Source organism: Amyelois transitella, chromosome 2 (assembly GCF_032362555.1).
Source record: "Amyelois transitella isolate CPQ chromosome 2, ilAmyTran1.1, whole genome shotgun sequence".
Classification (NCBI taxonomy): domain Eukaryota; kingdom Metazoa; phylum Arthropoda; class Insecta; order Lepidoptera; family Pyralidae; genus Amyelois; species Amyelois transitella.
The window spans coordinates 25,590-97,678 of NC_083505.1; the positions used below are offsets into that span (position 1 = coordinate 25,590).

Consider the following 72,089-nt stretch of genomic DNA (forward strand, 5'->3'; position numbering starts at 1 on the left):
AGTACATAGTGTTCTTCTGGTCCCAAAAATAGTTTTTCAATAGATTACACCCTCTTAGAAGCAATAGTTTAATTATATAGTTGGATTTTGATTGACATATTTTGGTAAAGTTCAATAGTTTACTGACGAGACCATGGGGCTCACCCGGTCTCCCACCCGGAAGGAGGCGACCAATCGACCTCCCCCTGCACCCCCCAATCACCCTCCGCGATCTTCCTCTCCCGTGCCAGGCCATTCCAGGGCCTTTGCAACTACAACTCGCCTTTCCGAACGCCCTCGTGTGAATATAATGCCCATTACTGAAAGCGACGATCTTGATCTCGATCTTGATATTTTATCATCCGGCTTAGACCTCCAATTTTCTCCCGAATCAGACATGCCCCACCTTCGGTACATGTCGGATACCGAAATTCCCAGTACACCCGTAGTGAGCAACGCTATTGCCTCCTCACAATCATCCGCCAAAGCTGTGCCTGCTCGCAAACCCACAACATCTAAGTCCACCAAATCCAGCGCAATGATTATCGAACTACCTGCCCGTTCTGAAGATGTGAAGAGTATCGACACCTTCATGGCGGTAGTGACCAAGCTAACGTATACCATCAACAAAGCAGTTAATGAAGGAAAGAGCGTCACTGCCACCAACAAGCGGCTCATTGCGGCGGCGGCGCAGGAGATACAAAGATCTGCGCAGGCGTTGGTGAAGGTCAAGGAGACCGGGCCAACGGTCGCGATTGCGCCGACTCCTCCGACTCCGGAGATCCTCCCGGACCAGAGCACACTGCTCTCTATTATTCGGGAGAGTATCCGCGAGGAACTTAAGGCCATGACACCGACGCCAGCGCCCTCTCCACCAGCGCCAGCGAAATCCTTCGCCGCGGCCGTGGCGACGCCCTCCCCCCCCAAGAGCATTCCTCCTCCTTCGCGCACTTTGCCCTCCATCATTATTAAAGCTAAGGAGACTAGCGACAAACAGCAGCCAGTTGTTCTTGACGAGTTTAAGAAGAATATCTCATTCCGCAGAACAACATTCGCTCCCTCGAAAGTAAAACCCTTGCGCCAGAACATGCTCAAAGTAGAGTTCGACACCAATGAGCAGCGCGACGAAATCCTCCGAAAAGTCAACAACATCCCCGGCATTGCAGCTGAAGAGTCAAAGCTCCGTCGCCCTCTCATCATATTGAAGGGGATTAGCAAAGAGGTCCAGAGGGAGGAACTGGTGGACATTGTGAGCCACCAGAACCAAATCCCGAGCGAGGAAATCCGCCTTTGCTTCCTCTTAAACAACAGAAACGAGCGATTTTACAACGCGGTGTTGGAGGTGGCCCCGGCGATCCGGCGCAGGCTGGTCGAAGGGGAGCGCGCGAATGTGGAGCACCAGCGGGTGCACGTGGCGGACTTCAGCCGCTTCGTGCAGTGCTATAAGTGCCTGCAGTTCGGTCACACTAACAGCAAGTGCACCGCAGAGTCCCACCCGTGCGCCCACTGTGGCTCCACCGCGCACCAGGTCAATTCGTGCCCCGACCGCGCCGATCCCAACAAACGGTGTTGCTTTAATTGCAAGGCTGTGCGCAGCGCCAACACTTGCCACTCTGCCACCGATAACATATCGTGCCCTCGTATAGTGAACGCCATTAAAGCTCTTCAAGATAGCACGGACTACGGCTACTAACAACATGTTGGCCGCCCCTGACGTAATGATGTGCCACAAGAAGAAGGAGAATCCTTGTAATTCAAAGTTGTAATCGAAATTTTAATTTTAACGCCTGGTCAAAATGCGAAATCGCCTCGAAATTATAATTTTAACGCCTGGTCAAAATGCGAAATCGCCTCGCTAAAATTAAATATCACAGTCAATTACAATAGTTACAAACGAAAATCAGAAAGCAGATCCATGGCACCTTAACATAAAAACATTGCTCAAGATAAATAGCGACGGTGGGTATCTGTATCAAATAGCAGAGACCCACCAACGCTACACTTATCATACAATCATATAGTAAACCCATTCAATAAATAATTAGTTGCCAAACAAAACACTAAGCATCTTAAAAAAAAAAAAAAAAAAAAACCTAACCTAACCTAACCTAACCTAACCTAACCTAACCTAACCTAACCTAACCTAACCTAACCTAACCTAACCTAACCTAACCTAACCTAACCTAACCTAACCTAACCTAACCTAACCTAACCTAACCTAACCTAACCTAACCTAACCTAACCTAACCTAACCTAACCTAACCTAACCTAACCTAACCTAACCTAACCTAACCTAACCTAACCTAACCTAACCTAACCTAACCTAACCTAACCCATTGTGCCTCAAGAAGAAGGAGGAACCTGGTAATTCAGAAAATTGTTATTGTAATTTTAAATTTAACGCCTTGTCGAAATGCGAAATCGCCTCGCAAAATTCAGGATCACATTTAATTATAATAGTTACAAACGCAAATCAAAAAGCAGATCCATGGCACCTTAACATAAAACATCGCTCCAAGATAAACAGCGACGGTGGGTATCTGTATCAAATAGCAGAGACCCACCAACGCTACACTTATCATACACTAATATAGCATACCCATGTAATAAATAATTCGTTGCCAAACAAACCACTTAGCATCTCAAAAAAAAAAAAAAAAAAAAAAAAACCTAACCTAACCTAACCTAACCTAACCTAACCTAACCTAACCTAACCTAACCTAACCTAACCTAACCTAACCTAACCTAACCTAACCTAACCTAACCTAACCTAACCTAACCTAACCTAACCTAACCTAACCTAACCTAACCTAACCTAACCTAACCTAACCTAACCTAACCTAACCTAACCTAACCTAACCTAACCTAACCTAACCTAACCTAACCTAACCTAACCTAACCTAACCTAACCTAACCTAACCTAACCTAACCTAACCTAACCTAACCTAACCTAACCTAACCTAACCTAACCTAACCTAACCTAACCTAACCTAACCTAACCTAACCTAACCTAACCTAACCTAACCTAACCTAACCTAACCTAACCTAACCTAACCTAACCTAACCTAACCTAACCTAACCTAACCTAACCTAACCTAACCTAACCTAACCTAACCTAACCTAACCTAACCTAACCTAACCTAACCTAACCTAACCTAACCTAACCTAACCTAACCTAACCTAACCTAACCTAACCTAACCTAACCTAACCTAACCTAACCTAACCTAACCTAACCTAACCTAACCTAACCTAACCTAACCTAACCTAACCTAACCTAACCTAACCTAACCTAACCTAACCTAACCTAACGGAGTCTGCTTCGAGCCGTCGTGGAGTGCAGACGTGCTCCGACGCGCTCCGCAAAATTAAATTTGCAAATAATAGTAAAAATTGTGAAAAAATTATTTAAAAAATTAGAAAAAGTGTCTAAGTGTCAGTGATACTTTGAAAATACCTGGGACGCATCACTCTTCGGTGGACTGACCAGGATCGAGAGGAAGCTGCAGGAAATTCGTGCAACGCTGCTCGGGCTTGCACGTGGCATTAGTTTAAGGTTTTTAAATACGTTTTATTCTTGTGACCCTCTCGATTTTATCCATTTTATTTTTACATACTTAGTATCTATTTACAACTTTTACAAATTTAATTTTAAAACATGACGCTGAACCGTACTCCGAAATCTGTATCTTTTAAAAATACAGCGACAGACCTCGCCTTCCAAATATCCCCTACTCAATTTAGCAACCATGGCTCCCCGTCGGACTCCCCCGTCCGATTGTCCTCAGACGAAGAGTGGGGTACTCCTAGGACAAAGAGCAAATACCTACAGTATTTCCCAAAGACACCCCTCCTTAGGGAAGAAAGAAGAAGACAAAGATTGACGGATGATGAGAGGGACGAATTGGGCGGAAAAATCCGTGATTTATTGGCAGCTATTAAGGAAGAGGTTTTGATGGCGCAGAGGATCAAAAAGACTACTAAGGACTCAGTTGTTGGTAAACTGAAAGAAGCGGATGACCTGGTGTGTGATCTGGCTGTTTACCAAGAACCACAAAATATCACGCCAGGTCAGCGGCCCTGCGTCCGAACACAGACCTCCCCTATCCCACAGGAGTCGAAGATATTGGAGCTGGAGAACTTCCTTCAACCATTGGTGGACAGACTGGAGGAAAACTCCCGCAATATACAACAAATAAAAGAAATGATGGACAGCCAAATTGGAAACAAGGAAAAGGACATACCAGCGCGAGCCTCACAGTCTCCGACATATTCAGAGGTAGTAGCCGCTTCTCTAGGAAAGCCCATCACGTTGCATTCCGTTATTGTGGACGACAAGCAGGGAATGGCAACTAGTGAAGAGGTCATTGAGCGGATAAGAGAAGTGGCAAACAAAGGCGGAGAATGGATTAAGATTGAGCGTGTGAGGAAAACTAGGGATCGGAAATTAATTATAAGCTGCAAAACAAAAGAAGGCAGGGAAAAATTAAAGGGTAGAATTGAAAAAATTGAAAATTTACGAATAAAGGAGGTAGATAATAAAAATCCTCTTCTGATCTTTAAAAACATTTTGAAAAGTAACACCAACGAACAAATAATTAGTAAATTGACGGAGCAAAACAGTAAAAAATTGAAAGTGCTAAAGGAGGAAGAAAAAGAGATACACATAAAGTTTCGAAAAAAATCGCGGAACCCGCTGTTGGAGCATGTGGTGCTGAGTGTTCCACCCAAGCTATGGAGGGCGGCTGTCGAGGCCGGCTCAGTGCGCATCGGTATGCAGCGGATCCAGGCGGAGGACTATTCTCCGCTGGTCCAATGCTCGATGTGCCTGGGCTACGGCCACGGCAGGCGCCATTGCAGAGAGACGGTGGAAAGGTGCTGCCATTGTGGTGGACAGCATCAAAGGGCGGTGTGCCAGGCCTGGATGGCGGGAGCCGTCCCATCGTGCCTGAACTGCCGCGCGGACGGAAACGAGGTGAGCAATCACAACGCTTTTAGCTCCGCGTGTCAGGTCAGGCAAAGGTGGGAGGCTCTCGCCAGATCCAGGATTGCATATGCATAGACAATGATACATGCTCTCTCGGCGTGTCGTGGCTGACCGGTATTGCAATATTAATGATCAGCATTACATAAGGCAATAAAACAAGGCGAGTCGCGGCATGTCCCTGGGGCCATGGTCAAGTGTCTGGTGCCAACGCTACACTATTGTGGTTCCGATCCAGGGAATAGTGCTATTCACTGGATCGAAAACACGTGTAAATAATTATATGTAATATGATAACAAAAATTTTAAAAAAAGTGACACACATAGGTTATGTTTACGTGGTAAACAAAGATTCGGTTGCTACAGTTTATAGATAGTTTAAGTTTGACGATGAAAATATATAAGTATACCAATTTTAACAAAATGACTTAGAATAATAAGATTAGATGTAGGTAGTTTTTATAAAATACGGTATACAATTCTAAAAGAAAAATACAAATTGATAATTGAGGTAAGAGCAAATCATGCTCGTGAAAATGTTTTGTTTACGAAAATTATGTAACATAATTGATAATTGAGTTATTGACCAGTAGCAGTATCATTATGATACAAATAATGAAGTAGTTAAAAAGTCAAGTAAATAGATGTAAAAAATTTTTAAAAAATTATAATAATTATAGTTTAAGAGGTATTGTTTTGTTTAGCATCTCTTGGATTATTGAAATTTTAGCTATGATAAGATGTGAAAGCAACAGAAACTTAGAATAAGATAGTAATAGTGACAATGAACTTGCGATAATACTACTGTGTATAATTTTAAACCTTATATTGTAAAAAGTAGAAGCAGACTAGTGTAGTATTAAGTTAAGTAGTAGTTTTTCACATACAATGTAGATAAATAATGTTTGATAATGGCCCTGATCATGTTAGGGAATACTGGCAATAAACTCCCCCTGGGTGTGGTGTAACACCTGGGGGAAAACTTAAAAAAAAAAAAAAAAAAAAAAAACCTAACCTAACCTAACCTAACCTAACCTAACCTAACCTAACCTAACCTAACCTAACCTAACCTAACCTAACCTAACCTAACCTAACCTAACCTAACCTAACCTAACCTAACCTAACCTAACCCAGCCGCCTTTAACCTAACCCAGCCGCCTTTAACCTAACCCAGCCGCCTTTAACCTAACCCAGCCGCCTTTAACCTAACCCAGCCGCCTTTAACCTAACCCAGCCGCCTTTAACCTAACCCAGCCGCCTTTAACCTAACCCAGCCGCCTTTAACCTAACCCAGCCGCCTTTAACCTAACCCAGCCGCCTTTAACCTAACCCAGCCGCCTTTAACCTAACCCAGCCGCCTTTAACCTAACCCAGCCGCCTTTAACCTAACCCAGCCGCCTTTAACCTAACCCAGCCGCCTTTAACCTAACCCAGCCGCCTTTAACCTAACCCAGCCGCCTTTAACCTTTTTTTTTTTTTTTTTTTTTTTGTTACGAAGGGGAAATCCATTTACGGACGACCCCCCGGGTCTTCACCCGGGAGAGTGTGGGACTCCTGGCACCGAGTGTGCCAGACTACCGCACTAAAACCCCTCCGGCGCTTCCTTCCTGCCATTTCGAAGGCATCATGGGATCGGCTATGCATTCTACCATGATGCCCTCTGGCTCCTCGGTGCGGCTTTACCGAGGATCTTGCTTTATTGGGCGACTAGTAAGTTGCTAGTCGCCCATACTGCCCAGGATTAGTGGTCCTGTTGGGGGAGTAGGTGAGCACGGTAACGTGCTCGCCTTCTGCCACCCCGTCCACGTCTATGTGAGGGCGCGTTTGGATCTTCCTCCCGCGCCCTCTCAGCAGCCTCCTTCTGCGAGATGACGGTCTCACAGAAGGAAGCAACCGCCACCCAGTTCCTCTCGCTGCATAACATCCTGTCAACGACGTTATGCAGCGAGAGGTCGCCATCCCCCAAAATTTCCACCAGCTCTTGCCGCTGCGCCGACCACCTTGAGCAGTCTGCCAGAGTGTGTTGGGCCGTGTCGTCCGGCTCTCTACACTCATGGCAGACCTCGCTCCCCTCTTTCCCAATACGGTACAGGTAATGACCGAAGCAGCCATGCCCGGTCATTACCTGTGCCAACCTGTACGACACCTGGCCGTGGTGTCGATCCAGCCATTTGTCCAGCGATGGAAGGAGTGCCCCGATGGTGCGAACTCCGAATTCGGAGTTTTCGAGGTCACTCCTCCATCGCTCCCGTAACCTAGCCACGACCAGGTCCCACGTCTCCCTGCCTCTGCCGTCCACTTCTCTTTCGGCGGCAGGCAGAGCCCGCCACCTTGCCCTCTCCTTGTAGGCCTCCATATGGGCCAGCGCGTCCAGTTCCCACGGTGGGGTGCCAGCTAAGGCGCAGGCTGCCGCCCACGCCACCGTTATGTAGGCCCTGCATATTCGGATGGCTACCACTCTTTGTGGCCGCCGAAGCAGGGCCTTGTTGGCAGCGGAGAGCCTATCCGCCCATATCGGTGCCCCGTACAGTGCCATGCTGCGAGTGACATTCGCGTACAGGCGACGGCACGGGGCACCCGGCCCTCCTACGTTGGGCAGCAGTCGGCTGAGTGCTGACGCTGCACCAACGATTCGGGGAGCCATTCGCCTAAAGTGCTCCCCGAAGTCCCACCGTGGGTCCAGTATGATGCCGAGATATTTGATGTTCGGCATCATCCGGACTCTTTCTCCATCTACTAGAATGGACGCGCCAGCCGGAGGCCTCCAACCTCTTCCGCCGAAGGCAATGGCCTCAGTTTTGTTGAGGGCCACCCTCAGTCCCAGCAGCCTGATGCGGTAAACCATCAGGTCTGCCGCGACTGCCGCTCTGCGTAGGGTCCCCTCCAATTCTTCGCCCCAGACAGCGACCAACGTGTCATCCGCATAACAGATGACCGCCATCCGGGGCAAGAGGACCCCGCGGATGGCCCAGTCATAGCCGATGTTCCACAGCAGGGGTCCCAGCACCGACCCCTGGGGAACACCGCAAACCATTGCCCTCGACGTTATCATGCCATCCTTATTCTCGTAGAGCACTACCCTCGCCGTGAGGTAGTGCTCCACGATCCTCCGTAGATAAAGGGGCACCCCGTGGAACCGAAGTGCCTCCTTTATCACCTCAAAGGGGATGGAGCCGAAGGCGTTGGCGATGTCAAGGGACACAGCCACGGCCCCACCCCCCCTCTCAGTTGCCCTCTCCGAGAAATCCCTCAATGCCCCGATCGCGTCGATGGTAGACCGCCCAGTCCGGAACCCGAACTGGCGGTCCGAGATGTCCGGCCCCCTGTTTTCAAGATGCCGGATGATCCGGGATGCTATTACTCGTTCAGCCGCCTTTAACCTAACCCAGCCGCCTTTAACCTAACCCAGCCGCCTTTAACCTAACCCAGCCGCCTTTAACCTAACCCAGCCGCCTTTAACCTAACCCAGCCGCCTTTAACCTAACCCAGCCGCCTTTAACCTAACCCAGCCGCCTTTAACCTAACCCAGCCGCCTTTAACCTAACCCAGCCGCCTTTAACCTAACCCAGCCGCCTTTAACCTAACCCAGCCGCCTTTAACCTAACCCAGCCGCCTTTAACCTAACCCAGCCGCCTTTAACCTAACCCAGCCGCCTTTAACCTAACCCAGCCGCCTTTAACCTAACCCAGCCGCCTTTAACCTAACCCAGCCGCCTTTAACCTAACCCAGCCGCCTTTAACCTAACCCAGCCGCCTTTAACCTAACCCAGCCGCCTTTAACCTAACCCAGCCGCCTTTAACCTAACCCAGCCGCCTTTAACCTAACCCAGCCGCCTTTAACCTAACCCAGCCGCCTTTAACCTAACCCAGCCGCCTTTAACCTAACCCAGCCGCCTTTAACCTAACCCAGCCGCCTTTAACCTAACCCAGCCGCCTTTAACCTAACCCAGCCGCCTTTAACCTAACCCAGCCGCCTTTAACCTAACCCAGCCGCCTTTAACCTAACCCAGCCGCCTTTAACCTAACCCAGCCGCCTTTAACCTAACCCAGCCGCCTTTAACCTAACCCAGCCGCCTTTAACCTAACCCAGCCGCCTTTAACCTAACCCAGCCGCCTTTAACCTAACCCAGCCGCCTTTAACCTAACCCAGCCGCCTTTAACCTAACCCAGCCGCCTTTAACCTAACCCAGCCGCCTTTAACCTAACCCAGCCGCCTTTAACCTAACCCAGCCGCCTTTAACCTAACCCAGCCGCCTTTAACCTAACCCAGCCGCCTTTAACCTAACCCAGCCGCCTTTAACCTAACCCAGCCGCCTTTAACCTAACCCAGCCGCCTTTAACCTAACCCGCCCACCCGGCAATTTTAACTTACTTATAACATTCGACATGGTGAACCATAGCGCGTTGTATTTTGCTACCAGCGACATCTTGTGTATAATTCCTAAGTCATCAATTGTAATAAAATAACTCCATATGTCATAGAGAGATTTGCGAAAGACATGTATTCTTTAATAGGGGGCATTTAATTCAATGCTTTGTGATGATTCAATGGTAATGACCGGGCATGGCTGCTTCGGTCATTACCTGTACCGTATTGGGAAAGAGGGGAGCGAGGTCTGCCATGAGTGTAGAGAGCCGGACGACACGGCCCAACACACTCTGGCAGACTGCTCAAGGTGGTCGGCGCAGCGGCAAGAGCTGGTGGAAATTTTGGGGGATGGCGACCTCTCGCTGCATAACGTCGTTGACAGGATGTTATGCAGCGAGAGGAACTGGGTGGCGGTTGCTTCCTTCTGTGAGACCGTCATCTCGCAGAAGGAGGCTGCTGAGAGGGCGCGGGAGGAAGATCCAAACGCGCCCTCACATAGACGTGGACGGGGTGGCAGAAGGCGAGCACGTTACCGTGCTCACCTACTCCCCCAACAGGACCACTAATCCTGGGCAGTATGGGCGACTAGCAACTTACTAGTCGCCCAATAAAGCAAGATCCTCGGTAAAGCCGCACCGAGGAGCCAGAGGGCATCATGGTAGAATGCATAGCCGATCCCATGATGCCTTCGAAATGGCAGGAAGGAAGCGCCGGAGGGGTTTTAGTGCGGTAGTCTGGCACACTCGGTGCCAGGAGTCCCACACTCTCCCGGGTGAAGACCCGGGGGGTCGTCCGTAAATGGATTTCCCCTTCGTAACAAAAAAAAAAAAAAAAAAAAAAAGGTTAAAGGCGGCTGGGTTAGGTTAAAGGCGGCTGGGTTAGGTTAAAGGCGGCTGGGTTAGGTTAAAGGCGGCTGGGTTAGGTTAAAGGCGGCTGGGTTAGGTTAAAGGCGGCTGGGTTAGGTTAAAGGCGGCTGGGTTAGGTTAAAGGCGGCTGGGTTAGGTTAAAGGCGGCTGGGTTAGGTTAAAGGCGGCTGGGTTAGGTTAAAGGCGGCTGGGTTAGGTTAAAGGCGGCTGGGTTAGGTTAAAGGCGGCTGGGTTAGGTTAAAGGCGGCTGGGTTAGGTTAAAGGCGGCTGGGTTAGGTTAAAGGCGGCTGGGTTAGGTTAAAGGCGGCTGGGTTAGGTTAAAGGCGGCTGGGTTAGGTTAAAGGCGGCTGGGTTAGGTTAAAGGCGGCTGGGTTAGGTTAAAGGCGGCTGGGTTAGGTTAAAGGCGGCTGGGTTAGGTTAAAGGCGGCTGGGTTAGGTTAAAGGCGGCTGGGTTAGGTTAAAGGCGGCTGGGTTAGGTTAAAGGCGGCTGGGTTAGGTTAAAGGCGGCTGGGTTAGGTTAAAGGCGGCTGGGTTAGGTTAAAGGCGGCTGGGTTAGGTTAAAGGCGGCTGGGTTAGGTTAAAGGCGGCTGGGTTAGGTTAAAGGCGGCTGGGTTAGGTTAAAGGCGGCTGGGTTAGGTTAAAGGCGGCTTGGAGCGGGTCATAGACCGACTCCATCGAAGCAAAAAGGCGCCGGGTCCTGATGGGGTCCCGGGCCGAGTCATACCGGTGGCGCTTATACACCTTGGGGATCGCCTGAGGGACTTATTTGAAGATTGTCTCCAAACAGGGCGGTTCCCAGGGGTATGGAAGGAAGGCCGGCTCTGCCTTCTGAGGAAAGAGGGTCGGCCAGAGGACTCCCCCAGCGGATGGAGGCCCCTTGTAATGCTGGATGAATCCGGAAAGATGCTCGAACGAGTAATAGCATCCCGGATCATCCGGCATCTTGAAAACAGGGGGCCGGACATCTCGGACCGCCAGTTCGGGTTCCGGACTGGGCGGTCTACCATCGACGCGATCGGGGCATTGAGGGATTTCTCGGAGAGGGCAACTGAGAGGGGGGGTGGGGCCGTGGCTGTGTCCCTTGACATCGCCAACGCCTTCGGCTCCATCCCCTTTGAGGTGATAAAGGAGGCACTTCGGTTCCACGGGGTGCCCCTTTATCTACGGAGGATCGTGGAGCACTACCTCACGGCGAGGGTAGTGCTCTACGAGAATAAGGATGGCATGATAACGTCGAGGGCAATGGTTTGCGGTGTTCCCCAGGGGTCGGTGCTGGGACCCCTGCTGTGGAACATCGGCTATGACTGGGCCATCCGCGGGGTCCTCTTGCCCCGGATGGCGGTCATCTGTTATGCGGATGACACGTTGGTCGCTGTCTGGGGCGAAGAATTGGAGGGGACCCTACGCAGAGCGGCAGTCGCGGCAGACCTGATGGTTTACCGCATCAGGCTGCTGGGACTGAGGGTGGCCCTCAACAAAACTGAGGCCATTGCCTTCGGCGGAAGAGGTTGGAGGCCTCCGGCTGGCGCGTCCATTCTAGTAGATGGAGAAAGAGTCCGGATGATGCCGAACATCAAATATCTCGGCATCATACTGGACCCACGGTGGGACTTCGGGGAGCACTTTAGGCGAATGGCTCCCCGAATCGTTGGTGCAGCGTCAGCACTCAGCCGACTGCTGCCCAACGTAGGAGGGCCGGGTGCCCCGTGCCGTCGCCTGTACGCGAATGTCACTCGCAGCATGGCACTGTACGGGGCACCGATATGGGCGGATAGGCTCTCCGCTGCCAACAAGGCCCTGCTTCGGCGGCCACAAAGAGTGGTAGCCATCCGAATATGCAGGGCCTACATAACGGTGGCGTGGGCGGCAGCCTGCGCCTTAGCTGGCACCCCACCGTGGGAACTGGACGCGCTGGCCCATATGGAGGCCTACAAGGAGAGGGCAAGGTGGCGGGCTCTGCCTGCCGCCGAAAGAGAAGTGGACGGCAGAGGCAGGGAGACGTGGGACCTGGTCGTGGCTAGGTTACGGGAGCGATGGAGGAGTGACCTCGAAAACTCCGAATTCGGAGTTCGCACCATCGGGGCACTCCTTCCATCGCTGGACAAATGGCTGGATCGACACCACGGCCAGGTGTCGTACAGGTTGGCACAGGTAATGACCGGGCATGGCTGCTTCGGTCATTACCTGTACCGTATTGGGAAAGAGGGGAGCGAGGTCTGCCATGAGTGTAGAGAGCCGGACGACACGGCCCAACACACTCTGGCAGACTGCTCAAGGTGGTCGGCGCAGCGGCAAGAGCTGGTGGAAATTTTGGGGGATGGCGACCTCTCGCTGCATAACGTCGTTGACAGGATGTTATGCAGCGAGAGGAACTGGGTGGCGGTTGCTTCCTTCTGTGAGACCGTCATCTCGCAGAAGGAGGCTGCTGAGAGGGCGCGGGAGGAAGATCCAAACGCGCCCTCACATAGACGTGGACGGGGTGGCAGAAGGCGAGCACGTTACCGTGCTCACCTACTCCCCCAACAGGACCACTAATCCTGGGCAGTATGGGCGACTAGCAACTTACTAGTCGCCCAATAAAGCAAGATCCTCGGTAAAGCCGCACCGAGGAGCCAGAGGGCATCATGGTAGAATGCATAGCCGATCCCATGATGCCTTCGAAATGGCAGGAAGGAAGCGCCGGAGGGGTTTTAGTGCGGTAGTCTGGCACACTCGGTGCCAGGAGTCCCACACTCTCCCGGGTGAAGACCCGGGGGGTCGTCCGTAAATGGATTTCCCCTTCGTAACAAAAAAAAAAAAAAAAAAAAAAAGGTTAAAGGCGGCTGGGTTAGGTTAAAGGCGGCTGGGTTAGGTTAAAGGCGGCTGGGTTAGGTTAAAGGCGGCTGGGTTAGGTTAAAGGCGGCTGGGTTAGGTTAAAGGCGGCTGGGTTAGGTTAAAGGCGGCTGGGTTAGGTTAAAGGCGGCTGGGTTAGGTTAAAGGCGGCTGGGTTAGGTTAAAGGCGGCTGGGTTAGGTTAAAGGCGGCTGGGTTAGGTTAAAGGCGGCTGGGTTAGGTTAAAGGCGGCTGGGTTAGGTTAAAGGCGGCTGGGTTAGGTTAAAGGCGGCTGGGTTAGGTTAAAGGCGGCTGGGTTAGGTTAAAGGCGGCTGGGTTAGGTTAAAGGCGGCTGGGTTAGGTTAAAGGCGGCTGGGTTAGGTTAAAGGCGGCTGGGTTAGGTTAAAGGCGGCTTGGAGCGGGTCATAGACCGACTCCATCGAAGCAAAAAGGCGCCGGGTCCTGATGGGGTCCCGGGCCGAGTCATACCGGTGGCGCTTATACACCTTGGGGATCGCCTGAGGGACTTATTTGAAGATTGTCTCCAAACAGGGCGGTTCCCAGGGGTATGGAAGGAAGGCCGGCTCTGCCTTCTGAGGAAAGAGGGTCGGCCAGAGGACTCCCCCAGCGGATGGAGGCCCCTTGTAATGCTGGATGAATCCGGAAAGATGCTCGAACGAGTAATAGCATCCCGGATCATCCGGCATCTTGAAAACAGGGGGCCGGACATCTCGGACCGCCAGTTCGGGTTCCGGACTGGGCGGTCTACCATCGACGCGATCGGGGCATTGAGGGATTTCTCGGAGAGGGCAACTGAGAGGGGGGGTGGGGCCGTGGCTGTGTCCCTTGACATCGCCAACGCCTTCGGCTCCATCCCCTTTGAGGTGATAAAGGAGGCACTTCGGTTCCACGGGGTGCCCCTTTATCTACGGAGGATCGTGGAGCACTACCTCACGGCGAGGGTAGTGCTCTACGAGAATAAGGATGGCATGATAACGTCGAGGGCAATGGTTTGCGGTGTTCCCCAGGGGTCGGTGCTGGGACCCCTGCTGTGGAACATCGGCTATGACTGGGCCATCCGCGGGGTCCTCTTGCCCCGGATGGCGGTCATCTGTTATGCGGATGACACGTTGGTCGCTGTCTGGGGCGAAGAATTGGAGGGGACCCTACGCAGAGCGGCAGTCGCGGCAGACCTGATGGTTTACCGCATCAGGCTGCTGGGACTGAGGGTGGCCCTCAACAAAACTGAGGCCATTGCCTTCGGCGGAAGAGGTTGGAGGCCTCCGGCTGGCGCGTCCATTCTAGTAGATGGAGAAAGAGTCCGGATGATGCCGAACATCAAATATCTCGGCATCATACTGGACCCACGGTGGGACTTCGGGGAGCACTTTAGGCGAATGGCTCCCCGAATCGTTGGTGCAGCGTCAGCACTCAGCCGACTGCTGCCCAACGTAGGAGGGCCGGGTGCCCCGTGCCGTCGCCTGTACGCGAATGTCACTCGCAGCATGGCACTGTACGGGGCACCGATATGGGCGGATAGGCTCTCCGCTGCCAACAAGGCCCTGCTTCGGCGGCCACAAAGAGTGGTAGCCATCCGAATATGCAGGGCCTACATAACGGTGGCGTGGGCGGCAGCCTGCGCCTTAGCTGGCACCCCACCGTGGGAACTGGACGCGCTGGCCCATATGGAGGCCTACAAGGAGAGGGCAAGGTGGCGGGCTCTGCCTGCCGCCGAAAGAGAAGTGGACGGCAGAGGCAGGGAGACGTGGGACCTGGTCGTGGCTAGGTTACGGGAGCGATGGAGGAGTGACCTCGAAAACTCCGAATTCGGAGTTCGCACCATCGGGGCACTCCTTCCATCGCTGGACAAATGGCTGGATCGACACCACGGCCAGGTGTCGTACAGGTTGGCACAGGTAATGACCGGGCATGGCTGCTTCGGTCATTACGCGCTACCTTCTGCGAGATGACGGTCTCACAGAAGGAAGCAACCGCCACCCAGTTCCTCTCGCTGCATAACATCCTGTCAACGACGTTATGCAGCGAGAGGTCGCCATCCCCCAAAATTTCCACCAGCTCTTGCCGCTGCGCCGACCACCTTGAGCAGTCTGCCAGAGTGTGTTGGGCCGTGTCGTCCGGCTCTCCACACTCATGGCAGACCTCGCTCCCCTCTTTCCCAATACGGTACAGGTAATGACCGAAGCAGCCATGCCCGGTCATTACCTGTGCCAACCTGTACGACACCTGGCCGTGGTGTCGATCCAGCCATTTGTCCAGCGATGGAAGGAGTGCCCCGATGGTGCGAACTCCGAATTCGGAGTTTTCGAGGTCACTCCTCCATCGCTCCCGTAACCTAGCCACGACCAGGTCCCACGTCTCCCTGCCTCTGCCGTCCACTTCTCTTTCGGCGGCAGGCAGAGCCCGCCACCTTGCCCTCTCCTTGTAGGCCTCCATATGGGCCAGCGCGTCCAGTTCCCACGGTGGGGTGCCAGCTAAGGCGCAGGCTGCCGCCCACGCCACCGTTATGTAGGCCCTGCATATTCGGATGGCTACCACTCTTTGTGGCCGCCGAAGCAGGGCCTTGTTGGCAGCGGAGAGCCTATCCGCCCATATCGGTGCCCCGTACAGTGCCATGCTGCGAGTGACATTCGCGTACAGGCGACGGCACGGGGCACCCGGCCCTCCTACGTTGGGCAGCAGTCGGCTGAGTGCTGACGCTGCACCAACGATTCGGGGAGCCATTCGCCTAAAGTGCTCCCCGAAGTCCCACCGTGGGTCCAGTATGATGCCGAGATATTTGATGTTCGGCATCATCCGGACTCTTTCTCCATCTACTAGAATGGACGCGCCAGCCGGAGGCCTCCAACCTCTTCCGCCGAAGGCAATGGCCTCAGTTTTGTTGAGGGCCACCCTCAGTCCCAGCAGCCTGATGCGGTAAACCATCAGGTCTGCCGCGACTGCCGCTCTGCGTAGGGTCCCCTCCAATTCTTCGCCCCAGACAGCGACCAACGTGTCATCCGCATAACAGATGACCGCCATCCGGGGCAAGAGGACCCCGCGGATGGCCCAGTCATAGCCGATGTTCCACAGCAGGGGTCCCAGCACCGACCCCTGGGGAACACCGCAAACCATTGCCCTCGACGTTATCATGCCATCCTTATTCTCGTAGAGCACTACCCTCGCCGTGAGGTAGTGCTCCACGATCCTCCGTAGATAAAGGGGCACCCCGTGGAACCGAAGTGCCTCCTTTATCACCTCAAAGGGGATGGAGCCGAAGGCGTTGGCGATGTCAAGGGACACAGCCACGGCCCCACCCCCCCTCTCAGTTGCCCTCTCCGAGAAATCCCTCAATGCCCCGATCGCGTCGATGGTAGACCGCCCAGTCCGGAACCCGAACTGGCGGTCCGAGATGTCCGGCCCCCTGTTTTCAAGATGCCGGATGATCCGGGATGCTATTACTCGTTCGAGCATCTTTCCGGATTCATCCAGCATTACAAGGGGCCTCCATCCGCTGGGGGAGTCCTCTGGCCGACCCTCTTTCCTCAGAAGGCAGAGCCGGCCTTCCTTCCATACCCCTGGGAACCGCCCTGTTTGGAGACAATCTTCAAATAAGTCCCTCAGGCGATCCCCAAGGTGTATAAGCGCCACCGGTATGACTCGGCCCGGGACCCCATCAGGACCCGGCGCCTTTTTGCTTCGATGGAGTCGGTCTATGACCCGCTCCAAGCCGCCTTTAACCTAACCCAGCCGCCTTTAACCTAACCCAGCCGCCTTTAACCTAACCCAGCCGCCTTTAACCTAACCCAGCCGCCTTTAACCTAACCCAGCCGCCTTTAACCTAACCCAGCCGCCTTTAACCTAACCCAGCCGCCTTTAACCTAACCCAGCCGCCTTTAACCTAACCCAGCCGCCTTTAACCTAACCCAGCCGCCTTTAACCTAACCCAGCCGCCTTTAACCTAACCCAGCCGCCTTTAACCTAACCCAGCCGCCTTTAACCTAACCCAGCCGCCTTTAACCTAACCCAGCCGCCTTTAACCTAACCCAGCCGCCTTTAACCTAACCCAGCCGCCTTTAACCTAACCCAGCCGCCTTTAACCTAACCCAGCCGCCTTTAACCTAACCCAGCCGCCTTTAACCTTTTTTTTTTTTTTTTTTTTTTTGTTACGAAGGGGAAATCCATTTACGGACGACCCCCCGGGTCTTCACCCGGGAGAGTGTGGGACTCCTGGCACCGAGTGTGCCAGACTACCGCACTAAAACCCCTCCGGCGCTTCCTTCCTGCCATTTCGAAGGCATCATGGGATCGGCTATGCATTCTACCATGATGCCCTCTGGCTCCTCGGTGCGGCTTTACCGAGGATCTTGCTTTATTGGGCGACTAGTAAGTTGCTAGTCGCCCATACTGCCCAGGATTAGTGGTCCTGTTGGGGGAGTAGGTGAGCACGGTAACGTGCTCGCCTTCTGCCACCCCGTCCACGTCTATGTGAGGGCGCGTTTGGATCTTCCTCCCGCGCCCTCTCAGCAGCCTCCTTCTGCGAGATGACGGTCTCACAGAAGGAAGCAACCGCCACCCAGTTCCTCTCGCTGCATAACATCCTGTCAACGACGTTATGCAGCGAGAGGTCGCCATCCCCCAAAATTTCCACCAGCTCTTGCCGCTGCGCCGACCACCTTGAGCAGTCTGCCAGAGTGTGTTGGGCCGTGTCGTCCGGCTCTCTACACTCATGGCAGACCTCGCTCCCCTCTTTCCCAATACGGTACAGGTAATGACCGAAGCAGCCATGCCCGGTCATTACCTGTGCCAACCTGTACGACACCTGGCCGTGGTGTCGATCCAGCCATTTGTCCAGCGATGGAAGGAGTGCCCCGATGGTGCGAACTCCGAATTCGGAGTTTTCGAGGTCACTCCTCCATCGCTCCCGTAACCTAGCCACGACCAGGTCCCACGTCTCCCTGCCTCTGCCGTCCACTTCTCTTTCGGCGGCAGGCAGAGCCCGCCACCTTGCCCTCTCCTTGTAGGCCTCCATATGGGCCAGCGCGTCCAGTTCCCACGGTGGGGTGCCAGCTAAGGCGCAGGCTGCCGCCCACGCCACCGTTATGTAGGCCCTGCATATTCGGATGGCTACCACTCTTTGTGGCCGCCGAAGCAGGGCCTTGTTGGCAGCGGAGAGCCTATCCGCCCATATCGGTGCCCCGTACAGTGCCATGCTGCGAGTGACATTCGCGTACAGGCGACGGCACGGGGCACCCGGCCCTCCTACGTTGGGCAGCAGTCGGCTGAGTGCTGACGCTGCACCAACGATTCGGGGAGCCATTCGCCTAAAGTGCTCCCCGAAGTCCCACCGTGGGTCCAGTATGATGCCGAGATATTTGATGTTCGGCATCATCCGGACTCTTTCTCCATCTACTAGAATGGACGCGCCAGCCGGAGGCCTCCAACCTCTTCCGCCGAAGGCAATGGCCTCAGTTTTGTTGAGGGCCACCCTCAGTCCCAGCAGCCTGATGCGGTAAACCATCAGGTCTGCCGCGACTGCCGCTCTGCGTAGGGTCCCCTCCAATTCTTCGCCCCAGACAGCGACCAACGTGTCATCCGCATAACAGATGACCGCCATCCGGGGCAAGAGGACCCCGCGGATGGCCCAGTCATAGCCGATGTTCCACAGCAGGGGTCCCAGCACCGACCCCTGGGGAACACCGCAAACCATTGCCCTCGACGTTATCATGCCATCCTTATTCTCGTAGAGCACTACCCTCGCCGTGAGGTAGTGCTCCACGATCCTCCGTAGATAAAGGGGCACCCCGTGGAACCGAAGTGCCTCCTTTATCACCTCAAAGGGGATGGAGCCGAAGGCGTTGGCGATGTCAAGGGACACAGCCACGGCCCCACCCCCCCTCTCAGTTGCCCTCTCCGAGAAATCCCTCAATGCCCCGATCGCGTCGATGGTAGACCGCCCAGTCCGGAACCCGAACTGGCGGTCCGAGATGTCCGGCCCCCTGTTTTCAAGATGCCGGATGATCCGGGATGCTATTACTCGTTCAGCCGCCTTTAACCTAACCCAGCCGCCTTTAACCTAACCCAGCCGCCTTTAACCTAACCCAGCCGCCTTTAACCTAACCCAGCCGCCTTTAACCTAACCCAGCCGCCTTTAACCTAACCCAGCCGCCTTTAACCTAACCCAGCCGCCTTTAACCTAACCCAGCCGCCTTTAACCTAACCCAGCCGCCTTTAACCTAACCCAGCCGCCTTTAACCTAACCCAGCCGCCTTTAACCTAACCCAGCCGCCTTTAACCTAACCCAGCCGCCTTTAACCTAACCCAGCCGCCTTTAACCTAACCCAGCCGCCTTTAACCTAACCCAGCCGCCTTTAACCTAACCCAGCCGCCTTTAACCTAACCCAGCCGCCTTTAACCTAACCCAGCCGCCTTTAACCTAACCCAGCCGCCTTTAACCTAACCCAGCCGCCTTTAACCTAACCCAGCCGCCTTTAACCTAACCCAGCCGCCTTTAACCTAACCCAGCCGCCTTTAACCTAACCCAGCCGCCTTTAACCTAACCCAGCCGCCTTTAACCTAACCCAGCCGCCTTTAACCTAACCCAGCCGCCTTTAACCTAACCCAGCCGCCTTTAACCTAACCCAGCCGCCTTTAACCTAACCCAGCCGCCTTTAACCTAACCCAGCCGCCTTTAACCTAACCCAGCCGCCTTTAACCTAACCCAGCCGCCTTTAACCTAACCCAGCCGCCTTTAACCTAACCCAGCCGCCTTTAACCTAACCCAGCCGCCTTTAACCTAACCCAGCCGCCTTTAACCTAACCCAGCCGCCTTTAACCTAACCCAGCCGCCTTTAACCTAACCCAGCCGCCTTTAACCTAACCCAGCCGCCTTTAACCTAACCCAGCCGCCTTTAACCTAACCCAGCCGCCTTTAACCTAACCCAGCCGCCTTTAACCTAACCCAGCCGCCTTTAACCTAACCCAGCCGCCTTTAACCTAACCCAGCCGCCTTTAACCTAACCCAGCCGCCTTTAACCTAACCCGCCCACCCGGCAATTTTAACTTACTTATAACATTCGACATGGTGAACCATAGCGCGTTGTATTTTGCTACCAGCGACATCTTGTGTATAATTCCTAAGTCATCAATTGTAATAAAATAACTCCATATGTCATAGAGAGATTTGCGAAAGACATGTATTCTTTAATAGGGGGCATTTAATTCAATGCTTTGTGATGCTTTCAGTGGTGGTGCTAGTGTTGTGATTTTTTTGTTAAAAGGGTTAAATTTAAAATAGTTTCTTCTTTGTTTGTTCTAGTTGTAATCAATGGGCTCGCAATCTGTCACCTGTTGAATTTCAAATCCATCATTAGTGGCTTCTTAGTCTTGGAAAGGCTGTAAGCTTTGCTTACCCCGTGGGGGTATAGACTTGAATATTTCATTTGTGGTGGTTTATCGACTGATGTCGATTTTTTTTTTTGCATGGTATGATATTTTGGTTGAAATAAAATTTGTAACAGTGTCACTGACACAAAATGTTATAGAGAGATTTACTTGTTGTTAATGAAATTTACTTCAGATCAAATTAAAATTTAGTCTGTGAAAGCATGAAATGAAACAACAACAAGTGTTTGTTTATTGACTTTTATTTAAAAAGTACTGCGACACACTTTTATTTATAGCCATTACAATTATGGTTTTTGTATTAATTATATTATCGAAAATAATAGGTATCTACCAAACTACGGTTTACTTTGGCTTTGGAGAACTGTTACACGGATTACAAGACGTTTGTTTTGAGGCTGCTGCATTTTTTGCAATGCAGGTGGATGGTGTCGGCGCACATGAGCTTTTTGTGGTTTGTTTTAACGCACAGTCGTTTTTGGTTGTTGGTCTTGACTCTCTACATGGACTTTTGGTCGATTGGTTTGGCATCTTTGGGGGTTTTGGTGAACATGGATTGGCTGATGCCTGATTTGATTTTGTATCACTAGTCTTAGATTGTTTTTGAGTTGGTCGCTTTAACACACATGGATTTGGAGGCAAGCGTTCCGTTATCATCGTTGTCTCGGTGTTACACCCGCATGGAGGAGGCACTTTATTTTTAGAGATGTCTGTCTTATTTTCGTTTTTCTTTCCGCTAAAACCCTCGCAAACCTTTCGTAATTTTTCGAAGGATGCCCACGACCCAGACTTTTTACTTCCATTAGAAAAGTTGGCGGAGTTTAGTTTCACAAGTGGGCTCGTAGCACGATTCATCATTACGATTTTTACGTCTGGAGTAGAACTGAATAATAATTTATTAGTACATAATTTGTCCTTGCGGTTTTTAAAAAGTAGTTCCTTTCGCTTTGTCGGTGTAATTTTTCTGGCTGAGGTATGAAGAGAGCGAGTTTGAGGTTGACCTGGCCGATTATATGAGCAGGGTCCCGGACCGCGTTCCCGCAGAGACTCCGTGACGGTCGGCTGCCGGCACGGCTGAGCGGGCGGAGGCTTCGATATTTTAATTTCGCAACTTTTCACGTCACATTTCTTGTCACACTGTTGTTTCGAAATAGTCTGTGCAGGAATATCATCAACTTTCTTAGCCATGTTAATAGCTGTATTGTCGGTGACCGCGTGGGATCTGTCTATCTGCACCAGGGTTCGAGGGCGATGCGCGCAAGGGTCCATATGGTTTCCTTCCTGTATCGTACAGGGCCCGTCGGCTATCAGCTCGACACACTGCGGCGGCGGCGGCCGGCGGCCCGGCCCGCACCGGGGCACGGGCGTCTCCTTCCCGCAGAGCACTGCGTACTGCCGACCGTCGGTGGCGGTGGCGCATTCGAACTCGTTGCCGAGGCAGTACTGCGCCCGCGCCGGCGGCTCGCACGGCTGCTTCCGCTCGCTCACCTCACGCTCGTAATCCTCGCGCCGCACTTGTTCTTCAGCTTGCAGCCGCCGCTCCACGCGATCGTTCTCATTACCACATGAATCGCTGCATTTGTTTACTGGTTCCTTTGGAATGCATGATTTTTGTGTTGAATTTTGTTTGGATCCCTGTTTTAAAATAAAACAATTTGTAATAATATAAAAGTTCAGATCAACTAAACAATTTAAGGCCCATAGAATTATAAACCTTAACCTAATTACATACATACATAGGCTTTATTTAACTACATATTACTACTCGTAGGTGGTTAATTAATTTTGTGTCAGTAATAAAAAATATTCTCTTTTGTATGTCATATTTGTGAGATAATCATAAGATCGAAATTTCAGTAATATGTCATTATTATCCTTTATCAATGATATCTGACAAGAAAAATGTACTTACGAGAGTTGAAAATTTTCTTTTGCCGCATGTAAGCGGTGGGTTTGGTGGGCAAGTGGGGCAGGGCGGGCGCTGTCCGGCGGGCGGCGGGCAGCACGTGACCTTGACGGCCTCGGCGCGCTGCGCGGCGCGCGCGCGGCAGGCGGGGCGCGGCCGGGGCTCGCAGCCGCAGCGCCGCGCCGGCGGCGGCCCGGGGCACGGCGGGGCGCCCGCTGGGCCCGACCGCACGCCACGGCGACCCGTCCGCATGGCTGGTCCGCCTGGCCGCTACACGATGTTTTTGATTATTATTTATAATAAGCCGTGAATGGGGCCAAAAATTTTAAAGTTAGATTTAATTCCGTAAATTCTTTATTTAAAATTAATTTACATAAAGTGTTCTGAGTAGTACTTGTAGGCGATGGGCTATTTGATTTGGCTCTCACTATTTGAATCTCAATTCCATCATAAAGCCTTATAGCTGAACGCGGTCTTCCAGTATTTTCATGACTGTTGTTTCTGTCTACCCCGCAAAGGATATAGACATGATTATATGTATGTATAGACTTATAGACAGACACACCAATGATTCTGTGATGTGAGTATTCTTTAACTTTAACAATAACAGAAGTAGCAAACCTGTGCTAATCTGGCTATGCTTTGAAGTGCCGCGCGGAGTGCCATGAGTGCGAGGGCAGGCCCGTGTACCTCAGGGGCGGCCGGTGGATGCGGAGGAGAGCAGCGTGCGTCGCAGCAGACGCGGGACTGGCTCTCGGCGGCCGCGGCCTGGACCTACTAGATCCAATTCACAGAATAGCTAGTGATGTTCGTCGCACTTATGTATTAATATACAGGGTGACTTTTAATTCAACTGCATAAATTTAACTGTTAAGTGTACTCATCTAAAGGATATTTAAAAACGTTTATCGGTTCATATTTCAGAAAGTACTAAAAAAAATAAAAATATCAAAATCCACGATCCTAAATACGTCATATCACCCCGGCCGGCGGAAAAGCGACGCGTAAGATTCAGAGGTCAACGACACAATTCATTCAGTTGAGCGATCTCGACAACTCTGTACTTTACTTGATCTTGATACTAGAAAAATAATTTATTTTTCAGACATTTATTTACATGTTTAGTTTTAATTTCTTTTTGTAGTATTGGTCTTTAATAAATCGTGTGACGTAGTTTTTGACGGTTTTTTTAATGTGAAAATGATGACGTTTAATGCTCAAACAGCTAAGAAGCATGGGTAAAACGTATGCAGTTGTTTTAAATGTCACCCTGTATTATCATAAAATACCTATAAATAGGTATTTTATAATAATATTAAGTATGTTTTTTGTTATTGTTGTATGTATCAAAATTTATTTGAACTGAGAAAGTTTAGGCCAAAGTCACAAGACGTCTGTTATAAATGAGCTTCCCTTACCTGAATGCATATTATAAATGATCCACATAAAAATATTATTCGGATTGCTGGGTTGCTTGGTTTCGCCATATCTGTAAGCGAAAATATACAAACTTTAAAAATGAAAATTAACTTGGTTTTTATTTGTTCCTTGAAAAAGAGTGTGACACGCTTTATTAATGAAAAAGCATATCCAACGAAAAATAGATGTGATTAAAAACTAACATGTTATTTAGGTTTTATTTAAAGTACAACTTTAGAAATGTTCATTATAAAAAGGAAGTATGAAAGATTGCTTTTAATGAAATTATGCAAGTAATACCGTATCTTACATGCACATAGTGTCCGGCGAGCACTAGCAACTCATTCTCTCGCGGAGGCAGCAGGCAGGCGAGCGCGGGGCCGGCGTCGGGCGGCGGAGGTCGCGGGCACGGCGCGCCGCTCGCCGCCGACCACAGCCGCACGGCGCCGCCGCGCCCGCCGCCCGGCGCCGCCACGTAGCGCGCGGACGCGGCCGGCTGCAGGTAGTACGGCTCGCCGGGGCACGCGCCGCTCGCGCCAGCCAGCGAGCACAGCCGCGTCAGACTCGGCAATGACAAGCACCACGCACGCCCGTCCGCCGTACTCGCCCATATGCAACGATTGCTGTGTGATTATTGTACAAACTGACGTAATCACATACGTACGTCTAACACTAGAAAGTCGAGATACCTATATGTCAGGATTTTATTTATTATATGTGAAAGGAAGGAACTGGCTTTTAATTATTTTGTGTAAAAATTATATTTATGTATGTTGGCTCAGAAGAGCTTTTCTATTTTTTTTAATTGATATTCGATGACATTTTTACCTTGAGCACTAAACTAAATGCATACTGTAAACACTCAAAGTAGGTAGTTACCGTGTAGTGCTCTCATTTGTTTGATTGTGTCCAGTTGTGTTTTTACAGTAAGCGAATAAAAAAATAGTATTATTATGATCGAGATAAATTTGTATGAACAATACCTAGAATTGAGGACAAGTCCAAGTACAGCAGAATGTAGATAACACTCGGCGTCGGGCGGGTCGCACATGGCTCGCACGGCAGCCTCGTCGGGCTCGGCGGGGTCGGGCGGCGCTGCGCCGGCGGCGTGTCGCCTGCGGAGCGCGCGCGCCGCCAGCGAGCCCGCGCCGGCGGCGAGCAGCGGCGGCGGCCGGCGCGCGGACACCGCCCACGCCCGCAGCGCGCCGCCCGGTCCATGACTGGCCGTCACTAGGGTTTGCACGTTGTCTTCTGCTTCAACACACTGCAAGTTTCAATATTTTCAAAATTGTAACGCGCTGAACTTAGTTATAATATAGGCTTCGCTAGCAATCGAAGTTCATTCAGAGAAATCTACGGGTTAAAACTTCGCTTTTATTAAAGAGCATATGACAAAATGAATGATAAGCTATCTTGGAAAAAAAATTACGTACTGTTTTTATTGATGCAAGATAATACATTGAACCAGGCGATAAAGACTGCATGCTATCATCAGCATTACTTAGGATATTTCTCATTGCATCTAACGGTACATCTGCTACCAGGGCGTGTCTAAAAAATAATTTAGTTTCAATATAAAGTGGCCAAAGTATAAATGATACTTCAAGAACAGAATATTTATTTGAATATCATCTCACGTGAGATGCGCACTGTCTTCGTTGAAAACACGCAGCAGCGGTGACGTCACACCGGCGTACTCCGATTGTGTTTCCTGCAAAAATGTTATTGTACAGTTTATTCCAAGAATTCCATACCTGAAAGCCTTAATTGCTTACGTAAACATCAGCTTGATTTTCATTTACCATGTGGGTGTTTTTTTATATAGTATAAGGTAAAGAAGATGTTTAGATATTTTATAACAATTTTGAGATCAAATAGGAAGATAAGAATAAATAAGAATTAAATCCACTAAAAGTAGTTTCTGTGTAAACAAATTATCTGTAAAAACAAACATTCTGTATAATATCAATGAACGAAAGCGATTCTTGGACCTCCAGATCTTGCGAGGGCGTAAAGGTCAATGGCTACGGCTAACCTTAACGGTTATGGCAATAGTTGCGCAGATCAGCTAGGTTGTATGAAGAATGAAAGTATGAAGTGTACCTGCGTGGCGGCGTTGAGCCAGACGACGGTGAGCGCCAGGCGCCGCGCGAGCCGGCACAGCTCCAGCGACAGGAACGCGCCGGCCGCCGCCCAGCAGCCGCCCGCGCCCGCGCTGCACCCCGCGCGCGACATACACCGGTATGCTCCGCACTCTGCCAAATTATAAGTCATTCAAGTTTACTTTTACCAGCTTCATAAAGGCCACGGCCTCTGTGGCTCAGCGGTAGTACGCTTGTCTGTGACACCGGAGGTCCCGGGTTCGAATCCCGGCCCTATGATGAGAAAAGAACTTTTTCTGATTGGCCTGAGTCTTGGATGTTTATCTATATAAGTATTTATTATAAAATATATTATCGTTGAGTTAGTATCTCGTAACACAAGTTTTGAACTTACTTCGAGGCTAACTCAATCTGTGTAATTTGTCAAAAAAAAAAAATGACCATGTTAATCCAATAGGTACAGAAGGAAAATCTTTTAAGTGCATCATTTATACTTGATTTTATTTTTTTTTAATTACAAACTTTGGTTTCCCTTTTCGGCAATGGGCTTTTTTGGCTTGAATCTTTTATCCATTAATAAAAAAAAATTAAACGTGATACGTGTGCATGTTTGTAATCTGTACTATAGAGAATTATCTCACTAAATTGTAACTGTTTAATTTTCTTCGTAAGATGATTGATTATTGAGTATCATATTAGAATTTTAATAATATCTCAGTTATAAAGCAATAAGTCGTAGCATTAGAACATGTTACCATCTCGTTGCAGCACGAGCAGCTCCCAGCGGTCGGCGAGAGCGAGCGCGCCCGTCACCAGCAGCCGCGAGCCCGCCGCGGGCGCCTTCGGCCCCGACTGCGCCCACTCCGAGCGGACCACTCCCGACCAGCCTCGCGTCCGCAGGTCACTACTCCACTCTTCTTGCCACTCGTTGTCTTTTCGTACCCAAATCTGTAACAATTTTATAACCTAAACTATTCTTTATTGCAACACGGGTAGAATTTATAGGGTAATAAAGACAAGAGTGACAATTTGTTTTAAGAAATTATTTGATAGCAGTGTTAAATTTGGTTTTGTGTTTTCTGTTGTCTTAATTTGTCTAAAATTTTGAAATAACTCTTTCCATTTTCTAGTTTGCACAACTATAGGTTGAGTCAATCGTAATACTATATAGGTTGAGTCTTCGAAGCGGCGAAGAAATACTTGAAAGGTGTCACTAACTGAGAAAGTGGCATCTTCGCCAGCCAGCGCCAGCCGCCCGCCGGCCGCGTCCAGCGCGGCGTGTGCGAGCGGCCCGCCGCCGCACTGCGGGCTCCCGTCCGCCGCCCCGCTCTCTGTGGCCGGCAGCCGCGCGACTAAATTCCAACCAGCACAAACGTTCACATATTCTTGACGCCACGATATTGTCGCTGGAATAATAAGGATTTCTCTTATTTTGATTACAAAGGTTTCTGATGATTGTCTGATAAAGTGGTTGCTCGAAATTTACAAAGTAATTAATTTTTTGAATTGTGAATAATTAAAAACAATAAAAATGATCACAACCACAATTAAAAAAGGTAGTCGTATTGTCACCATATGATTTGTAATAAAGTACCTTCCTGTGGATATAACAAAGAGCTTGGCATGTCAAATTGTTTTTGCAGTCGCATTTTACCAGAACTTACGGCAATGTTGCCGCAGCGCGCACAGCGTGTCGTGTGGGACGCCGCGCCGGCGCAGCAGCCGCCGCCACAGCAGCGGGTCGCGCGCCGCGCGCCGCCACGCGCGGCACGCCGCCCCGCTCGCCGCCAGCTCGCCGCCGCTGAGCCACGCGAACACCGCGTGCAGCACGGTATACAGCTCGCCGCCATCCAGCTGCCAACACCACGTCTCTGATTCCTCGTCCATCTAGCTGAAATTATTATTTCGGAGCTATGTAAAAAAAAGGTTTTAAGAATAATAATATTCTGCTTGTGACATCTCAAAAATACAATATGTTGAATCTATAATGATTCGCATCCATATAAATCAGAATAATCTGAAACCTTATTAACAAAATCATTGAAATCATAAATCTAGAATCAAAATATTATTATTTCGTAATCGACTTACCGAATGATGTAATTTGGTTGGTTATCAACGACGACAGTAGAACGTGTGACGGAATGTAAGTTCAGCGCACGCGGTCTATAAATACCGCGGCGGGCGCTCAGTCGCGAACGTTACAACGAAGCGAGTACATAAATAAAGAATCTTTTAACGTTAGAAACATAATTATCATAAATATAAGGTTATCAATAGTAAATATAAAGTTGCGCTTTATCCCAAGAGGCCCGTTTAGAAAAAAAGAGTATGTAAAATTATTCCTGAAGAACGATAATAGTTCAAATTCTGTCAAGGAACAGACATTTGAAAATGACTTCGTAAGCATGTTTGTTTGTTTATTTAGTAATGAAACCGCAATCATGAAAGCCATTGCTTGAAGCGATTCTTTAATTTTGTGACTAAAACGTTAAGTTTTTACTTCAGACTGATTTCCATGATTACGTACGATCCAAACATCTTGTGAGGATGTGATTTAATAAATAGTCTTAACGGTGAACAATATATATGTAGTAACTTTTACATATTATTCACCTAGCTACACCATTTATTTTACTCATTACATTACTCAAACACTTTTGAAAAAATATTTATTGTAAAAAAGGCTAGTCAACAATGCTACATAGAGGCGAGCTCTTTCTTAACGATCTGCATGAAGTCCTGCGTGGCCTCGGCCAGGTCCTTGTCGCCGATGGCGGCGTCCATGTCGGTGGTGGAGGGCACGGGCGAGCCCTCCTCCGCCTGCCGCATCTTCAGCCTGATCTCGCGCAGGCGCGCCTCCAGAATGCGCTCGCGCTTGCTTTCGCGCTCAAACATCTGGACAACATTGCTCGTATAATAGTATACACTAATACAGGGTGATATTTAAAACAACTGCATCCTTTTAAACATAGACTATACCCATGCTTCTGAGCCGTTTGAGCCTATTTTTATTTAAATTAAACGTCATCATTTTCACATTTAAAAAACCCTCAAAAACTACGTCACACGCTTTATTAAAGACCAATACTACAAAAAGAAATTATAAAACTAAACACGTAAATAAATGTCTGAAAAATAAATTATTTTTCTAGTATCAAGATCAAGTAAAGTACAGAGTTGTCGAGATCGCTCAGCTGAATGCATTGTGTCGTTGACCTCTGAATCTTACGCGTCGCTTTTCCGCCGGCCGGGGTGATATTACGTATTTAGGATCGTGGATTTTGATACTTTTATTTTTTTCGTACTTTCTGAAATATGAACCGATATTTTTCTTTTAACGTTTTTAAATATCCTTTAGATGAGTACACTTAACAGTTAAATTTATGCAGTTGAATTAAAAGTGACCGTGTATTAAATTACTATGCTCGACGATTTCCTTATAGTATGTTTATCAACAATGTCATCAATCCCTAGTGAAGAGTTTTAAATAGCAATTATAATAATTGCTTATAGATCGATATTGCGATGATATTATCTAATTGAAATGTCAACAAAGCAATGTAAGGTTCTGTTGTTGATTAAACCAGAAGTTTCCTTCAGTTATAATTAAAGAGAAAAGAACAATTTTTTTTGAAGATAGCCGTTATGTTAATATTACAGATCTGCGTAAGATTATTCTTACACAAGTAATACTAACCGCGGTTAGTAGCGGCTTGTCGTTCTTGTCGGATTGTGTCAACATTTGAGATAATTCCACCATATAGATGTTTCCTTTTTGACTACCGATCGCTGCCAAGGTACCCTGCAAATAAAATATATTTGAATGATATACATTATGATGAAATCAAAATATAAAAACAAGCTGTCCTTCGAAAAAATGAACTAAGTATTTGGCTACTTTCTGCAGATTGGAAAAGCTAACAAGATAAAGGCTGATCAAATTTACGAATCTGTACATTTATGGTTTGTCTTTTTTAAAATTTTATTATATTGACTATAGTAAGCAAGTATGTAATGTTGGTACCGCTTCCTGTATGGAGACCCTGAGCAGCGGCTCGTCGCACACCTGCATGGTGATGGCGGGCTCGTGCTGGCGCCGCAGCAGGTCCCACAGCGACACCACGCCGTTCCACTGCGTCAGCACCTTTAGCAAAGTGTCAATCAAAATTACTATGCACAGTAGATTGGAAAGGTATATGTATACCTTTGGTACCATATCTGCAATTACTTCTACGTCGCCATCTATGTTTTATCATCATGTCTGTATTTGTGCTATTCATCCAACTTTAAGGGAACGAATAAAGAATTAAAATATCTTTAAGGCAAAGTAAATATAAGTCGCTACTCTTTTATTCACTGAAAACTATTAGGTAACGTAATAGTATACCGTAAGGACGCCGTAATTGCAAGAACTTGCTGCTGATTACTACCGTCAAAACGTATCAAAATGATCACAACCTTTAGTTATGAAGAAGCAGATTAAAGAAAAAAAGAGTCGGTTATGATTCAGGTTAGTGATATATTGTTGTCCTGACCATGAGTGAGAGCCGCGTGGGGCTCCAGGTGCCGGCCGTGAGGCGCTGGCGCTGCGGCGGGGAAAAGATGATAGCGGACTCGCGGCAGTCCTCGCTCCACACGCGCGCCGTCCAGTCGCCCACCGTCAGGAAGTTCTTCAGGAACCCGGGGTTGCGCTCCAGAGAGAGCACTGGCCCGTTGTGTGCTTCGATCTAAAACAGTTCCACACGCATTTACAATCCCCACGGCAGGGTGGCAACATTGTAAAATGTGCGTTGACAGTGAGGGAAAACTTGAAGGGAGGAGGGAAAATGTTGAGATGTGTACAATTCAAAAGAGTAACTTAATGAGTAATATCGCTCCTTCAATACAAAAGCACCACAAGTCAAAAAATTTCAAAAACGTTATTTTTGCATAAAATGCATCTTAAACGATGAAACTTTAATATTTCGCGAAAACAGCCATTGTTTTATGACTATAAACACCCGTAAACGCACACACGTTAGTTTTGTTTTGTACCGTTTTTGTAACTGAGTTCCGCGAAAAAGTACCATATTGTCAGTTGTCAGCAGTCATTCGGCACAAGCACACGCTTTTTTTGTGTAAAACTACCACATTCCAAACAACTGCTAAAAGACGCGTGAAATCATATATTTAAAAGTGCCACATTCAAAAATAATTACCTTTTGCAGATCACATACACGTAAGTATCTTATCATTTTTATATGCAATAGTACAATGTTTGCAAATTGGTTAGTTTTGAATTAATACATGTGGTATTTGCTCTTATTTTTGTATGCAATACCACCATATTTTGAATTAAGTGAGTTTTGCAAATAAAATTCTTTAAGCTAAAGTATCGTATTTCGAAATATGGCATTTTAGTATTTGAAAGTAATCTCTAAATAGATGTTATTTTTAATTAAAAAGCAATTGTTTAGTTTTAATGCTGCTATTTTGTCTGAAAGTTTTTTATTGTACACTATAAGCTTCAAGTGACAAATCCCACTTTCGTTGAGGGCTATACTTACTCGTTCCATGTAGGTATCGCGCAAGCCGCAGTAGGGTTCAACAACCTACCTACTCACCCTACCTTTTTTTTTGTTCAGCATGACATCAAGAGCGTACCGTATTTTGAACTTGGTACCACCTGAGGAATATGATGCTGATGAGATAGAAGATAGCAAATCATCCGTACCAGATAGTCAATTTGATGTAGATATTCTCAGCTCTGATGAAGAAAACGAAGATATTCCAGAAACGCCATCAAAACACAGAACATTCAATAAACCATCTTTAGTCATCCCAGAAACAGACTCAGACAGTAACTCTTCATCTGATGAATCTTCTAGCTCTTCGAGCAGTTCTAGTTCTTCAAGTAGCTCCAGTTCTACAAATAGCCATAAAGATTTCTCATCCGATGATAGTGTCAAAGATCCTACGTATGAAGATCCATTTATTAAAAAACGCAAAGCCCAGTCAGATTCCGAAGAAGAGCAACAACCACAAGCGCAGTTACCTGGCATTCAAGATTTTCCACAATCATCAGCCGCAGATAACCAGGAGTTATTCAAAATTAATTCACCATTACCTAGAGTTGATGACCAGCCATCTAGCGTTGACGAGCACCCATCTAGCGTAGACGAACAGTCTCCTAGTGTTGTTGCTGTGGGCAACAAAAGAACAAATTCATGCTTGCAATGTACCAATATGCGACTCAAGAATTGCCAAACATCAAGAGTATTACTCATAAGTTCCTTATAAAAGGCCACACACAAAATGAAGGAGACTGTGTTCATTCGGTCATTCAACGTAATATTACTAGAGCATTAAAATCATCTCCAATTTACGTTCCAGACCAGTATATCACTCTCATTAAAACAGCGAAGAAAACTGGAAAGCCTTATACTGTTACTGTAAGAACTGACACATGAGAATTTTTTTGACCTCAAATCTCTGTGTATAGGAAACTACAATATAGATGATAATGGCAATAAATTCAAATGGGCTGATATAAAGATTCTGAAGACAGATAAAGTAAGCAATGGCATATTTTTCTTTAAAACGTCCTACGAAGACGAAGAGTTCAAATCGGTATCTACGTTGAGAAAACGCCGCACGAAGTCGAACCCAGTACCTGATAATAATTTGACTCTAAACCAACTTTACACTGAAAAGCAAAAAAGCATGGGATTTTAAAGCTAATCCAAAAAAATGTCGTGCCAAAATTTTATGAATCTTTTTATAATAATCTCTAAATTCGTGCATAAGTTACTGTTGTGAACTGATTTTTGAACTAAAACAGTTTAAGTTTTTTTTATACCTTTACGAGCATTACGCTCCATGTAGTTGTAAGTCAACCTTTTATAAAAAATATATTTTTGTAAGAACACTTTTATACCCCGTTTATGTGCTTTATATGGTTGTGATTAGTGTAGAATGTAGATCAGGGAAATAATTTTGGAGGTGTCTACTCCATAAGTAAAACAATACAAATTAGTATTATTCCATTGAAAAAGTCTGATTTGATCGTGACTAGGTATAGCTTAAAACATTTTATTATTAAAGTATAGTTATTTTTTACTTATTATTTCTTTAATCGGTTGTTCAAAGAGGTTTCAGTGAACGTAAAGTGAGAATAATTACAAGTACCTACATTGTTGTAACTGATAGTTGTTAAGTTTTAGGAGGCTAGTTAAATACCTGGATAGTGTATTTACTATTACAATAATTCTTATTATTTGTTTTGTTAATTCTATGCAAGAGTTTTTTGTTTTTATAGCTTAAAAGGTTTGTTTTGTTTGTACATACATACATACATACATACATACATACATATGTTCACGTCTATATCCCTTGCGGGGTAGACAGAGCCAACAGTCTTGAAAGGACTGAATGGCCACGTTCAGCTATTTGGCTTAATGATAGAATTGAGATTCAAATAGTGACAGGTTGCTAGCTCATCGCCTAAAAAAGAATCCCAAGTTTGTAAGCCTATCCCTTAGTCGCCTTTTACGACATCCATGGGAAAGAGATGGAGTGGTCCTATTCTTTTTTGTATTGGTACCGGGAACCACACGGCATTTTGTTTGTATTAAGTTAAAAACTTAAATTTATTCCTCTTACCTACTAAAAAGGTAATATATTAATTAGAAGACTTAAATATTGATCTCATGGTATGTTTATTTAACTTGAAAACTGATAATAAAACTCAAATTTTCCTTATTATGTTGGTTTCATTTATAAAATTTGAATGTTCTTGAAGTCGAAGTCTATATACAAAACTAACTTATCTGCATTTTTTCGAGGATCTATTTGAGGTATGGTTAAGATTGCTTTATTTAATAATAGTCTATTTAATTACGCGTCTTTTGATACCAAAAACATTACTTAATTACCCATAGATTATAAAAAAAACACAAAATTATCCAAATTATTTTTTCAAATGCCTCTCCTGAACAATTTGCTTATTTTGACTTGTGGTACTTTTGTATTGAAGGAGCGATATGATTCAAACAAAATTTCCGTTATAACAGAGTCACTGTGATAAGACAGCAGTAAATTATGTTTTATCAGATTGAATTTTGTTGACATATGAAGTAAAACGCGACAGGTTTGACGTACGTACCTTAGCTGGTAGTTTCTCCATTGGCGTCTTGCCTTTCCGGTTGCCGCAAATGACGAAGCCATTCTCGGTGCCGACCTGGTAGATAAATAAATATACAACAGTGTAAAGGAGGATAGGCTCTGAGCTCAGAAGCGATGATTAACTTTGGAACTACACGATAGGAGATGTTACCATAAACCGCGTGGGGATGGTGGGCTCGTACTCCAAACAGCTGACGCCGCTGGCCGTGGCCATGCTCTGGACGTCGAACGACGACTTCACCACGTCCATGATCATCTCGTCCGTGTACTCGCTGAGGTTGCGCATGTCCCACCTGTGATTTCAAACTTAAAACAATAGTTCGTAGACAAAGCTAATCTTAGTCTCAAAATATAATGTGGAAAGAACTCTTGTAAAAGATAATTCTGATTTAAGGACAGCCATCACAGCCGGTATCACAGGTTGGCCAGAACATGAACGTGTGATACCGTTCATGTTCTGGCCAACCCTGATTAGATAATAAGTCCTTATTTAGTTTTGAGCGTATTGCGATCTTCATTGCGTTTAGCAGATTTGCTCTGAAAGTTGTGCGAAAAGATGCTTGCAAGCTTGCTACTATTATTCCTCTACGACCCTTGCATTGTTATAATTATAAAGATTGAAATATTCATACCAAGACCATGGAAAAAAGAAAGGTTGAACGATAGTCAAAATCATACCATTTGCAGGCACCATCGGGCCCACTCGAGAAGAATTCCATCCCAGACTTGGAGTTGATAAAAAGCACGTTGCGCACCAGGTCGCGGTGGGCGACGTGTGGGGGACACACGCCCACCGCCGCGCCGCCCACGCGCCGGTCCCAGTAGCCCACTTGCCCGTTCATCAGCCCGCCGGCAAGAATGTTGATGTCACGAGGACTGAACTGTAGGTCCAGTAGGCAGCACGGTGGAGTCAAAGCGAGCTATCAATCATTAAAATAAACTAAAAATTAAAATCAAGAACTAGAAGTATGCAGACTCTGCTGTACGTTATAAAATGTGTTATATAATATGAAAAGATTGATGATCACCTCAGGATGGTTAGCGTTCTCAATGTCCCAGATGTAGGACTTGACGTGAGAGCGGGGCTTGCGGTTGAAGTCGACGTCGACGTAGGTGACGGCGAACCGGTGGCCGCCCTCCGGCTGCCACGACACCGAGCTCACGGGCCGGCGCGCCGCCTCGCGGTACACGTTCACCGTGCGCACGCTGCCGGTGGTCAAACACATTGATCTCATCCTTCATACGAGCATCCTATACGGTGTAGGCAAAACGATCAGGCACAACACTCCAAAAGACAAGTATCTTAATGATGGAATTGTGATTCAGTGAGAGTGGCATGAAGCCAATTTAAAATAGACTAGTGTCTATATCAACCTATTATACCAATAAGCAGCAATAATAAGGGATTTTTTAAATTCTACGAGATTCAGATTTTGTTATATTTAGTTAAATGAACCTGTTTCGCTCTCGCGGCGCCACTCCTCCCATCTCGGCATAGTACGTGCGGTACATATCGATTGCATTATTTTGTAGCACGTAGTGATCCATCCCCTGTTAAAGAATTTGGTTAATTTTTGATGCATTTAGCAAATAAATATTTAAGCAAGAGCTTCCAGTTAAATGTTGGAAATATGTTTTATTCAGTTTCACTGAGCGATTGGAAAATTGCAATAAATAAACATTCTGCCGTCGCGATATTCTTTTAACTATTTCGGTCACGAACACCTTAATAATTATTGTTGTTACCAACCAGAGACCTCCCTTGCTTATACTCGTATGTGTTGGACCAAACGTTACCGGCGCGAGCGCCATGACGCAGTGGATGTAGTTGTCGTCTTTCTCGATCTTGCGGCGGTAGCGCTGCGTGGCCTCGGGGTCCAGGATGTTCACGTCCTTCGGCCAGCCGCCCTCCGCGTGGTTGGCGCCGGTCGTGGAATACTCAGCTCTAGCAAATGACAAATGTTCATTTAGTATTGGTAACTTATCTAAGAGGAGGCCACGATCCGTGATGACTGATGACATGATTCGGGAGTGGGTAATTCAGGTAAATTGAGAAAAGAAGTTATGGAGGAGGTTAGACTCCTAAGGTTTAAGCTAAACGTTCCTGTCACCGGATAGTGTTGATGTGGTGTTCGGAGAAGCAGGGCGTGTTCTGCGTGGCCTGGTGCACCGGGTTGCGCAGGATGTACAGCTTGTGCTCCGCCGGCGTCACCGCGATGCTGTCGCACATCTCCGGGCCCTGACACAGTACATTCATTTATTCTTAGAAGTTCTCCCTCTTATTCGCTTGTTTCTTTACCTACTTTGCTTCGCCCGCGGTCCAGCTCATCTAGATGATTTGACGATGTTACTGTACTGTCGTCGGTCTCTAAAACTCATAGGCTGGACCAGCTACACGCAAGTGCTACTAGTAAAAATACCGGACCGGTTTCGATGAAACTTAAGTTTGGGATAGAAATAGAACAGACTTTCAGAATCAGTAACATAGCCATTATGTATTTGCTGGAAATGCCCACGGAAGACAAGTCCCGGGAAAAGGTACACCTATATACCTATATAAAAGCTAGTCACCTGTTCGCAGAATAAAGGCTGTCGCCCGAAATCACATCTTCTCTTTGTATATTGATATACAAGTTCCATGATTACTATTATTTAAAGCTAATTAGTTAAATACTACTAATAATAAGTGATTCAAATAAGTAATACTATAACATAAAATATAGAAAGCTCCCTGATTTCTGATTTCAAAATAGTCGATAGACAAATATGGATTTGACAATTATGCACTTTTAAAAAATAGAACAACGTAGAAGAGATGTTTTATGAGGGTTGGCCAGGCACTGGAGGCTGAGACTATGGTTACTTTAGATATTCTGTTGTCACCATGGGAAGCTAGGGAGTTGTGGACTGGATGGAACTCAACTCATGAACACCGTGGTTAATTTCTGGTAGTATTCATTGGATTTTGCTGACTTTTATCATCAATCTATATAATATATCGAAAGATATTAAAATATGAGACAGCAGTGTAATGCTCTTCGTGTAACGCCTTTGTTGAAATGTGAGAATGTGTACGAGTATTCAATCTCACATTTTTTTGGCTATGATATGATAATAAATTTAATGACTTATTATACTCTTAGAACATTATTATTCTGAAACTAAATTTATGTTGATCGGAGTGTGCACCCCGACGATGTAACAAAAGACAGGTCTGTATATTGGGTTCCAAAAATTTGCGAGACATGCAATGACAGATCTTGAATCTTGGACAGATCATATCGAAAAAAATTGTTGTGACTTGTGACAAATGCGACAAATCGCGTCAAATTGTTATTATTGTTTAGCAACCAAGAAAATTATATAGATAGATGTGTTCTTTCATTACCCGATAACGTGTAAAGGCGCGGGCGCTGAAGCCCGCAGCCACCTAGCAGCGTGTAGTGGGGCGTGGAGCGGGGCGTGGAGCGGGGCGGGCAGCGGAGACGACGCCGCCATGTCGCACCTTGACCAGTTCCCGATGTTCCGGTTCGCCACTCTGCTGGCAAGACAATTGAGTTCTCCCGTCGCTAACAGGCTGAAGGTCAAAACTCATACGCTTTGTACACAGATAGAATCTAGCAGTGGACATAAAAAAATGGCAGTTGGATTCATAAACTGGTGTATCCGTTAATAGTGGAGGCGGAAAAGACAAAGCAAAAACTGCTTGCAGCATGATGATGAAAAGGAATAGTTCTGTGTTACCTAATTAAAAATGACTAATTTTTATTAATTATTAGCATTTTTATTATCTGCTTGACATGAAATGTATCGACTTTGTGTACCTAGATGAACTAAAAGTGAAAGTTTGTTATACTTTGTGTTCAGATATACGCGCGCGACCACCCTCTGTTCGGGCGGGCGGTGTGCGCGCGCGCCGGCCGCTGGTACCGCGCGGGCGAGCTGCGCTTCAAGCTGTGGACGCTGCAGCAGCCGGGCCCGCGCGCGCCGCTCGCCATCTCCGACAAGGAGGCGATTGATGTCGGCACTGATATATTGGGTGAGGGTCACTGCGCAGCACTGTGTAGGTACTAAGTGAAAAGACAGACTGAACATCAATATCTGAGATAAATTATGTCTCGTATTTGAGGTGTTCATATATGTGAACTACTTAGTACCTAAGTAGTAACACATATGAACACCTTCGAGAACGTAAGTAGTACTTTAGTTTTATTTTCTCGAACAGCGCCATCTAGTGTTAGGTACTTAGTAAAAGGAGACACAGGCCTTAAAAATAAAATTGTGTTAAAAATTACTTGTGAGTTCGTCTTTTATTACAAAAATAATTTCCACTTTTAATTAAATCTGATTTACCTATATAGTCTTCACGGCTTTGTGTTAATGTGTCGTTATTTCAGGAGAAATCATCATATTCAGTCTCGGCGCGCTGATCTTGATCTTCGAGGTAAACCGCCAGGCGATGAAGCAAGAAGCCAAGGTTCTTTTTTCTACATCTGATTCTATAGTGGAAAATGGGATTTTAATCGAATGCTACAATTGTACATTTGAATAAAATCGTAGGTACTTGCTGGAAAGTATTATGCTAATAAACGTAGCCTACTAATTACGTTAAAGTTGCCTACTAAGTATTCCTCTTAATGTAGGCGAATTAAGACTCCATTTTTATTCTTGTCTACGTACTGTACATTTATTTTTCTCTAAGAGTTGATTTCGTTTTTATGTTGTCGTACTTTTACTGGATTTCAATCACAAAACTGTACAAAACAGAAAATTAATAACTTTTCAATATACTTCAAATATTTTTTCATTTTGTCAGAAATTGGACAAGAGATCCCGCTGGGTTGCCATCAAGGTGGCGCTGGAGGAACTGCGGGTCGAGCTGGAAATCCAGCAGAAGGAGATCGACCTGCTGCTCGCCGCCATCCGCAGCCTGGACCCCGACGTGCCGCTCCCCCGGCCTTCGACCACCTCAGAGCCCCTGCCTCATACGTCGCCCGCCGAGCCAGCATCTGTATCACCTGTTCCATCGCCTAAAACTAGATCAGAACACGACTCTCCAACGTTGTCTTTGCCACAGTCTACTCCAACGAAATTACCAATTCCTGGAACAGAACCCAAAGCGTCGGTAGCGCTCGATCAATCAACACAATATCCGTCAAAGCCTGACAGTCCTCCTGCCTCCCCAGCAGCGAGCCACGCACCCGACTGTCCGCCGCCCCCTCCTCCCCCCAAGCCCCGCTGTACTCCAAAGCCAAGACCCACTGCCTGCCGCTGACGCTGAACATCTCAACGTATTGAATTGAAAAGATTCTGCACTGACTGACTTCAATCTGCTTGTGACTATGAGAAAAATAAGACGGGAGATATTGAATATAGCTACTTAGTTTTTTTCTATACGATTATAGGATGTTTCTTTCATAGTAGGTTTTAATGATCATGCCTATCACAATCACGAAATGAACAAGGTTTACCTAACCCCGTACCATAGAATGTCACCACTATCTGCTCAAAGTATTTTCATATTTTTGCTAAACAATTTTATTTATGTACGATTATTAAATATTGATATCTAATTAAAACTGAATTGTGATTTATAGATTTGGAAATTGATAATTTCCAAATCTATAAAGCACTTTTTGCGTGTGCATGTAGTCCTGGCGTCGCCCGCTGTTCGACACGAGTGCCGCTATCGGCTGACAAATGAGGGTCGCCGTGCGCGCCGGGGCCGAGCCCGGGGCGCGGAGATCGCCTAATTTAATTTATGGTACAGATAACGCGGGTTCATAAATTATAATATACATATATGATAATTTTGTAGTTAGCGTTAGCAATGTGGGGTTTCAATTTGAAGGTCTGTCTTTTGTACTCCAAAGAATTTATAGAGAAATCAATTTTTATTAGAAATCAATAGCGCATTATCATTATTTTTTGACTTTATGATATTCTTAACGGTTTTTAAAATATAGCTGCATTTTAGTCATACTAGTACAGTCGTATCCGTACTAATATTATAAATGCGAAAGTCTGTCTGTCTATCTGTCTGTTCCTCTTTCACGGCCGAACCACTGAACCGATTTTGATGAAATTTGGTATGTATATAGTTTAAAACCCGCGTTCAAACACAGGCTACGTTTTTTTTTCAAAAAATCGACCCCCAAAATAGTCAAATGGGGGGGTGAAAGTTTGTATGAAAATCATCGTTCCGCTTTCACGCCTGAACCGCTGAACCGATTTTGATGAAATTTGGTATGTATATATGTAGTTTAAGACCCGCGTTCAAACATAGGCTATTTTTTTCAGTCAGGCAACAGGAGTTACATTGTACGAAAACCAGACTTACGCACTTTTAAATTTTTGACAGATTTTTTTTACCAAAACAATACATGGCTGTATATTTATAGTCCACTTTGGCCTTTCATTTAAAGCATGCAAGTCTTTAGGAGAGGTTCATTATAAGGAATGCACTTTTGTACGACAGCTGCGGAGAGGCAGGGCGGTGAGGGGGCGGCGAGGGGGCGGCGGGGCTTTTAATGAGCGCCGGGGGCTCTCTCGGTGCTCGAACGTAGGCGCGAAAATAAAACTTAATTTGTTGCTACCAAAACAATGACCGGCGGCGCATCGAGTTTCCATTTGCTAAAAAATCACATTTATCGCAGTATTTTGCGTCCAATTTAGGAGCAGTAAGAGCAAATATAAACAAGTGTAGTAGAAAATCGGCAATGTATGCGAAATCGCGATGTTTTCGGGCGACCGCGCCGAGCCGGCTGATTGCGTCCGGTATTCACAATGCGCCATTGTAGCGCATCTGAAAAGAGAAATAAATAAGAGCACAAAAGAAGTCGTTTACTTGATATAATGAGGACGGGAATAATTTCGCGACATGTCAACTCGACGCGCGAGTGTCGACAACAGGTGAATTATAATAATTTCGTGACATAAATCATAAATTTAAATGTAAAAATGTTCATTCAAAATCTTTCGGAGTAGAACAATTAATGTGTGTTCATTACCTAAGGTGGGCTCTAATTAGTTCACGACTCATAATGTGAATTAAAAGTTAAAACTATATTGGTACAGAGGAAATCCTTTAAGGTGTGAGTCACGTCGGAGCGATATCTAGCCGCGCGCCGTGTCGCCCGTGACGGAACAATTCCATTTCATTTGGAGCCGAGCGTCGTACACGAGAACGAGTTAGTTAAACGGTACGGCTCCGGTACTTGGCATCAATTATCATTAGAAAGTAGCTGTGGTAGGTTTGAAGTCCACCCCGCCGCAAAGTGTCTTTAGTGTGCATTCCTGAAGGTATTCTGTAATACAAGATGTATAAAATGTCCTAGCGAAATTGACTAAAAGGTATTTATAGAGCGATGTATAAGTACCTACGGATCGCCCTGACGCCTCGACAGTATCGTTCAGATACGCGAACGAAATCGCTGGCATCAGCTAGTATTGGTTATAAATGTACACACACTGCGTGCCCCTTTGATGGAAGTAATGTAGGCCAGTCAAGTCTAGACGGGTCACATACGTCGCAAAGTGACATCATACTTCGTGTAGGAAACGTTAACAAAGTGCTATTTTGATGCAGCGTTCAATACAATAGAAGGCCTACACGGGAACATATTGCTGACGTCACGAGTGCTACGAGAGCTCGTAGACGCACGTCTCCGTCGTAGCACGTAGTTACGAGACGCTACGATCTCGATTGTTTGAAAATTCTGAGAAAACGTTATAAATCGAACTGCAGTGAGTAATAAATTGGGTATAACATTTTCAAATAACATATTTCTGTAGTTTCTTCATATAAATGCTGGCGTACGGCTTCATAAAACTATTATAAAATGATATTTTTCCTGGACTTTAAAGTAAAGTCACTTTTTATACACTATCTTTTACTATATAACCTGACTGAAAGAAGAGGTATGTCTTTGATGCAGACTGCTACATCAGCTGTTCTTCTTTATTCGCTATATTATTTCTCTGAATAATCCCAGTATACCCCACCCCACCAGCACACCTGTGCCGGCGACCGCGGCCGCGCGCGGAGCCAGTCTCGGCGCTCTCATTACCATTTATATTGGACAAGAAGTTTCGAGATCTCTGTCGCTGCATTCTCTTACAATGTTAATCCGAGTGTCGCGTGAGTTTGAAATGATTTTTTTACAGGGGTGTTGTGGAAGATATTTTTACTGATAGTATTCATTTTATTCATTTTGTTATTTATGTTGGTATAACATTGTCGTTTTAAAGGCAATAAACAATGTTATTAGAAACTGGAGTTCGCCCGCGGCTCCACCCGCGTGGGAATTTCAGGAAATCCTCTCTTAGTGCACACTATAATCACATAAGTAACATACAACCTAAATTTCTCGAGCCAGTGGTTTTGGGTGTGGTGGTTTGTCAGTCTGTCACTCAGTTAAGGTAGAGTTTTATGTAAATGTAAAGATTATTACAGACTTGCCTACTGCAATATGAAATCATGCTTTGTTTGTGAAATGAAAGGCATTACACTTCACTCCTCATAGCTGTCAGGCAAGCTCGACATTCGACGGTACTCCTGTTCTGCTATTCTGCCAGGACGTCCACCGTCTTTCTCCTTATTATAATCCCATTCACTGTCTTTGTAAATTTGTATTTTTTGTTCTTAAATATATTACTTAGACGGGTGATGGGCACACACCGCCCGATTCGTCGCCGGCGCGAGCGGGGCGGCGTCGCACTCATCCGTCAGACGCCGCAAATTGACGGATGGTAATGGATGGTGGCTCCGATTTAATTACAACAACTCCTCCAACTTCATAATTATGTTTGATGGTCCTCGCAGATACTTTTACGACGTTTTCAAACGAAAATATTGAGGACAATTTATGTCATGCAAATTGTTTACGTTGTACTCGTACAACGTAAACAATTTGGATAGGATTACTATTATTTATACTGTCATGTAAATAAATTTCATTGTATTTTTTTTTGCTTTAAGAATAAAAAGAAAGCATCACAAGGTAGATAAGGGATGAATTTTGAAAGTAATTTACGCATAGTAAGTTATATTACAAAAATATAAACCTAGCATATAAACCGACATTTGTACTCCAACTAAAATGTTGGAAATCGTTTCTCGCGAGTCCGAGTCCCGCTGCCAGTAATATATTCGCGCGTTTCAGCGCAGAATGCTAATAAAATGGATTGTGAAACTGGTTAGCGGAGTGCATACTTCAGGCAGCGACGCGCGACGACAGCGGCGACGCGACGCGACCAGTCGCGCGATCCATCTACAGGTTGCTCCTATTTTCAGTGTAAAGTTAATAAATATTTAGGGTTCTTCTGAATGTAATTATTTATAGAGAACCCTGAAGAATGCAATGAATAAAATGGTAAGCATGTTGCCCAAAAGTTGCAAGTTGAAATAATGAAATTGACTATGAGATATGAGATATAAAACGTATTGAATAAAATGTAGGTGTTCGCCGCCCCGACAGAGGTTTCCATGAAGTTGCCAAATATGTAAATAGAAAACACTAGTTTCGCTAATAGCCAAGACCTAAAAACTGCCAAGTAAACATGACTTAACATGAATCTTCATTAATATTTGGTACAGTCGAAGAGGTTGCCCTAATGACCTGATGATTTAGCAATGACATTAAGAGGCATTTTCCTGGTCTTACCGTTTTGTCGGCATCTAATAAATATTCAACTGTGGTTCTTCTGGAACATCTTAACTTATGATCAAAGCAGTAATAAAAATTTTAGGGATTTTTTAATAACAACCAATTGTCATATCCAATGTGCCGTGTGGTTCCCGGAAGTGTCGTGTGGTTCCCGGCACCAATACAAAAAAGAATGGGACCACTCCATCTCGTTCCCATTGATGTCGTAAAAAGCGACTAAGGGATAGGCTTACATACTTGGGATTCTTTTTTAGGCGATGGGCTAGCAACCTGTCACTATTTGAATCTCAATTCTATCTTAAAGCCAAATAGCTGAACATGGCCTATCAGTCTTTTCAAGACTGTTGGCTCTGTCTACCCCGCAAGGGATATAGACGTGACTGTATTGTATGTATGTATGTATGTATGTATGTCATATCCAACGTCCGGCCTAGATATCGCCGCGCGGGTCACTACATCGCGAGTCCTTGTTTCCCGGCCCCGGCGCTCGCACCAATGTCTGTATTTCTCTTCAGCGCAATAAATTAGAAAGATACGCTATGCATATTTCTAATCCGCTTTCCGTAAAATATTAAGCTTCTATGAAAAAAGTCAAATCAAAATCTGTTGTGTTTTAAAAGAGTCGGAACATGACTTCATGTAAATAGAATGGAAAAACAATCTTCTCTTTATGTAATGGTTTGAAACAAATCCGGACAAAGTATTAATATTGGCTAGGTATTGCCAGTCGCTGAAGGCATTCATAACATCGTAACGTGTGTGCCGACAAACGTACGAAGCAGGCTTCGTTTACTACACGGCAGGTAATATTCGAGTATACAACCACTGTGAGCAACTCGACCACAGTAGCTATCTGCGGTGTGTGATTGCTGGCTGGCCTTAATGATCAGGGGTTCATTATACATACGTAACATTCTCATCAGGAAAAATGGACGAAATATGAGGACGAGGTAGACGGAGCCAACACAAGAAAGAGGCCACGCGCACCTAGACGCCTTAGTGATGGAATTAACTTTCAGATTCGTTGAGGAAATATCTATTATTTAGTTTTAATATTGTATGTTTGATTAACCTTAATTTGCAACATAACATATAACGTAGAGGTTTCCTAAAGAAACTATCGTGTTCCGAACGCTAGTCACATCGCAGCAAACCCTCCGAGCCCATAGTGAAGCACAATATACTTAGCTCTCTAGAGGAAACCATGAGTCGTTTGAAAAGCGGAGGCGCGTGAGATGAATTTATAAAAAAGCGGCAAATAATAAGTTATGTGGTTGAGCGGAGTGCGCGTCCCAATCCGTGGCGGATATCAGCGCGCGATCCGCACAAATTTACGGCCGAGAGTGGCGCGGATATATAGAGCAGATTAGATCCGCAGACAAGACGGATGGCGTCACATCTGCGCCTGAATTTTTGCAAATTATCTTCAAATCGTAACCTTCCCACTTTTCATGTAGAATATGGATCAGGCCGCGATAATGATATTTTTTTTTCGACTGATATAATATGAATTTGGGTGGCAATGCACGACGTAGGATTTTATGTTAGAACTATGTTTAGTTTAATCATAATAAACTACGCTTATCAAAAACAAAAGAACCGTAGGAAATAAACATAACAATATCCTCATATTGTTAGTATTTTAAAACTTAATTATTTGTTTCGCAGATAGAAGTGCGCTCGGCGGTCGTCAAAATATCTGTTATTGGCGCTATATACATTTGAAATGGCCGCTTTAAAACGGAAACAGTTTTTAGCGCGCTCAATTTCCCGGGCAATTGTATTATCGGCAAATGAGTGCTCGTGCAGCGCGGGGGGGGGGGGGGGGGGGGGGAGCGGGGGAGTAATGAACACGGCACATTGGTAAGAGAACAGACACTATTGGCAGGTATCTTTATTTATCTTTATTTGAAAATGACTCTCAGTGGGGCATTTTATTTCACATCGATGAAAAGGCATAAACCTTAACTTTTATTTTCTTTAAGGAAAATCAAAATGAAAGAAGGAGATAGAAGATAAAATATAACTATGTCAACGTTCGTGAATAGATCCACGGAGGAATATTAGCTTTAAAGATTTCACCCGGGCAAGAAGGCAGAATGATTACCCACCTAACAAAATGTTATTCAATTCAATTCAAAATCTTTATTGCATATCATAAAGTACATCAGTTAGGTACAGGTACAATATGAACCCTGTTGGGAACCGCAATTCTAAAATAATATGGAACGGCGGGCATGTTTATGTATATGATATTTTAAGAAAATGATATGTAGCTATAAAAGATAATTTAAATGTTAATATTTATATCGATAAGCTAGAACATACATAGTATTCACAATAGGTAATTAATTAAATTGAAGTGAGTGGTTGCGCGGTGTCGCATAACTCGGAGATATCGCGACGCGCACGCGGCGGCTCAGCGTGGCCGCGTGCGCCGTAAATCTACTCAATTGCCCACTTCCAATAAATATTCAAGGATTACATAATGTTTACGATATGAGTATTAAAAAAACATATTTTAACTCTTTACACCATCCGTTCTCGTTAATGATCAGATCAAGAACTGCGAAAAGCTTGACAACAGTCATGTATGTATGAAACAAAAGAAGTAAGTATGCAGAAATCGTGGAAAGTCGAACGAAAGATGAAACCTATATTACTTATTTGGGTGATTACTTTGTTTCGAGTCAAATACTTTAGGTTATTACTATAGGTCTAGCTAGCTTGGAAATTAAACACCTAATAAAAACAAGCGTGTGAGGGCAGGCGCGTGTCGGAGCGGGAGTGGCAAGTCATACTCATTCCCCAACATTGGGCAGCGCCCCCTGGCGGCGATCAATCGCATGAATATTTACGGCCCCGAAAATTAACAAGTTCGGATAAGTTCCCGAGGCATCATTGTTTCCATCCATTAGCCAGGAACCGAATAAAAGTCAAGTCGCTACGTTTATTGATGTTGGCTTCATTGAATTTAATAAACAAAGTGGAATTATTTCTCCGGAAGAAAATATGGCTTCAAATAATTAGAATATTTTGAGTTTTAAAGTACTTTCTCTGTATTTAAGATTTGCCCTAATTAGCTAGTGAAGCACACGTTCTGGTCAGGAGGCGGGCAGGCCGACCTTCTGCCGGAACGTCGTTAGCTAATCCTTTTGAAGTAATGTTTGCAGCTGTAACGAAGCCGCGATACAGGCCCGTCTCAATTAGCGTGTTTACTTCTCGTAAGAGTAATTACACCCGGTATCCTCGTAACGCGATTACAGCGGCTGATTGGCCGGCGAGGCTGTGCGCCCGCATACACGGCCTGTTTGTTCAGCGCCTAGTTTATTGACCCGTATTTGCTTGCTAATTTCAGCTTTCATTTCGGCATTTAGATGAAAATTTTGCAGTCATGCCACTGTTGATCAGAATTTGTAACAAACAATATACATGCAAATAACTCCCACATCCGAAAACAGCAAATATCTTCAACACTCAATGTTTGGTTTAAAAATAAGTTCCGACATTATGAGTGTCTAGTGACTGGCTCGATAAGAAAGTGAACGGTAACAATAGGCGTAATGTAAACGCTTTGAAACGGCACCTCTTTATCTTGTCAGCGTAGCTTTTACCATTACTCCGCGACCTTCAGACCGCCCGCCGCCGGCCACGAGGCGATCGCGAGGCCGCTCACGCGCCGCTGACGACCGCAGCGGACGCGGTTTAATTAAAAGAAAGACTCGAAGATCGAGCAGCCCCCTGACAGGATTTATATTAGTACGTTAGCGTTATCCGATAACGCTTATCGGCAGCCATTAGGTTGATGCTGAGGAAACAATCTCAGAATGGACTTATTTTCACTATTTTGGTTCATTACTTCCTTAAAATGGGTCTTCTATTATGTAATTATTTCTTTGTTTGCATAAATTTGTACACGTTTAACATTTGCATAAAAACACACACTTCACACCTTCTATTGACTTCTGTAAACAAACTAGATTTTGTTTCAATGATGATAAGAAAACATAATTACGGAACAAACCTATTTCAACAAAAATGTAATCGCAGAACAAGTAATTTATTTATCAAAATGAGCATACGAGATTTGCCATTGAAAGCGGCAGCAGACGCTGATTAAAACGAACTGGTTCTGAGAAGCACAGCCGACAGAGTTCAGACACACAGACAGTTTTATGTAAATCTGTGTCGGACCCGCGCCGCCGCGCAGCCGGGCCGTAGGCTGCTGCATATTCATTCGGCGATTCCATCTGTCGCTGAGAGAGGTGTGAACTTGAAACCGTCTTCATAAAGAAATCCATTTCATAAGTATCTGAGGTCTCTGTTTGTACATCCGTAATGTCATAAACGAGTTTGATGTTGCATATGCACCGATATAAATTTAAAAAAAATCTGCTGTCTTTACAAAACATTGAATTAAAAGACTCCTAATTTATTCCAAAATACATTAAAAAATTATTTTTACATTATTTCTATGCGAAAAGCTAGTGTTATACATACACACATATGGTCACGTCTATATCCCTTGTGGGATAGACAGAGCCAACAGTCTTGAAAAGACTGATAGGCCACGCTCAGCTATTTGGCTTAATGATAGAATTGAGATTCATATAGTGACAGGTTGCTAGCCCATCGCCTAAAAAAGAATCCCAAGTTTGTAACCCTTTCCCTATGTAGGTCCTCTTCTTTTTTGTATTGGTGCCGGGAAGCACACGGCACAATAGTATTATACATACATACATAAAATCACGCCCTTTTTCCCGGAGGGGTAGGCAGAGACTACCTCTTTCCACTTGCCACGATCTCTGCATATTTCCTTCGCTTCATCCACATTCATAACTCTCTTCATGCAAGCTCGGTGTTTCGGGTACTTTTGACCTGATCCTTCACCAGGACGTCCTTAATTTGATCAAGATACGTTCGTCTAGGTCTTCCCACTCCGACCTTTCCCTCCACACCCTCCATGTATACCTGCTTAGTCAACCTGTTTTCATTCATCCTCTCCACATGACCGAACCATCTCAACATACCCTTTTCTATTCCTGTAACTACAACTTCTTTCACATCACAACATTCCCTTATCACGCTGTTCCTTATCCGGTCACTCAATTTCACACCCAACATAATCCTTAACGCTCTCATTTCCACATTTCAGTATTATACAATCAATAAAAAATAAGTATAAATTTAAAAGAGAGAATCAATTACGAAATACTGCGAAATAGTTATTTTTAAAGAATTCCGAAAATATCCAAATCCAATTTAAGTCCCTCTTTTCTCGGAATAAAAACCTGACACGTGCTGCGACATCGTGAGCCCGGGTCCCTGTTGATGTAACACGAGTTATGCATGAACCTATTATTATCATTTCGCCGAATAAAATAAACTTGACTACGTAACAACCGCTCGAATTCTTCAAAATTCGTCACGTGGGAAACAAAGAAGATTGTAAGTATAAAAATATTCAAATTTTATCGCTGATGTAGCCCCTGATTTTTACGGGGGATGATGTTATGTAACAAGACTGTCTTAACTAGCGCAAAATGGGCGTATTTCTAACAAAAGTCCTGTTTCGTCATTTAAAGTTACTGTATCCCTATCATATTGGAACTGCTGATCAGTTGTTCACTATGCTTTTATATCATGATCGCCCATTTCATGTTTGTGTCTATTGTGTTTTCTAAACAATTAATGTTGAAGCGACTTCTATTGCACCTCCGTACCCTGATAACATCTGATTGCATAACGGCTAACCTCGGGCGATGCAAGTCGTAGTTAGCCACCGTCCGGCGATTGTCCGCCCGGCCCCGCGCCGGCCGGCACAAAGCCGCGGAGTTATTGCCCAAGTTCCCCGGACTGCTGACGGAAACAATGGGAGAATTAGAGGACAGATTTATAGCAGAGCCGTGGACAAGTTTTTAGGAATTTGTACAATCATAAACAATAACTAATAAATAATCATCCTAGACAAGGATGTAATTCTCAAATTGGGATCGTTGTGGTGGCAGGTCCGGTCAACAACACCCGAATTCGACGAACCGAACGAACGGACATTGTGTATGAAGTCAAAGGAATATGCAAGAATCGTGGCAGAGAGTTAATGAAGCTCTGCGTAATCTTCCGGGAACGAGGCGAGGCATTTCTACGTACTAGTAGTAAGTAACTTGACTCCTACGTTCTTATGAACAGGCAGTCATGTTTATCTGCAGATGACTGTGCATAGAAATGTAAACTGCAGAAATACGCCTTATAAAAAAACCTTAAATTTGTATCATGCGCATCACTGTACTCGATAAATACGTGGGTATTCACAGACATAAGCTGAATAAGCGCGACGTATCGACTCCGCGCCTCACCGAGCTAGTTGTTTGTTGAGAAATGAAACTCAAAGTTGATCTTGGGAGCGTTGCTTATCTTGTGAGATTCGCGACGTCAATAGCTCTTACCAACGTAACACGAACATACTTACCACCCGATACAAAATATAGAGATTAGCAGACATATAGTAATCACATATTTATAATTCAGGATTTGACTCGTAGCAACTGGAAACACCAGAGTGAGAATATTTTCGAATTACATACATATAAGAATTCAGTGTCGGTTTTCGTTTAAGTTAATAAAGGGATAATCGACTACTTCGCCGCTTATCAAAACGTGTTAAAAGAGGATTAACATCTGTATTGTCTGTAATTTGTTGTTGGTTACAAGGCGAGGTTCTGAACGCGCATAGTTCGCAACTTGGTTACTGCAGTCACATGCCGCTCGAGTGGCTGTCGCGCCGGGAACCGAACCTGCACTAACTTACACCTAGTTGGAGAAACCTGAATTTTAATCCCACCACAAAATTAAATCACCTAGAATGAAAGGTGATTTAATATAGTGGTGAGATTAATATTCAGACAGTCCGGGTGAAGTCATCAACATAGGAACCAAAATTTATAGAAATACATAAAAACAAGCCTCTTTCCCGCAGTGGTAGGCAAAGACTACATCTTTGCACTTGCTCCAATCCCTGATATTCATTTCCCTTCATTCACGACCATTATTTTTTTAACACTTAACCCTTATTCACACAAGTCATTAAAAAATTTCTTATTAGAGAGAGGAATTTTACCTTGTTACTAATTTTGAACTACACAATAATTGGATAACAGTAAATTGTTGCCATAGTTCACGAGCTATTGTTAGCCCATCACATATACTATACTGTACCTCTCCTCTCTCGCACACGCGGCTGATCCCGGTAATTACATTCCCGATAGTCCCGGATATTAGACTAAGACGAGAGCCGTCAGCCCGGGATGAGGCAGACTCACTCTTGCTGCTGTGAACTTAGGAACACTAGTTGACGATGTACAATAATTAACTCGTGTTCACCCCAGGCGCCGTCCGAGTCAAACGGAAAATCCCGCCAGTTTCTGTTCTCGTGTAAATTTCTAAACTAAGTGAGTCAGTAAAAATCACCATATATTGGAGTATAATAACTCATCCACTGGCCTGAATGTGCAAGGTTTCATGATATTTTCCATCACCGTGATAAGTAATGTACGTATGTACGTATCAGAGGAGGAGTCATCGGTTCTTACATTGTCGGTACTATCTGAAATTGGGCCTATCTGTGCATCGCGTTTTTTTGTTTATATATTTATTATTATTATACAGTATATTTATTTATTTATCAATTCATGTACATTCATAGAAAACATAAAGAAGAGATAAACGTAAGAAATAAAAAGCATAGCTTCTGTAGGAGACGTAATGAGAAGAGAGAGAAAGAGTGACAGTTATTATTAGTGAATTATTTTAGTCTATAAGAATATATTGGATATTTCAAAACCTCTTACAATATATATTTTAACTACTTACGTCGAATTAACCATAACGCACATATCTTTTCAGCGAGGTTGGTCGCGTCGTGTCGCGTCGTGTCGCGGCGTATTGTCGCCGATTCAACCAGTTATATCTCGAAGTTTTCCGCCTCTGTGCTACGCCATGTTTGTTGACTGTACAGGACGGCGGAGACCTCAGCAGGACACGACAAAACTAACAACTATGCACTCTAATATTATTATTTGATTCTGCTATACAAAGTGAAATGAATTTTATTTCTATTTGTAATAAGAAATTTGCTAAATACTTGTCATGAACTTTGGCACAGAGATAGGCTTATCAATGAAAAGTAAAAGAGTTAATTAAATAAAAAAAATACTTATAATTATCACAAAGAAGTAAGGAATTAAAAACATTCAAACCATTTCAACAGGGACGAATGACTTAAGTTATCCTCAGCGTGATATCCAGTGATTACACAAACAATCACATTCAGCAAAGTTGGCTAATATTCACCGTAATACGGACTCCGAGACGGTAGTTGGCGTGTTAACAGCTTGGCGGTAGAACATGCTGCCTGCAGACGGGGCAGTAGCCCGCTGGTTTTCAGTCGCTCGGCTCGCAATAATGATGAAGTCAAAGATTTGCAAAACAAATATTGTTTTTTCGCTTCGCGAACAGAAAGTTGGAATAGGAATGGGAAAGTTTGGGTAAATTCATTACCGGGCGTAATGGCCGAGCGCGGGAAGTTTGGAGTTGCTATAACTCAGGTGTATTATTCGCGTGCCGAGAAGGCATTGTTCACCTTTCTACCTCCGGGTGCGATGTGCTTCGGGAACAAAATCTTTACCGGCTTTAGTGGCAACCCCCTAGTCAAATGCAAAGCATTAGTCCGATTGGAGTCTCTGGGGAGCAATCCAGGGTTCGCTTATGAAGACGATTCAAAAGTGGGTAAGTAAAGCCTTCTTCTTTTTTTTATGTCAGGAAAGGATACGTACGTCCTTTGTTTAGTTATATATACTTAATAAAGTTTTATGATGAGACTGATGTAACGCCAACATCCTTTTGGGACTGGTGACCATTTTGAAGAGCGTTTCGTTCTGTTCTTTAAAAAGGACGCTAGCCTCAAGGGGGTTTAATGCTTAGGAAGTTTGTAGCTTGTGTGTAGCTTTTGGGCAAATACTAATTCTATTATGTATAACTTACTTCTTAATTTATTGAAATGTAATGTGATGTGCAAAAGTGCGTTCCAAGCCCTTTTTAAAGAAATTATTGATTTTGATTTTACTAGTTAAATATCTTACGAGTAGCCTTCAGATTTATCATGCTTTTGCTGTGAGTCGCGAATCAATGCAAGTGATGACATTTGATTGTACTAATGAGATTCTAACAGTTTCACAAGCAGGCCCGCCCCGGCCGCCCGGGCGCCCCACACAAACACCGGCCGCCCGCACGCACTCGCCGCGACGCTCTTATCTGTACCGGCGGCGTCACGCCGTTTGTAGCGAAATGTGGATCATTTTTCAACTTGACTGCGCTGAGATAAGTACGGTCAAGTACAATACACACATAGCAAGGCTCTATCCCTTACGGGGTAGACAAAGTAGACACAGGACTACCTGATTGATGATGATGAATAGGTACGTTTAGTTCAATGATTTAATTATGTAACTGAGATTTAGAGATCCTGCGACAAGCAATCAGTTATATCATAATATTATAAAAAATTCAAAGTATTTAATTCATACTAGTTTGAGAAGCAGTGGTTCTAATAGCCGCTGCAATGGATATTGTATTTAACATTTCACTACGGTATCTGAAATATTTTTGTGTTCCGGATGTTTCGTCTACGTCACTGATGTAGCTGTGACTGAGATAAAATGTGTTTGTATCTCATACACAGCCTGGGAGCCTGATGTGGATGGTCGTGTTTCGCCTATTCACTTTTGTTTAGTTAGAGTAATTCAAAGCTTTGTTTTCATAATCATCATGTATTATTAGCCGAAGCTCCTAAATAAACACAAATGTATTTTTCGAATAAAATACGAATTTGAAAATAAACAGCGGCCAATAAAAACAGTGGAATAACAAAGCGAGCGGCCCGCGTGCCCGCGTTGAAATAAATGGATAATTTGAAAGTGGCGGCGATTCGGCGGTAATTATCCGGTGCTTTGTGTCGCATTAATTGCGGCGCCGGCGCCGGCGCGGGTCGGCTCCGGCCTGGGGCTCTCTTTGAAGCTGCATTACTCTCATCCTGATTTGAGGGCGATACAAAATGTCTTATCGCACAGATTGTCTAAATACTTGTCGTGGTATTTATAGTCCACTCCAGTTTAATATTATGAAAGTGTGAAGTTAGAGTCCCGAGCTTTCTCTAATGGAGCTTTGTGTCCGCCTTCTTTATCTGTGCTCGTATAAAGTTCAGCACTCGTCGAGTCGCCATTACGCTTTGATATGACCGGAGTCGACAATCTGGATCAGAAAGTTTCTCAATCCAGTTGTTGTTCGCAACTATAATATGGTCTGTTGTTGAAGATTGTGGAATAAGCTATTGTACAAGGTGGGTTTTATTATCTGTATTTCGCTTCGCAGTATTTTAAGACTTTTACTTACTAAATAACAAAGAATTTTATATAAGCATTTAGCATTATTTTATAGTTAAAAAATAAAATCGCTCCATGTATTGTACATATTAATATTATTGAAGGTAAAGTATGTAGGTTTGTTTGTTAACTATTAAGCCTCTAAGCATTTTTATTTATATTTTATTAAACTAAATATAATATCAATACAGTGTTTGTTGCCACATACGAACTCGTAGAGTATCGTAGCCGACAGCGCTACGATTGGCTACGAGCGGTCTACGGCGTAGACTTCTCACCAATGTTTAATATCACAAAAAATCTATCAAATAGTCAAAATAACTATTATCAGTATTATATAAAATTTGAGTACAGTTTGTCAATAAAAGAAACATGAAACGATTGAAGCCCCGTTTTTAATGAAACATCAAAGCGTAAGGCTTAAAGCGGGGACGAAATTAAAACCGGACTCGGCCGCACTTCAATCCGTTTGGTACTCTTAATGCGATATAACGTCCCCCCCCCCACCGCTCCCCTCCGCCGCTCCGCAATATCATATTTACTATTTTCCTCGCGAATTACTTTTCATTTCGTCTCGAGTCTCCTTTGAGAAGCCTCCTCTGAGTGCTGAACTAGGTCTTCTAGCGTCAAATGAAAAGTGCGGCCGAGACTGGACAATACGCGCTGTTTCGTTATACTCGTAGCGCCAGGAAATTGGTGATATTAAATTCATTGTGCTAACTCCACCATGTCGTTCTGGTAGTGAGGCAAAAACTTTGAATCATTATCTCTGAATCTCAATTCCTGTCTTCAAGTTAATTAACTTATTACTTAGAAGGCTTGATGATGTCATGTGACTATTGGCGATGTCTAGGCCGTAGGGAGATAATGAGATGTGTTTTTAATTTTTCATGTAAAATCTTATTATCTTTTATGTATCCTCATAATCAAAACCAATAAAAAGTTATAGAGCAAGAAGAAGTTAAAGATTATAAATAGCAAGTTTTCATCCAAGAAGACATCACTGAAGAAAACATAGGCATTTAAAAAATATAGATGAGATAAAACAGTACGCCAATCCGTTAATAATAAACGAACATCAGTCTTCATCTCCATAATAAACTTTAGCGCCTACTCCCCCCTCCCGCGAGCGCCTCGCAAACAATGTGCGACGCGCGCGCCGCCTTATCAAACATCGCGGAACTTTGTTGGCGCTTTAATTAAAATTGAGTCATCCATTACGTTCAGTCAATTTGCGACGCGGCTGACAAATTAATGCGTGACACAAACATGTGAACAAACATGGCGGGAAAGGTTCGGGAATTTGGATTTTAAAATATAAACTTCACTGACATCTTTACTTCGATCTCTTTCCACTTTTATATTAAGGATAGTTTTTTCAAATCGCTTGTTAATATTTTTGAATAAATTATTTATCTAGATTGCGTATTTCCCGTGCAATAAAACTGTTATAAAGTTGTAAAGACTTAAAGCTATTAATTTGCGGGGCACCTTTTGTCCGCGACCAGATTCAAACTAACCCGTGTTTCTCTGCTCAGGAGTTGGAATAAAATGGTAAGTGGATTAAAGTGGTGCACTCGCGAGCAAGCGGCGCTCCCGCCCCGCGCCCCGCGCCCCGCGCCCCGCGCCCGCACCCCGCGGTAATCAACTCGAGCAATAACATTAAGTTGTCCGAAGCGCGCCGCCGCTGTAATCACTCGTATTCCCGTCTAGGAAATCTCGTAATCCCATTTCACTTTGTATGTTTCCTTTCGTTTTCATAACAGGCTCGTGGAGGTCATCTTTCAAGATTAAAAAGTCAAATGCAGTTTTGTTTTTATTTAAGGCGAAGATACGGAGTAATATTAATTCTATTGCGAAAGAAGCATTTCAGTAGCATGCCTGCAAACAAGAAACTTTAAATAAGTTTCACTGAACATATTTGTCTTTCGCGTTATATGTTACGTTCGGCCATAAATACTAATGGAGATTAGGATAATTAGAGTTTTGTATTAAAATCTGAATAATATACAATTGAATTCTATGGAGCTCTGTCAGTAGCTGACTGACTGCTGTCTCTGTGAAAGCGTGTAAACGATGAACCCAGCAGGCCAATTCTGCTATTTGTTAACCGAAACAATTCGGATGCGTTTCAGCTTGGTTACAGTTGCGTTTATATTGTCAAACGGTATTCCACTAACTTTACATTGATAGCTGAAACGCAAATGAAACGGAAGCGGTTGGTTATTTGCTGCCGATGCAAAACCGTAACTTTGGACAATTCAACCAATGCAGAACCGTTGCGTTTCGGCCGGACCAACTGTCAAAAACTTATCAGAATACGAAATAATAGCGGAACGGCAAACGGAAGGTTATGTGTCCTTTAGCAGAATACGACAAACGAACCGTTTCGGCTGCGTAACCAATGCGTTACGGCTTCGTTTTGACAAATTGTTAGTAGAATACCAAAAGTTGTCATCAATGCGTTTCAGATCCGTTTCGGATTAAAATAAAATAGCAGAATTGACATGCAGCTATCCTAACTCATGAACAAGGGCAATTCGGATGCGATGGAGGTCACATTATTTTGGGCGATAGAAAGAAATGATAAAATTAACTTACACTTTCTGATTTCGCCATTCTTCAGCCGCATAAACATATTCCTCGCGCGGCAAAACTAGGGCGATCGCAGTAAACACTATATAGCAATAAAGATTGTCCGTCACCCCGGAAATAAAAGAAGGGTGCTATGACGGGCGGAAATTACGTCGCCCGGGCGTAAACCCGGAGTCACGCGGTGTCGCGGGTCATTCATCATCACATCAGCGCCCACTCGGCGCGGTAATCTGGCCGCTCACGACGAGATAACGTTTTTGTCTTGACGAATTCATTTTGCGACATTACTAAGGGATGGAAAACTTTGGATTAAACCGCAAATCTTTTTATTCTGAATCTTTATATAATTACTAGCTGTCCCGGCAAACGTTGTTTTGCTATATAAATATTTTTTAAGTAATTTCTAGTTAAAAAAATGTTAAGGGTTAATTAACAACCCTTATCACTAAACGGTATGAAAAATAGATTTTGGCTGATTCTCAGACCTACTCAATATGCTCACAAAATTTCATGAGAATCGGTCAAGCTGATTCGGAGGAGTACTGGAACGAGAGACACGAGAATTTTATATACTATAAGATAAAATGAAAAATTTTAAGCTGCTTTTTCGGTTTAGAGCGTCAATGGGAGAGTAGTTATAGCATCACACTCTTAAGGGAATGCCATCAAGTTCAAATCCCATTAAAACGTGACAGTGTCGTCATTTGTTATTTTTACCGATAACATTCGAGCATCGGATAGTTTTGTTAATTAATCGATAATCGATAACCGATGCATATATTTCCAGTCAGTATAACTGCAACAATTCAAATCCTCCAATCACAAAGAATCCCGTTTTTAAAGAAGCCAATCAGATTTGGTCCCGCTGTATTTACCTATATATTTTATTTATTGTGCCTCACTTGTTTCAAAGAATTGACAAATCAGGTAAATTAAACTTGATTGGAGAGTGACTTAATCATTAAGACTAATTTATATTTTTTTACTAAGCTGGAGGGTATGAACACTTTCACCAAGATCTCGGTCTTGAATCATACTCCGGGGAAAACGCTCGAAAAGTCTCGACACGAGCAAATACTTAGTTACTTTATTACTTGTTGTAATTAAGTCATATATATTATATATCTTAATAAGTATATAATAATTGATATATGTCATTATAATAAGCAATTGATTGAAGAAGAATATTTTTCTCGAATAGTTTGTGAACAGTACACATTAGTGAAAAGCTTTCCGATACTCAGTGTATGGAATATCGTGAGGAACGTTGCAAGTTCAGGCAACTGAAATTTGTTAACGGGGTTTATGGGGTAGACAGAGCCAACAGCCTCGAAAAGACTGAAAAGCCACGGTCAGCTGTATGGATCAATGATGGTTGCTAGCCCATCGCCTGAAAGAAGAATCACCATCTCATAAATTAATTCCAGCATTTCCAGCTATTACTCATAGTGATTGAGTTTCCCTCATCGTAAGAGCTTCGGTTGGTATTCACATTAATGTACATAACATAGAAAATAATCATTGGAACATCGCCGAGCTGGGATTCGGACCGGTGCTGTTTATGTGTATTACTTATTTTAACTGGATATTACCGATTCAACCACCGTCGCTCATAAAACTGACAGAACAACATCCAGGCAAACATAAGTTATCATAGGTTTATTTAAATAACATAACAGATAGTGTGGCTTCGGCTCAGCTTAACTCCGGAATCCGCGCGCTGTTATTACATGCAAATCAGTGAGCGAGCCTATTATTATATGTATCAGTGAATGTGACGAGGGTGGGGCACGCCATAGTTTTCGATGTACGTTATTGACAATTTGTTGATATGAAAGTCACTACACCATAACACGTCGGAGTGAAACGGAGATAATAGGCAAAAGACTCTATTCGAAATTAGTTGCATTAAATTTGCAATATTATTTCTTTTTTCTATAAAAGATAGAATCGAGATTCGTAGAAAGTGACAGTAGTAGTAGTTGATAGCGCATTAGACACTAAAAACTAGTCAAATTGCCTAAAGGAAACTGCTGTAGGCACAAATAACTAGAATCCTGAATGAAACGTACAATTATTAATTTCAAATTGACCTAATTAATATAAACAAATAACCATGATATTGTTCAGTCCAATTCATTCAGCCAATTAATTCGTAATATTTAGAATAGAGTATAACATTGGTAATCAATATGCTAATGTGTTGGTGGAGCTGGCGACGTTAATCACAGGTCTCGGTGTCAAGCCGCTGGTATTACAATTAAACCTTTTATTCCATGTGTAGATCTGCTATTTTTATATTATTAACTAATAGTTCAATGTCAGACATTATAAGACACATCGATTTCTGTGTATGGTTGTGACCATAGGGTTTTAATTGGAAGGTTCAAATTCATGCTTCAACATGGCTTTAAACCCAGTAGGATTTAAAGGGTAGTAGGACTAAAAGTGAACTCGCTGAAAATTTATGAAAATGAAAGACTTACTGACTTGTCTGAAAGATCATCTTGAAGAGTTACTAGAGATGTGTAGCAAAGGTCTGCTCTCTTCGTTAAGCATGGTGTTCCACCATCCCAACAGAAACTGCCAAGTAGTAATCTCATCTTTCTGTCGAACTCACACAAATCACTCATCTCATACCTTTGTGTAGACCTCGCGCAGTGCTCAGAACCTCAAACTGTACCTGCCTTATACAGCGTGTCTGTCAGTGTACTCTCACCTTAACCGCCGTGATAAATCCCGGGATTAAACTAAATATAATTCAGCGGCAATACACGACAATACGATATTATTATCGGAATGTAATGAAGAGGGCGAGCCCGACCAAATTGCGGTAAATGAGGATTATTGCGACCGACGCGCTATGGTTTTACTATCCATGTATTTAATTTTTACACTGTGAAAATTGGATAGGTTTATAAACTGTATTCATAAGAATCACTTATTTTGCTCATACATTGGTTCAACCTTTTACAGTGTGAGATTTTGAATATTAGTTATCACACAGGGGGCGCTAAAGTCGTTTATATTCATAAGTTAAACCTGATGACCCTTCATATTTGCTTTTAAGTAGCCTGAGAGAACCCCGGCGTGGTAATGTATGTATTGCAATGAATATTACAACTTAGCACTCAGACGATTTCACAAAATAATATAATCGATATGAAAATAACCTGACTGATAAAATTATAAACAGCTATTTTTAAATTATGATTCATTTCAAGATATGACTTATAAGAAGAGGGGAAAAAAATACTAAAAGAAATGCCGAATCAGTATTTTTTGCTAAAGAGAAAGCTACATTCTTTTTTATTTTAAAATAAATATCCGCGTTTAATTTTCCTCTCTCAACTATTTTCAGTGGTGCGGAACTAGTGGTTTCTGGCAGACGTGCCTATTTTTTGTATCACTCTAAACTTGGGATATGAATTATTAAATTCCTCCCGCAGCGACTGTAGACGCTCGTCCGGTTTCATTTATTTTGCAAAAAACTGCGAGAACATTGAAAGCTTTGCTCGTAATTCATGTAAGTAGGTTAGCAGTTTTAGTTCCGCTAGCTGCCGGCCGGAGGGGCTGTCGCGAGAAAATACATGTTGATAGCAATCTTCCAAATAAGTGAAATGGGTCGCTTGAATCTGTTTTTTATAAATTTGGAAACTTTAAAATTACTGGCCATTTAACTTGGCCATTTAACTTTTACCTTATGAAATACATTTTTCATTTACCTTTATTCAACACAAATCTGCACATTCAGATCTAATTGCCTAAATGTTCCTCATGATATATTTCAAACTCTTGTTAAGATTCTTGCATGAAGTCCACTTTTCGAAGCTTTCTTTTTCTTCGAAGCTGACTGATAAATGCATGCAAACATATATACCTGTAAGAATATACTATAGATAACAAAATGAAAACTATAAAATGTTGTTAGTAGCGCCATCTATGTAAATACTTGAGTAACTTCTTTTCTACAAATAAAGTTAGTCTATTACGGATAGCAACGTGTTTTAATAATACCAAGTTCTGTATAAATTTACATTTTAATAAATACGTCGAAGAGTTTACAAAAAAATATTTTCCTTTCGTAGTTTCAGCTTACCAAGTTAATGTTTGCTTTTAAAAGCTCAAAAAAAATACACAGCTGAAAAATAATAAACAATGTAGATAGAGACAAGTGCCGTGTGGTTCCCGGCACCAATACATAAAGAATAGGACCACTCCATCTCTTTCCCATGGATGTCGTAAAAGGCGACTAAGGGATAGGCTAACAAACTTGGGATTCTTTTTTTAGGCGATAGGCTAGCAACCTGTCATTATTTGGATCTCAATTCTATCACTAAGTCAAGTAGCTGAACGTAGCCGATCAGTATTTTCAAGACTGTTGGCTCTGTCTATCCCACAAGAGTTATAGACGGGACCATATGTATGTAGAGACAATCTTGACAACTGTGCAAATAAAATATTTTTCGAGTTGCAATGCAAAAGAACGCTAGTATTTTCTCATGAAAACTAGTCTTAGGAGAACAAGGTACCAAGAAATGTATTTTTATTTTTGTAATCTTCTTAGATTTGTGCAAAAGAAGAGTAATTTTTCATTTTCAGCAGGGAACAGCAAATTTGAGCTCTTATCGCCCAACTCTATTAAGAAATGATAGACAAGAAGTATTACCCGGCTAAAATAAAATTACAACATCCCCAGTCGGCGATCTATCACACGAGACGCTCACATGTATTGTACGCGTTATCGGGAACAGAATAAAGGCCATGTTTTTGCGCGCACTGTACAGGTTATGATAAATTAGCCGCAATAACAAGTTATCAGACGGTAGATAATGCTAGTGTTCCCCAGTAATGGGCTCCATCCATCCCGCCGACCCGCTCCTCTTCCAGTCCCGTCACAGTTTGATTTGGACATGGAAGGTGAGGTACGTTCTCTTATCCAATTTCTGTTGTTTACTCTGATTTCTGAAAATCACTCCCTGCAGAGATCGTGATGAATTGAACGGGATTTTTTATCTAAGACTAAATCGAAAATTAGCAACATTAGATACAGATAACTAAAAAATAAATGTAATAAATGTAAATAAAAATGAAATACTATCTGAATTCAATGTTCAGTAATAAAGGTAGGTACTTAATAAAAATTAAATAATATAACCATCGGTAGACAATTCGAAAGAACAGCAGTAAAACAAACTTAAGAAAGTGTGTTGACATTGCACCGAGACCAAACTGAGTGGCGTCTGTGCGCTCCCGCCTGTCATAACTTATTGCGGCCAGAAATATGAAACAAGACGCTTTCAGCCCTAATCTTTATGTACTGCCAATCTCTAGCTAAATCGCCGCTTTCAGAAAGTTGTGTACAACATTTATGGTATAATCAAATATCAAAACATATAACTAAAAATTATTTTTGAAGCCATTTGAGAAAATGTGACGAGCAATAAAATTAAGCATATGACTTAGAAATAAGATTCCATAAAATAGGTACTCGTAAGAATTTACATTTAGTTGATATATGCGGCGGACAGTATAAATAATTATATATTTAATAATATGGAAATAAAATATTTTTCAAATTCGCGATACAGATTATAAATCGCGTAAAATTATAACACATACATTTCGACATATCGTTATTTATACTACTTCGGTTAACCCTTGAAACTTTCCAATAATGTACTCGGAAAGATTATTATTAGATGTAATTAACTTTAAAGCATCTATAACACGGAGCGAGCAACCCGCGGAGACGCCCGCTAATGGGATTGCATTAATTGCATCTCCGGCGATACATCCAGCTTAATTAACTGATACATTGATCTGCACGCCGAGGTCACACTGTGCGAGCTGGTCAGCGAGTTGATAAGATATGAGTTGGTAAGTTGATGGTATTCTACCGTTAAGGTAGAATACCATTAACTTACCATCAACTGCGAGGATCCCCTGTTAGGTCGTAACAATAATATGGGTGCTTGCTTCTTCCTCCTGGCTTTAGTGTCGGGTGCATCCTTACCTGTGGAGAGTAGCCCGGGGTATGCTTTTGACCATGGAACCTAGATTAGGTGATTTATCTTTTGTTTAGATTTATCTCTAGATTTTAAATTTGGTCGTAGAAATACTGGGCCCATCATTTAAATAAAATGTTTTCATATAAATAAGTGTAGCTTTGAAAAGATAACTAGAGATTAAAAACTTAAATCTCTTGAATAAAGTGTAATACTAATTAAATTGTAATCCATCAAATTGTAAATGTACAAAACAGGAGTAGCGTAAACTATACCGTGCTAATGCTATATTGACTGAGCACTCCAGAGGCTGTCTGTTTGTCAGTCAATAAAATAATCGTATCGAATAAACTAATATTGATTTTATGAAACAATCGGCTTGATTAACTGATCATGCCTCTGATCTGCTGGATCTAATATTAACACAGCACTCGAAGGTGTCTGTATGTTTGTTTACAATATCTTATCAACATAGATGTATAACTATCGTATTAGAATGTCATCTCACGAGGAGAGGTCGCAACCAAGAAAGAAAAACCCCAGTAGATAAAAATTATAGAATAATGTTTTTGAAAAATGTAGAGTTTTAGTAAATCTTCACAGGTAAAAGGGATGAGATAATTTAAACATTGATAGAATAAAGACAATCTTTATTAGTACAATGGCTATGATATAACCTCTTACAACTTGTAACTTGTAAGAGGTGGTGGGTTGAGCTGTAGACACGAGACCCAGCAAGCAGCCGCGAGACGATAGCGAGCTACTTAACCAACACGCTCGCCGTGTTTTTGTCATATAAGAAAACTAGGTCTTGTTGAATGGTCTAAGTTGAAAGTAAATTGAACTACTAATTCTTCTGAATAGATTTCTTCCCTTCTGATGTGAGAGTAGTAATGTAGTAGTAGTAATAGTAGTCTATCGGCTTCTTTCCTCACACAAGTAGTGCGGTGAGGGTTATGTAACCAATTAGGAATTTCTGGTCTTAGGGCACTTCTTTGCCATAGAGGTGAAGACGAACCTGGTATTAACGCCAGGAGAAATATCAGGTGTACAGACATAGGTACATCTCTTATCAATTAATTTCAACCTAAACCTCTGACCACAGGCGTGCTGAGCACTGCGCTGCGGCTGCAACTATTACAACATTTTCGTCCAATTCCATGTATTGTAGCGACATCCGGGCAATTATCGCGGAACTCAGTCAGCAACTAATTAAACGGGCCGTCCGAAATCAATTTAAAGTTAAGGCGGTGTTGCCAGCGTTTATAAAGTTGCCGGGACCGCGGCGATTTCATTTCCGTGTGGTCACACCACGGCGCGACCTGGGAAAGTTAAAATGTCCGGATTTACTAGAAAACTTTGCAATTCACTAGGTATATAAAGCAATTGAATTGTAGTTGCGTACCTATAAAATATATCTTACGTCACATCTCTTTCCTGAAGTGGTAGGCAGATAATTTATTGCTCCACTTACCACGATCCTTGCATGCTTCTTGCATTTCATCCACATTTATAACACTCGTCATGCAAGTTTCTTGGTTTGGGGTTCTCCTGACCGGACCACTCTTAGTTGTTTATCTCAAATCGATTTATTGCTTAATGTACACAAAGGGACCACAAAGGCAATGGCTATCCCATCGCAGTCACTCTATAACTGGATCAGCAAACCGAATTAGGCGCAGTATCTTCGCAACTATGTAACTTGGCGGTGGTGTACAGAATATTAAGTGGTTCGTTGAAGCGCCGCAACAACAGGACGCTTGGAAGATGTTGTCAAAGCAGAACTGAGAACATTGAATTGTGTTATTATCATATAATAATAAAATGTACAAAACACATTACTGACATCTTAGTTTTTTTTGGTTTTCATTGTCAACCTTTTCTTCAGTTTTGCACCCTGTGAAGAGTGGTCGCGCTCATCTATTGAAGATTTACAATTCTTCGCCATTTCTCCTGCCATTAAAAATAATTATACCCAAATTCTATTTGTACTAAGTTTATGCAAAGCATGTAATATGGTTAGAATAATTGAAACATCAGACATAATATCTCCAAAACTCTGTGAAGCGACTTTGTGCGGTTTGAGGGTGAGGCGCGGGGACGCGGTAATTCGATTGCTTATGATGAGAAGTTAGACCGGGAGCTCGCTGCAAGATAAACAACTCAAATACGAAAATGTGTAAACTTTAACATTACAAATAAGGTTTTGAGAAGTTTTTATTTGAAGTAAGCCTACAAGGCAATGGTTTAAGTACATTTAAATTAAACGGGGTACTCTAAATTTATTTTATTAACTACTTATTAGATTTAAATTTGCATGTTTCCGTCAATTATTAATAAACCTTTGACGCGCGTAGATAAAATGAAACTATAAAAATTAAGACAAAAATATATCAGGAAATGACACAAAATAACAAGCACCAGACCATCAGACCAAAAAAAAATTGTTCATGACGAAATAGAATAAAAATCACATTTGTCCTCAAAATAAGGAAAATGTCTGTAAGCAGCCGTTCACGGTTGCTTATCATAAATAAAATAATTTGCAAAATATTTACATTTAAGTATCCGTAGAGAGAGCCTCGAGTTATATGAAATGGGGCTTTCGCGACTTGTAGTTACAGTCACACAGTGTCTCCTATAAATTATACAAAGGCAAAGCCTTCCTCTTTTTTTTCTATCGACTTTTAAGTCCTTTAGGTGCTGTATAGCAGACATTTGCCACTTTATAAGCCATTAGTTATGCTATGCTATATGTTACTTAGTAATAACATATAGCATATAACATATGCTATATGTTACTCATTAGTAACATATAGCATAGCTTAAAAGATATAGTTTAAAATTAATTCAGTGACCGGGTTGAAATTTTCAGAGCTTATCTCTTTTATGTTTAAAGTGTTACCGAAAGTGCTTGAAATAAGGCTGTGACTCGAAGATAAGAGTTAAGTGTCGTTAAGCAGATGACGCAAGTTGTTCTCACGCGGACATCTTGTAGTGAACAAAGACTAAACAACAATCAGGGAAGTCGGTCAAACTGCGCGCGACTGCCGGCGACTGTTTGCGGTGAGCAGCTCGGCGAGACTTGCGTAACGAATGCTGCAATCAATGCTGAATCATCTGAGGAAGTGGAAGTTTGATTGACAACAGTACTTTAAAATTAAAGGGTTCTTTGTGGAAATTCTCATGGCAGATATCGCATAGAGAAGGAACTATAAAAACGAAGTATTGTGGACTACTGTTTAATTGTAACTAAATGTGTTTTGTCATTATGTTACGTATTACTGATTATGTAAAAATATCATTAAAACTTAATTTAAACAGCAATGTTTATTTGTTTTCTACAGAAACATCCGAGGGGCCTCGACATATAATAATAAGTGTACGAAATCTACTCGTCGTGAAAAAATTTAATTTAATTTTTACATTCGGAGTGAAATAAAACAAAAAAACATGTTCCAATTATTTTTGAACAAATGTAATTAAAAACGAGTGTCATAATATCCTCTCAGGAAATTAATCCGAGGAACAAAAAGATTTAATTGTTCCACTGGGTGCCGGGAATGAGGTCTTAATTCGACGAGAAAAATTAACGAATTACTGCTACTTGGTGAACAAAGCTCCAGATGTTTGACATTGCTGTTCTACAGTCGCCGGCTAGGAGTAGTGACGTGAAACATTTATCGGTAACACTATGCACGCAGTAAGCAGGGACGTCATCTATTACGATTAAGTCTCGGAGCTCCGATAATGATTTCTGATTGCCTGAAACAGATAAATAACATAAATGACAGGCTTCAGTTTCTTTTTCAGTAACAATTTTTAGTAGCAATTTATGTGTTAGATAGCTGTGCCCGCAACTTTGTCCGCGTGGAATAGTTATTTTGGGCATCAATGAAGCCCTCAAAGATGAATTTTCCCCGTTTTTTTTTCAAATTTTCCATTATTTCTTTGCTCCTTATAGCTGCAGCGTGATGTTATATATATATAGCCTAAAGAAGAATTTTCCAATTCGAACCAGTAGTTCCTGAGATTCGCGCGTTCAAACAAACAAACTCTTCAGCTTTATAATATTAGTATAGATATATATTAAGAGTAGCGCCATCTATTTCTTTAGACCTACAACATTAATAGTAACACTTGAATATATTTCCATTTTCAAACATACATAGTTGGAGCTAGATTTCGCATTTCCAGTTGTAAATGTACACTGACAGCTAACTTGTCACTTCTCTTCCAATACAAAGAATTACACGACAATATCTATCTATTTATTGTGTTGGCAGAATCCGGTGGAAGCCATAATATAGAAAAGAAAGAAAGAAGACTTACGCAGCACGCTATTTTAATCCGCCCAAAATAAATTACCACGTAAATGTTTTATATTTTAAAAATACCTAAATCTTTAATAATAATGATCGTAGTGATCATCTTGTTGGCATCAAACAATATCATTACTCACTTTGTCGTGCCCCGAACTTGGGCCGCGCTTGTTACACTCGTAGCCGCTACGAGATGCGTCGTAGCTCGCTACAAGGCTGTTCGTTTTCCTTTGTATATTCGGTGTTATATTACACATAATTGTATAAGGACGGTAGTTTCTTCTATAAAACTCAAGCTCTGTTTGAGAACAATGCTTCTTACTGACGTACAGAAAAATCTTAAGATTTAAATGTCTTAAAATGGAATAGTCAACTAAACCATTGAGCTTAGATGAAGAGAGTTAAAATGTGGATGAAGCAAAAGAAGTAACGAAGAGATCGCTGTAAGTGGAATAATGTTGTCTTCCTAAATTTAAAACCTGTTACGTTGTTTCCTCTGAAATTCTGTTACGGCCATTTTTATACACATGTGAATGGTAGGTTAGATTCGAGTTCTACGGCCATTTTGTACATAGTGCAGTGAAGCGCAACAGTTCTGTCCCAGTCAGTGTGGCCGGCTGACCTCAGACTAACAGCCTGCTGTCGCCACTCCACACAGATTTACTGGCTCAGCCTCAGACATAGTTGTACTAAGATAAGCACAGCTTCTTCTACATTATTTACAGTACTTTTATTGTAATTTTCTTCTTATCTCGAATTAGCTCAACTTGTAGTATCACTGATATGAACGTGATTGTTTGGTACTCCATAACCTTTTGGGTGTGTAGTATCGCTTGATACGACTCTTACTCGATAATACAGAAGAATTTCATGGTGTTCCTACATTTAAATAAATCATGTTCGTAGTTTTTCTTTTTATTTTCAAATTACAAATATCCCGAAATAAATTATTTATAAAACCTTTGCATATTTGTCAGTACTTTTGTATTAAGTACATAGTTTATGATTATCTCGCTTTATTCAAAATTTACAGTGTTATACTTTATTAGGAATCAAAGGCGTCCTTTCTGCTATTTATTATAAGAGACCATGACCGCAAGCAATAAGCTCGCATACACTCTCGTAATCATTTCACATCCGCCGAAGAGAACATTTCAAAGAGCTTTTAAGGTTCACACGAACTCAGTCGCTTTATAAATCCATCATCATTAAGCTTTTTTATAAAATGCTACAAGACGGCCGGGTGTTCTGTGTAATGGCGCATTTTAAACTCAACAACGACATAAATTTGTATACCAGAAGATGGACTTTGTTTTGATGGAGTAAGTTAAAAGAATCGCTGATAGCCTGGCCTGGCCCGTGTCGTGTGGTTCCCCGCACTTTAAAATAGGCCCACCCCATCTCTTTTCCATGGATGTCGTAAAAGGCGACTAAAGAATAGGCTAATAAACTTGAATTCTTCCTTTAGACAATGGGCTAGCAACCTGTCACTATTTGAATCTCAATTCGATAATTAAGGCTTTCCTACAGCAGAAAGTGGCCTTTCAGTCTTTGCGAGACTGTTGGCTCTGTCCACTGTCTGTCATACGGGAGTATGGAATAAAGATGTGATTATATGTATGTGTGACATAGCCTAAACTCTGAAGTGCATTATATTTTAAAGTCAATTTATTTGACTCAGTATTTTTTTATATGCATAATTAAGTTCAAAGAGACTGACACATTTAGTTCGCATTCTTTAGTCCGACAGAATGCAAGTCTTATGTTCACAGTTTCTACTAGAAGTTTTATCATTCCTGTAGTAATAATAATTTTATGGAAAATTTTCTGCGTTTCTTCTCCATTTTAAATTCCTACCATACGTACCTACATTGCGTTCGAAGGTAAAATATTGTTTATCAATATTTACCAGAAAACCTTCTTGCTGAAGTAAACTTATCTGCTATTTGCGATTCAAACGGCCGACATAGCGATCAGCTCGATAACCCTCAGACTGCGCTCCCCGGGGCGTGCTTAGCCAAATTCACAAAAATGCCAGCGCAGATGTTCTGGTGATAAATGCGAGGGTTTAGGGCCGACTGCCTCTCTCCAGGGGCACGCGAACGACCAGCTAAGTTTGTGATCATCTGAAATCAATCAGAGGTGTCTGTTTAAGGGTTATTAAAAATTTCTGTTGAAACGAAAATGTTACGTGAGTAGTTTTGGTGTTTGCTCCATAACAAGTCGACTTCAACTAATTATATTTTCGAGGACCAACATTATATTGCTGCCGATATAGGATATCCATATATTGAAATAGATAGAAGATATGAAGATGTTGAGTGAGACACCACATAGACACTAGTGTTGAGAACCCCCCCGATAGATCCTGTTCGTATGCTTTTGTCCCGTAGTATTAGTCATGATAGTGGCCAATTCTCATATTTTATTAAAATCTGATTTCTTTGCGATTGCAGCACTGGTCTAGTAAAAGCTTTCTACTAGACTGGCTGAAGCCTGTATTTATCTGGGAGCGTCAATCTCGCTAAGAGCGGCGGATAATCACAGATTCCCGCTAATTTACGAGCACTCTGAAGCAAGCCATCGTTGTGAACAAGAATGAAAATAAAATTTATTTATAGTGAATTTTGAAATCGTTACACCTCGATTCTACCTCCTTCATATCACTATTCAGAGTCGTAAGTTAGGCAGAATCGTAAAATCGTTTCTCAACATGCTTTTATGCTGTCTTTAATAAGATGGTGATTGTTCCGGCAGTACAGCCTCCATAGACATACTCTTTGACTTGAAATTTAGACGAATAAAACTGACTGACAGATTAGGAAAAAAGACTTTCGATTTGGACTGAGAAGAGACGACTAGACAAGACACGCCTAGAAAATCTGGTGTTTTTTATTGTGACTGTCGCACCAGACCCTCGGCCCGTTCAGCGATGGAATCTGACAATCTGCATGGTAAGAAAAACAGCCGGTACACACTATGTTTTTTCTTTGTCACCAGATCAGTGAGAAAGCTTGCACTAGATCTCTTTTACGAAATCCATGGAAAAAAATGGAGTGATCTTATTCTCACATTAAAATAGGACGAGATATGAAATACTACTCTGTCAAGAAAGTAGCAGGAAAAGATCAATAATACACAAACTGTTTGTTATTCATCCAAATTTATTTTATCACCTTCAAAATATGCTCCTTTAGAAACGATACACTTACGCCAACGAATAATCCAATCATCAAAACATTTTTTAAACGCTGTTTCCAGAATTGAGGTCAGTTCTCGCCGCGAATTCTCTTTTATGTCTTCTACCGATTGAAAACGGGTGCCACGAAGTGGTAATTTGAGTTTAGGAAAAAGAAAAAAGTCGGCTGGAGCCATATCTGGTGAATATGGTGGTTGCTCGATGGTATTTGTTGAGTGTTTGGTTAAAAATTCGTTCACAATGATGGCCTTGTGCGAAGGTGCATTATCATGGTGCAAAATCCAAGAATTTTCTTTCCACAAATCTGGCCTTTTTCGTCGGATTTGCTCTCTTAAACGCCGCATAACACTCAAATAATATTCCTTATTTACCGTTTGACCTTCCGGCAAGAATTCCGAGTGCACAACACCGCGATAGTCAAAGAAAACAGTCAACATGACTTTGACTTTTGAACGACTTTGGCGTGGTTTTTTCGGTTTCGGTTCAGTTGGAAGGCGCCACTCCGAAGCTTGTTGACTAGTTTGCATGTCAAACTCGTAAACCCACGTCTCGTCACCAGTAACAATGCGTTTCATGAATGTTGGGTCGGAATTGACTCGTTCTAGCATGTCCTCAGCGACTCTCATGCGATTGAGTTTTTGAAAAAAATTCAGGTCTTTTGGGACTAGCCGAGCGGCAACATGTTTCATACCCAAATTATTAGTTAAAATGGTACGGATCGACTCGTGAGATACAGAAAGTTCGGTGGCTATCTCTCTCAAAGTTGAATGAGGATTTTCAGTCACTATTTCCTTCACTTTTGCGATGTTAACTTCAGTTGCAGACGTTGATGGCCTACCAGAGCGAGGCAAATCTTCCATCACATCTCGACCGCTTTTGAACGCTTTGTACCACTCATAAGCACGAGTTTTTGATAAAGTCGATTCACCGTAAGCCTTCTGTAACATTTTCAGTGACTCCGAACACGATATTCCATTGGCAATGCAAAATTTAAGACAAACTCTTTGTTCGATGTTTTTATCCATTATGAAATTAGCAATACACACTAGATATGATATAACTAAAAATAGCACTGTATTTAATGTAAACAACAGATGCATCTCAAACTCCGCGCCAAAATGGAAAACAGTTGTGCCAATCTAACAACAACAAAAAAAAACAAAAATTTGAATTTGGAACCATAAATAAATAATCCATTCCCGATACTTTTCTGACTGAATGTATATGTATAGAATGGTAGGTAACAATACATATTTAATATCTCGTGCTTCAAACAAGTTATAAATGATTCAGAGATCGAACAGTTTCTCAAGATGTCGGCTCGAGAAGAGCAGAGACAATCGGCTTACTGATTCCACGTGCGCTGCAAATACCATTAGTTAGAGAACTTCGGAACGTTCGCCGCACTGTGTTAGGCGGCTTCGGCGCGGAGATCATAAACGTACTCTATGACACAAGTATGACGCAAACCGATTACCTCCTGTACTGTATAGCCGCGTGCAACATAATGAACCTTTGTGGTAATGCCATCATAATTATTTTGTTGTCATAATAATAATGTGTAAAAATTGATGCGACTTTGTTGCTATAAAATCTGTCTCGTGGCAAAGTGAAACAATTATATTCAAAAAGAATGGAGGATCGTAATTGTAAAAATACTTTTGTTAAAAACCAAGTTTAGAGATAACTGTTACAATAAAGATATAATAAAATAAAATCCACGGCAACAAAATCGTAGGATTAATATTTGAGCAGGTGTATGAATAATTCACAAATCTAACAGACAAGTTGAAATTACTAGTCTCCTTTCCACCCCATCAGAAATAGATAAATCAATTAAATAGTCAGTGGAATGGCGCCGT

General features: G+C 43.5%; 3 protein-coding genes across 3 annotated transcripts; all 3 read right to left on the reverse strand.

Moving 5' to 3' along the window:
• Positions 1–20,630: 20,630 nt before the first annotated feature.
• Positions 20,631–22,564, reverse strand: LOC106134124 (uncharacterized). The gene is made up of 2 exons (XM_013334093.2): positions 22,319–22,564; positions 20,631–22,041 (listed from the first exon to the last, which is right to left on the reverse strand). The coding sequence occupies exons 1-2, from the start codon at positions 22,562–22,564 to the stop codon at positions 20,752–20,754; spliced, it is 1,536 nt and encodes a 511-aa protein (XP_013189547.2). The 3' UTR covers positions 20,631–20,751.
• Positions 22,565–22,939: 375 nt separating this feature from the next.
• On the reverse strand, positions 22,940–27,967 carry LOC106134123 (F-box/WD repeat-containing protein 5). Its single transcript, XM_060947302.1, has 11 exons — positions 27,925–27,967; positions 27,498–27,724; positions 27,052–27,239; positions 26,589–26,781; positions 25,835–25,986; positions 25,369–25,442; positions 25,165–25,282; positions 24,715–24,995; positions 24,042–24,354; positions 23,731–23,801; positions 22,940–23,086 (listed from the first exon to the last, which is right to left on the reverse strand). The coding sequence occupies exons 2-10, from the start codon at positions 27,718–27,720 to the stop codon at positions 23,766–23,768; spliced, it is 1,578 nt and encodes a 525-aa protein (XP_060803285.1). The 5' UTR covers positions 27,721–27,724; positions 27,925–27,967; the 3' UTR covers positions 22,940–23,086; positions 23,731–23,765.
• A 566-nt stretch (positions 27,968–28,533) lies between these two features.
• On the reverse strand, positions 28,534–36,639 carry LOC106134122 (dynein intermediate chain 3, ciliary). Its single transcript, XM_013334090.2, has 12 exons — positions 36,571–36,639; positions 36,111–36,238; positions 35,797–35,944; positions 35,456–35,550; positions 35,028–35,205; positions 34,678–34,919; positions 34,151–34,292; positions 33,980–34,054; positions 30,372–30,563; positions 29,861–29,980; positions 29,534–29,638; positions 28,534–28,731 (listed from the first exon to the last, which is right to left on the reverse strand). Exons 1-12 carry the CDS (start codon positions 36,637–36,639, stop codon positions 28,534–28,536), a joined length of 1,692 nt encoding a protein of 563 aa, XP_013189544.1.
• Between the last annotated feature and the right edge of the window lie 35,450 nt (positions 36,640–72,089).

Coding starts and splice junctions, on each gene's coding strand:
- LOC106134123 (XM_060947302.1), bottom strand. CDS start 27,720: ATGGACGAGGAATCAGAGACGTGGTGTTGGCAGCTGGATGGCGGCGAG. Junction 26,782..27,051: donor GCGAAGATGCCACTTTCTCA/GTTAGTGACACC, acceptor AAATTGTTACAG/ATTTGGGTACGAAAAGACAA. Junction 25,987..26,588: donor GCTCGTGCTGCAACGAGATG/GTAACATGTTCT, acceptor ATAATTTGGCAG/AGTGCGGAGCATACCGGTGT.
- LOC106134124 (XM_013334093.2), bottom strand. CDS start 22,564: ATGCGGACGGGTCGCCGTGGCGTGCGGTCGGGCCCAGCGGGCGCCCCG. Junction 22,042..22,318: donor AAAGAAAATTTTCAACTCTC/GTAAGTACATTT, acceptor ATTTTAAAACAG/GGATCCAAACAAAATTCAAC.
- LOC106134122 (XM_013334090.2), bottom strand. CDS start 36,639: ATGGAACTTGTATATCAATATACAAAGAGAAGATGTGATTTCGGGCGA. Junction 36,239..36,570: donor AGCCTTTATTCTGCGAACAG/GTGACTAGCTTT, acceptor GTACTGTGTCAG/GGCCCGGAGATGTGCGACAG. Junction 29,639..29,860: donor GGGTCTCCATACAGGAAGCG/GTACCAACATTA, acceptor TTTTATTTGCAG/GGTACCTTGGCAGCGATCGG.